Raw genomic sequence first — 72,089 nt, 5'->3', positions numbered from 1 at the left:
TCTATATTAGAAATACATATCAATTCAACACGGTTATGAAAATGGGACATAATTAAAATCCACCCTTAGTGCTTTGTGCGTTTTGTTTTGGGGAATTGATTTCTTTGTTACATTGCCATCTCTCTGCACTTCTACTGCAGTACTTATGTTAGTTCTCAAAAATTTCAATGACATAGAAATGATAGATTTCTAGCTGCCTTTAAATGTTATTTTCACCCCTAAAAAGGAAAAATTGTGTCCACAGGCAGATATTCCAGCTTTTTCAAGATAAATCACAATTTCTGGATCATGGTGTAACAGACACAACATATGTCACTTCTTTCGGAGTGAAATGCATCTATGCAGAACCTTTGGACTGCAGTTAACTGTCTTTAGCTGTAAGCAGTAGATGGCAATTTGTCTTTTAGGCGAATGCAGAAAAATGAAGAAAGCCTCACAAGTTTAAGACTATAAATGAGGGCTTGACATAATCCTTACAAGAGGACCAGCTGTTCATAAAATCCTTTGCCCTTAGATGACTTATGAAAGGCTGTTTACCGACAGAATGATCAGTGGTGTCTCATATTTTGACAGATGATCAATAATGGATTTTGTAGCAGTAACTGAAGACTGATTATTCCTGGGCAGCTGAGGTGCCTTAAGGTATTTGAGACATCAACAGTAGTAGTTGTGTCAAACAGGTCCTTCAGAAGAAACACGGCCTTCTGGAACAACAGCTGAAGACCAGGTGAGAAACCCTAGAGATTTTTAATGATAAAGGACTATCTTTGGGCATCTGAATTGTGCTCAGTGGTATTGTTATTGATGATATTGTATATTTTTACATACTTTTTTCCATGCATGTTAGGAATCAATTCCCAAGGTAACCACTGCTGATATTTTACTGAGTCTTAAGACTTTCCAGAGACTTTTAGGGTTTTTTCACTTACATTCTGCATACAGGAAGCAGAATTACATCACATTTAAAATAAGCACAGGGATTTTTGTTTTGCCATTAAGTAACTAAATATTTGCTATCAGATATTCATGATAGATAAGGTACATAAGGTTTTCTTATTTCAAAACATGTTTTTGTGCTTGGGAACAGCTCAGATGGGCAATTAGGAAATACATGACACTAGCTAAAAATGCATTTCTATCCACACAAAAGGAATACAGATTTCTTACACAAATACAAGTTAAATATAACAATTTCTGTAGCTGGTGGAAAATGCATCATCTTAGTAGATAGAGCAATAGCTGATATTTAAGATACTTTGCAGTCTGGCTCTAGCTCATCTGTGGATGACTGTTGTTTCACATCTCTAATCCCATATACAAATGAAGAAAAAGAGAAATATGCTTTGAGATTATTAAAGTGTCAGGACTAGGTATTACAGCTACAGTAGGATTTAAGAAATTTACATCTTATTATAAAACAAACTAAAAGTAAATATTGTGGTCTATCTTGGGGTCTCAGGGCTCAAGTGCTTTTTGGCCACACTGTTTGTTTGGATGCCACCTCTGCTCACTAGGGATTATGGTGCCCAATGGTGTAGTGATAATCTGAGTAATGCATCTGAAGGAAGCCCAGATGGACAAATGCTGCCCTTTATTTCTTACTGAAAAAATGTGTGGCCCAAAGATAGATTAGGAATAATGACAGATGTATAAATAAGTCCTTTCTTGGCATGAACTACCCAAGCCATAATTATTTCCCAGTCTTTTTTATTGTTCTTTGCCCCTTGTTTGCATTTCTGTGGAAATAAAATGAAATTATCTATGAGTATGGTATTCAAGATCCAATCAGACACAAAAAGGCGCAGCAATGTCTTAAACTAGTTTAAGTATACAAACCTCACTAGGTTAATGGATGTAAACTGTTGGTTTAATTCTTTGAGTATTTATTCAAAGCAGAAATACTGATATCAGTTTTTTATTAATCAATAATATAATCTAAACCCTAGTTATCTATAATATTTATATCACATTATGCCCTTTGGCTCAACACCTTTAATGTGATTATCTTATTATCTGTCACATAGGGAAGTCACACAGAAATAACCAAGCTTATAGAAAATACCTGGAAATCAGGGTATTGAAAATATATTTCATAAGCCTCAGGCTGGCATTCTAGCTATGGAGGCCCTCCTTCTTTTCCATTGTTTCATCTTGTTCATTAAAGAAAATACCAGTAATAATAGAGACCCATTCCAAGCTACGGGAAGCTCTTTTTTGCTTAATATTGGGCTTTGTGTAATATTTTAGAATGAGTGAAACCATTTAAAAATAAGTTTCAAAATTAATGTGTGCCCTGATGCCCTGACAAGAAAGGAGAAAAGAGACATTTTTGTGGCATTATGGGAGAAATTATTATATGTAGCCCTAAATAAACTCCTGGAGTTCAAGGCAGTGTTCAAGCCAGTGGTCAAGGTCAGGGTAGATGGGGCTTTGAGCAACCTAATCTAGTGGAAGATGTCCCTGCCCATGGCAGAGGGGTGCACTAGATGATCTTTAAAGGTCCCTTCCAACCCAAACCATTCTATGGTTCTGTGATTCAAGCATAAAATGATAGCTCAGGCCTGGTAGTCTTAATGTTTGGTCTGTGCTGTTAAGAGGAAACTAATATTGTAGTCAGTGGGACAAATGCTTTTTTGCACTCAGAGGGTATAGATCCAGAGCAGTTACACTGCTTTCCACAGAGGAAGAATAGCAGTATAATTTGGGCCAATTAGCTAGTAGGATTTGGAACTGCCCTTTAAACACTGCTTATTGATTAATAATGCTATTTCTGTACCACTTGCCTCACGCATTTGAAGAATTAAAACTTGGTTGAAAAAATCAATACAATTTATTGTCTGTTTCCTAAGGATCGCTGGTCATGATTTAATTCGACAGTAATCAACATCAGAATAAGAGTTTACTATAAGATTAGTTCTACTGAGCCCGTTTACTGTAGTGGTTACTTCAATTAAATACCAGGAAGCCTATTCTGGAAAAATTACCACATTGCAAATAAGCACCATTGTTATTGTTGCTATTAATTACATTGTGTCTTAGATTCTAATACCTCATTACAGATTAACAAAAATCCATATAAATCATAAAGGAGATGCTAGTTCTGCAATTGCATTTACTGAAAACATTTTGACAGAATCACACAATAGTTCATATATTACAGCCTGCTAGGCCATTCTTCTCCTTTTTGTGCTTTTTTTTAAGCCTTCCCTTTGGGAATAAGGATTTAGCCAATCTATGAGTTTCTCATTTCAGGGCACTTTAGCAGAGTTCAGTAACTCTTCGCTTGCTGGCAACACAAGGATCATTGATTGCACTACCTGTAATTTTCCATTCTGAGTAGCAGCCACCAGTATCTTAAGCATTCTGATATAAATATTTCTATTATAGAAATAGAATTTTTCTATTTTTATATTGTTAAAATTTTTTTTTTTTTGCTAAAATGTAGAAAATCTAGTTTATTAATAAATTAAAATGCAGCAAAACTCCCCAGTTCTAAACAGAACTTTGGATAAGTTTGAAGCCACTTTTTAGCTTCTCGGTATAACATAGGTACATCTATTATAATAAACTAAGGATGCATTTGATCCTTAGTTTTATTGCTAAAATGTAGAAAATATAAGAGCAAACAAACCAGTTTCTGTTGCATTCTCTCCCTGCAAGTGTAACTGTAAGATTGCCCTGTGGTCGTGGTGATTTTGGCTGTGACATACACTGATCATGAGAATCTCGTGTAATATCAGTTCTTTTCCTTCCAAAGATCTAACATACTCTGGAGGATGTTATGGTAAATGTCTTTTGAGGAATTTTTGTTAGAAATCCCCCAAACCTGACTTCCCTTTGTGCTTTGGAATCAAGAGGAATTGTGGATAATTGAAGTAAGATGCCTACAGGCACCAAAAAAGAAGTCTTAGGCTGTAAAATCTGAAAACGATCGGTTCTTTCAGTTCTGCTTTACATCAAAACTTACGTTAGGCCAACAGGAACACAGACAGAGAGAGCAAACAGGGAATTGTTCAAATAGGCCAACTACTTCAACAACTTAGTTTGTCTACTCAGTACAGGGTTTTGTTTGACACAGGCTCTTTTCTGATTCCACAACTTACTGTAAATTTTGCTTGGATTTCGGAGACTCATGCAAAGTACACCATTGATCCTGCAATCAGATTAGTAAGGCCTGACTGCTAAACCAATGTGGAGCCCCATATGGTTTAATTAAATTCTGAAGGTAGTGTGTTTTGAAACGCAAATAAGATTTAACCAATCTAATGCTGGAATTGTATTTCTTACTAGAAATGCTATCCTTTAATTCAAAGAGCCTAATTCTATGCTTTCAGCTACTGCTTTCCTCTAATTGTTTGAGATCAAGTGTTTGAGGCGTCCCTGCTGTCTCGGTGCTCGACTGGTCTCTTTTGTGTATGTAGGATATCTGCCCGCTTGCCTACCAGCCAGGAAGTTGACGCCCATGCTCCTAAAGCGAATATTCACCGGGGCCATGCACAGCACAGAGACAGAACCCAGGGCACCAGCGATGTTTAAAAATACCTCTGATATGTATGGTGAAGGCAAACTAGGGAAGCTTAAAATACATCAAATCGTGTAATTTCAAAAGTAATCAGCCTTTAACCATACTAAGAAAAACCGTGGTACTTGTGGTTTTTTTTAATTAATGTACTAGCAGGAAGAACTGTCACTGGAGACAACCTAAGCTCCCCTGGTTTGAAGCAGTGTGTAGTTACTCAGACACTTAACAAAAAAAAAATTGGAATATGCTTGATAAGTTTTTTACTGAGAAACTTATCTGTTGCAAGTTCTTCTGGGACATTCTGACTTGCAATGTGCTGCAAACATTGTCATCACAGAGTTTTGGTATTTCTGCTTTCTATTTTTACTAAAACCAGATATGAAGTAGTTGCCTGAAAAAGAAAGTTAAGGGACAATGAAACCTGAAAGGATGTGGAGTCTGAGTTTTGGAAGAAAGTTTACAAACTCCATATGAGTTTCCTTATTATAAGTCTGCTGTATCAAAGAGCCTTTTGTTTTTCAAATGGAAAAAAATTACCAATTTCTGGACAAAAAAGTTGTTTCCTAACCTACACTTCAAAAAATGCCAGTATGAAAGATAGAGATGTGCTAAACTGTCCTCTAAGGACACCTGTTTCTCTCCAGAGATTATAGAGGGATTTCCGATGACCAGTTAAGACTAGATGCTGCTCTTGTACATGGTTAAGTTAGATGAGATGAATTAAGTAATACTGCTTTACGGAGAAATACAGATTCAGGTACTATATGGACCAAAAGGAATTTTGTGATTATCTGTGTCTGACCTTGTAGGCACAGGAATCCCTTGAGCTTATTCCTGTTTGAACTAGAGCATATCTTTTAGAATCTATTCCGTTAGGTTTTCAAATGACACAGGTGGAGAACGAACCACATTCTTTATGCTTTTAGTTGTTTCATTCTTTAATTTCCATTGTTTTGAGTCTGCTGTTAGATTTACAGCCCAGCACCAGCTTCTAGTATTCCACTGCATTCACCAGTAAATTGAAGACCCTATGACTACTAAATGTATCTTCTTTATGAAAGTAATCACAGATTCATCACCTTATCTTCTCCTTATTCCCAGTCCTTCATGTTTTATAATGAGAACCTAAGATTTCCTAGTTGGATTCAAAGTAAGAGTTTTGATTGATGAAGCCCTGAAATAAATAGTTGGTATTTTACTATTTCAAGCGCCTACCTTATTTTCATATCCTGCATATGCAACTCCCAGAGGCAGCTCAAAACAAAGGTCAGTAAGTGAAGGACTCCGTACTCCACACAAGCTTTATTTCTGGTCCAGCACATCTCAGGAGCTGTTCCCTTCAGAGCAATCTGCCGGAGGCCTCTGTTTACCAGAGCACATGCAGAACAGAGGTCTTTCGTAGGTGAGGAAAGAGGTATTTCATGTTCTGCATTTTATTTAAGTGGACTTCAAACATCATAGGAATCCTAGAGACTTAGACTCTGTGTGTATATGTGTGGGTGTAGCGCTTCTGATAAATAATAGCCTTCACTAACAAGAATAAAGGAATTGCAGGGTCATAACCTCTTTCCTGCATCCTTTTCACAGGGACAATTCCCTATCTGAGAACAATGAAACTTTTGTCAAGCTAAGGACTTCAGATATTGAGCATATAATTTACAAATCTTACTGCATTTCTAATTGTACAGAGTTTGATCATGACATCATTTTTGCTTGCACTTTCCCCCAAAATTTGCTACATTTTTGTGCTAGAAAACCCCACTACAAAAGCCAAATCTGTCAAATTTACTTGAGGTTTCAGTGTCCTTGTTCTCTCCTACTGTCATTGAAATCATGAAAGATTTTCTCTGTTCCTATATTGGTCCGAGTGCCATCAAAGTTTCATTATGTTTCCTTTCCCAGCCAAGTTTAAAGGAATTTTGTTGAACAAAAGGCATCCTTAGTGAAAAATATTGCCAGATACACATAGCAAGCTCTCCAAAAAAACCACACATTGAATGTTTTGCCTTAAACAAGTTTTATTTTGTACTTTCTGTGCGTATATGTGTCACTCTGTGTGTATTTGCACTTTACACATGTACACAAACCTTGGAGGTTCAGTGGTTCTTTGATGTGGGTTTAGCTAACCAGTTCTACAATGTGTCCTCAAGTTTATTAATAAACTAAAATGCAGCAAAACTCCCCAGATCTAAACAGAACTTTGGATAAGTTTGAAGCCACTTTTTAGCTTCTTGGTATAACATAGGTACATCTATTATAATAAACTAAGGATGCATTTGATGGCTTTTTAGTGCTGGCATAGAATAGCTATAGCCATACTCTTAGCCAAGTAGTGTAGCTCCATGCCAATTGCCAACCAAGAGTGCTTTTGGCTTCAGTTAATGCTAATCCTGGAACCATCACCAGTAGTCTGTGGGAATATAAACTGGACTGGCCAAAATATGCTAAGATACAGGACACAAAATCAAGTGCCCAAAATTGTTCCCCCTGCAATGCTTAATTTACTTCAACAGACATAGCTTAAGATGATCAAAATTTTGAATTACCTAATTCTGTACTTGAGAGTTTTGTAAACAGTGCGCGCTCTCTCTTTACATGGTGTTTACACTCCTTGTGATGGACCTTGCTTGATTGCTACATAGTGAGCCCCCAAATTCACCAGATACTTTTGAAAACGCTGAAGATACTGCCCGATGTTTTTCATAAAACTCTATCTCTTTCGAGTCAAAACAAGTAAATTTTAAATAATGGTTGTCACGTTTCCTTGGTTTTGAAGAAGTCAGAACTGACTTACTGAAACCCATTTATTTAATAGTAAGATATTAAAAAAACCAGTAATAACTAATGAACTTCATGTTAAAATACTCCAGGAACTAGTTACCACAGTGCCTGTACCGGTAACGATGAAGGGTAACATCACAGAATATGAAGGACAAGTATACTACCTATTTTTTAACAGAAGATAAAAGGTGGTCCAGGGAAGAATCTGTAACAAATTACTAAATTATAAGCTTGCAGGCTCTCAGGGGATAGTGTAATGCTAAGCAGCAAGCACCATGGATGTCAAGAGCAAAACATGTCAAACTAATCCTTTGTGCTCCGCAAACTGAACTTGACCAAGCAATATTATGATTTTCAAGACAAACCGACAACAAAGGCTAATTTTAGCTCTTAGTTAATTAATGTGTTTTGTGTCATATCTGGGGGAAAATTACTGCAGTCTCTTTGACATTGGTGAGGCCTGGTTCTTCACTTGAAAATCACATTGGCTTTTATCTACCATGCTTTGAAAGTGTGTGAGGGGAATAAATTGAAAATAGCCCAGAAAAACATCGTGAAATCATAAAATGTGAAGAAAATTTGAAAAAGTGATGCTTGCTTAACCAAGAAAAGAAAAAGCATGGAGAGGGGTCTTTTATATGTGTAAGGGATTGTTTATAGGTGATCGATATATGATCACACAAACTATGATGTGATCAATAGTTCCAAATATTGGCTGAGGAAGAAATGAATGAAGTAATCTAATTTCTAGTAGGTAGTTTGGACATTTTTTTAAAATCTGAATTATTACATATGAGAACTTTGAAGTGCTGGAATTGGAATCCCAGAAATGGAAGCTTTAAATAAATGCTGAGATAGATATCTGTCTGGAATAATTTAAGTGTATTTGACCTGGCATCTTAAGGAGCAGAACCACCTAAAAGAGCTCTAGGAGGGGGACTGACGTCTGGCTCCTGATAGCACCAGCCGATGAAGTCCACCCTTCTTTGGACTACCCCTTCCTGCAATGAATCTGCCTTAGGGAGAACTAGTTGATGCAATTTTGCATCAACTGGGATGCCTGGGAGTGAACAAGCAATTTAAAAGGACAGGCAGCACTTTGATGCTGCTTTTGATGCAAATTTGTCCTCCGAGCAAGACAAGCATAACCTTCTAGGCCTGCATTTAGCCCTGCATTTTTGTTCGTTATTTTTCTTAGTTGGTGGCCCCTACGATGTGGTCAGGGAAGGGATTAGCTATTTACCTAACACGGATACGTAAAGCATAGAACATATTTCCAGTTCAATCACTTTTTGATGACTAGCAATTCATTATGAATATTTTGTAATTATTACACTATTAATAACACATTATGATATGTCATTACCATCTCCAGAATTTATCCTAGCTGCATAGGTACAGAAGCTAATTCTCTTTCTGTAACTCTGAAATTCGAAGAAAGTAAGTTCTATTTCAGAATATTATGAGTTCAAATGACAAGATTAGTCAGTTTTTTATCTACAAGCCCATTTTCACACCTGTTCCCATCATCTCTGTAATATTTCTTTTTTAACAAGGTGAATTCCAATTATTTGACTCTTTAGATTACTTCTTACTCCTTTTTATGATCTCCTGAGACACCGGCTCTGCGTCACATTCAAATATGACAAAAGAAATATTTTTGAGATAATTTTCATCTAAAGCACACCCATGATAGTCATATCAGGAACAGTACTGTAAGTCCAAGATTAAGAGCAGGGTCATAAGCCTTGTGTTTTATCAGCAAATGATCTAAATCTGTGTTTCTCCACTTACACAAGGAAAAATAGGTGGTGGCAAGATCTTGCATAGGTAATGAGATCTTTCTTTTGGTATAAAAGTAACTTTACAATAAAGAAAACCTAGTTTTCTTTTAAATTGAGAGTCTTTCATTTCTTCTCACATCTAAAAATAAAACCCCAAAATCTCGAAAAAATACACAGCTTGGTGGAAGATTTCATGGAAAATTACTTTCCTCATCTGTGCTTTTCTGTTCCTCTGGCACTCAGTTTCATTTCCAGTCTCTCTTTCCACTTCGGTATATTTTGTTTCTCCTGGACAGTCACTGAGTGACAGGAATGTCACATCAAGGAATAAACCAGTGCAAACTGCAATATGTTGTCAGGACTAAACTGCAATTTGAGCAAGAGCTAATGTGATGAACCCCAGATAACTGGTAGAAATATATCAACGTATATGTACAAAGAAGTTGCTATACAATGGCTGTCAGCAATCTGCCTTCTGAAAGCTGTTTGAGGGGATGTTTGAACCACATATTATATGTCCACTACAGACAGCTTTCTAGGCAACTGCACAAAGAAAGCAAAAATGAGGAAGCACTGTTCTTTCTAAGAACAGATTTGGCTGCTTATTTTGTTGGGTAAACTTTGCCTCTAATTCCAGTGACTTAAAAAAAATCTAGCAATGCACAGCTTGCAGGTTTTGGGTCATTCTCCGCCTGTTTCTTAAATCTGTAATTCAAAATTTTAATGTATCTGCCTTCCCAGTCTATGCAGTTACTGAATATGCAATTGCACGCCCTGCCTACCTGTAAAATGACTGACTCCCCACTGAAACAAGTGATCATTCAAGTGAGATGGGTTTGAACCAAATGAAAAGGATTAAAGGATACCTGTGTGAGAACTATTTACATGAGAGGGCAGCCAGCTTCTCCACACCATACTTTGAATGTGCTTTCCCGACCATTGGTTCTATTTTTTGATGGAGTCCTTTGTTGTAAATGATGCACTGCAATTTGCCGTCACAGAAATGAAAACATCTCACATAATGATCATACCCTCAGACTGCTAAGCTGTTTCAGCCACCATTTTGTTACCTTGCCACTGCCCACGTGTCAGAGAAATGCACTGGCTAGGCTGAACTGAATACACTGGGTGTGGGTTTCCACTTGAATTATTTTGACGTCTGCGCATTTTGTCACGTGCAGCAGCATAAACTGAGCGAGGCACAAAATGTCCCCCCCAATTCCTTCTCTGTCCTTACTAACTAAACCTGGACAATTTAATCTCGTACCTTCTGGGGCAACTTTGGTGGTCTGTGGGGTGAAAAACAGCGTGGCCACATGCGTAAAGAATTGAACCGGAATAAACTCATTCTCCTGGTTCAAGTGTGACTTAAAATAAAAGCTTAGTTTCATTCTCAGACTTTATACCTGATCATACTATTTATCCCTATGCAGCCAACAAAAAGGTGACAAAATATTATATTGTGTGCTCTGGTTATTTCGACAGCAATGTGGTTATGGATTTATGCCCGATCTAGATCAAATTTGTCCTGGCAAGTGGTCTGCTGGTTCACAAGACTAATATTAATGCCTGAGGAAGCAGGGTTGCAGAGTTCACGACTACCTGCTGCCTCCTTTGTTGGTTATTCCCTGAAATGTAGGGGTTAGCCTGATGAGATTACTGGTTAATAGGAGCAGGTGACTTTGGAAGAATGAGCTCATTAAGTGTTATGGGTAATGTTAAGCATTCCAGTGACATAAGTAAACTAAGTACTGAGGAGGCTAGTAATGGGAGTAATGGGAGGCTGCTCGTTAAATAATAACTGTGTTTACTTTCAAGCTTATTGCCAGTTTGTTCTTTTTCATCAATGTCATTAAGAGGTGTGTAGTGATGGTGTATTCTGTTTCATAGACAAAATGTCAGTTATTGATAGCAAATGAAAATATACTCAGGACAGCAGAATTACAGAGCTCAATGTTTCAGTGGACAGCAAAAGGTTGGTTACATCTAGGTATTACTTTACCTTCTTAAATTAATTTGCTTGACAGTTGCTGAAATCAGCTGTGGTCAGAGCAAACATTTTTCTCTCTTTTTAGTACAAACACACTTGAATAGATTGCAAGAATCTACTCAGTATTAATTGTCCTATGTATCTATTTTGAATAAATGTCAGCTGTACAGATAAAAAAACAAATAAACATCCCCAATTACATGTTGAAGTACAGAACACCTGATCATAAGAACCATTTTGAAGTACACATTGTGGCATATGACAATGAACAGTTTATTTGAGACATGCACGCTTGAAAGAAAAATACTTGCTACTCTAAGACGAATTGTTTTCCTACCATTTTCCTTAAAGCATTCTTCCTTGCGTCTAACTTTCTTGGTTTTTATACCTATTCGGGATATAAAAATATTGCCACTTGCAATGCTGCATCTGAGTACTGCTTAAACATCTGGATAAGATTACCTAATAAATTTGATCCTAATAAAAGATAGTAATAAAAGATCCTAATAAAATTGGAACACTTGTTATTGTTCCTTAGTGACTTTATCCCAAGAAAAAGGACATGTTGCATTTTCCAGAATGGAAATATCCCATGGAGCAAAAGGGAAGTAAACATGTCATCTATCAATCCCCATTCTAGTCCCAAAATTTGCTTCTTGTGCTGGGCTCAGCCATTCACCAGGATCCTGGCTGCTGTCACCCAACAGCCACCTCCTCCACCGGAAAGTGTGCTGAGCCCCTTAAAGGATTCATATTCCTCTGGCCTGTTTTAAAGTCAATAACACTCACTGTAAAGGAAGGAAACCTGTAAGGAATCCCGAGACTTGCAGTGAAGTTCTTCTAGGTACCCAAGTGATACTGCTTTTTGTACGCTGGTGAACTTTGCCAGCTGTGACCCAGAGAACAGCCCTCCTACACCTCTTGCCTGTTGTGGTGAGAGTGGGCACATCTGCCAGCTCTGAGTTCCTTCTGACTTTTTGGTGTCCATGAATAAAAACTTCAGGTACCAACAATAGCAACAAAGAAATTATAAAAACAGGCCAAGAGACATATGGCAAACTCAAGGGTGATAACTGCACAGAAAAACTTAGCACGTTGTTTACATTGCTCTTGTCATGAGAAGACTGCTCAGGATTACAAGGCTGACCTAGTTTAGGGTTTGACATTCTTGTTAAACGCTCCAGGGCAGGTACTTTTTAAAGCAAGATACTTCTTTTCTGCCAAGATCCATCTACAACACGCTGGATGCCCATACTAATATTTCTTTTAAAAAGATACTTGAAGGACAGGTTGTATGTACTGCTGGAACAGAAAATGTGAAGGAAAATGTCTTTAGGGTTGAGGGAGAGGAATAGCATACCCACACTAGAGAACTAATGCTGTGATATTTGTGAAGTTTATTGGTATAGCTTTTATATACCATCAGATTTCTTCATTTGGAGTAACTGAATATAGGTAAACAAAAAGGAACCAAAGGAAGATGTCTGTCTTTAGAAAACACTGATTTCCAACTAGATCCATTAAAATCAACATCCATAAAAGCCAGAGAATGAATTTCAGCAATATTTTTTACAATTTTGGTTTCAACATACAATAATAATTATTTTCGGTTAAATTGTTTGCACATTAAAACCAGATTTTAAAACACAAGTGCATTTCCCCTTATCTGTGTTGGCCCCATTAGGAACTGGTTTGTATTTATAATAAACAACTGTGTATATAGTGAACTTTAAGTATTTATTTGTTGCATTTTATGTCTTTTGGGATAATAAGGCATGCAGGAGTAGCTGTGGGAAAACCAGATCAAGCTATATTAAGCCAAGATTTGTTCTGTAGTTTCTCATTTACTCTGGCAGCTTTTGACTGGAGAGGGAGCTGGAATAGCACATAAGGCTAAATGAAATAAATTTCAGTTTTAACTCAGAATTCTCTGACTCTTGGATCTGATCCAGTTTTCTCTGAAATGGCTGGAAAAGTTCACATTGATTTCTCTGAGAGCTCGATCAGACCTTCTCAGACCCTTCAGTTAAATCCCCTGAGACAAATTCTTTGTTCTGATGGATCTTGCTAGTCCCATGGAACTAATATGTTCAACAGCTGTAGCTAAAGGATAAAGTTTACCCTACGCTATTTTCTTTTTATAGTTTTGTTAGGGTTATAATTCCCATCGCCCTTGTGTAAGGAAGGGAAAAGCATAAAATGGAGAGGTTATAGTTCATTTTTGATTATGAGGTCAACAAGAGAAAGGCACGTTTCAGATATAAGGCTCATATTCTGACCTTGAGGACTCAAACACTGTCATCCGACTCTCTACTTTTGAAAATCATTTTTTTCAGCAGGGGTTCATTTGTTTCACACTTCTGACCTTAATTTAACTGTAAATATTTTGCTCATAATTTTGATGACTCAGTTAGTAAATCTGCCTCTACAGTACGTTCCCAGTATGTAATTACTCCACTTCGTACCCAGGCATAGCTGAGATCCACCCTGGTAAGCAAAGCCCGTTCTGACATCTGAGGAACTGTGTCATGCTGCCCGTATGTTCCTTACTACTAAGGAGGTCACTCCACTCTATAGGAAATTAAAAATCTGACTAGTTTTCATAAACAGATGCTGGGTTACATGAAGAAAAACTCCATTTTATAAAATAAAATTATATACTGCACCTGCATTTTTATCATTTGTAATGTTCAGTGTGTTATCACCAAATTAGCCCCCTTTTAACCTTTACTTTTCTTTGCAATAGCCTACAAAATCCTTTTAACTTTTTTCAAGGATACTGGCTGGTTGCTGAGCAAGTGCAAGTCTCCTATATTATGCTATATTAACTGTCACTGCCATAACCAATAAAAAGGAAATAACGAAAAGTAATTTTCAATAAGCTTTGAATTTTCATATTCTATTTTTCATTATGACCTGTGCTCTCTGTAGAGGAAAACACACTAGCTAAAGTCAATGTAGAAAGCTGATCTGACTAAACAGTGTGAGATCTGTTTCTGTCACAGTAGATTATTTCAGATTGGAACACCAAAAAACATTTCAGAGCTCTGCAGACCTTCCCATTATCTTTGTTCCTGCTGATGTTAATCAAAACTATTGTCCTATTTGCAAAGTACTTACTACCATTTTGATTACCATTCATTTTATTTAGCTCTTGCCATCTGCTTTATTTTATGGTTCTCTCTTGGCCATTTGAAATAATGTCTCAAAAGTTATTTGTATAGTGTTCATTTTGATCAGAATATAAATGCAGAATAATATTTTATGTAATGTATAATATCCTAATATGAAATTAAACTCTGAAGAATTATATTAGAGTTTATACGTGCTTTTTAGTGTTGGACAAGACAGAAAAGTCTTTTTCTAAAACAGCAAGCTTTAACCCTATGGACATTTTAGAAAGTTGAACCTGTTCACCTCCAAAGCTAATTCCTGACAGAGATTTCACATGTCAGGAATATACTATGAGTATGTTTATCTGGCTATAGAGAAACTCATAAAGTTAAAAGTAGAAACATTATGTGTAAGATTGAACCTTAGAAAAAAAAAAATCCTGATAAATTACAGTTTTAATAGGGCTGGGATCAACGAACTAACAAGCTACTACATCAGCTAATGCTAAGCAGCTATATTCACTTATATTCTCATTATTCTGCTATTACAATTATGCCTTTGAGTGGAAACCTCTAGCCATTTAGGTACAAATTACAGCTACAGGAGTACACCCACTACTTCCTTCTGTTACAGCTTTCCACACAGTTGATTTAATAGAGAAACAATGTAGAGGTGAACAGAGCACACTCTGAGGAAAGATAGAATGTGGAGATGCAGAAAATTTGGCTGTCACCAAAAGTGTGAACAGAACATTTAATTCAACCATTTTCACAAAGGCCTCAGCCACAGAAGAAGGAGATACTGCAAAAACACTTTGGCAGTAGCACTGGAATATGAATGTGTAGAAGGTCCTACCGTAGAAATAATGATGATAAAAAGCTTTGTTGTTCAATGTATTTGCTGGAAGTCAATGCTGACATCGTTAAATAAGGCAAAACAAAATCTCAGTGATGGAGTTATTAGTTAAATAAACATCTGCAGGCAGCTCTGGGACAGTTAGTCTTCAAAAATGTTCTGGCATTTTCTAATGAGCCTCCTCACTAGTATTTATAAAATACAAAATTATTCTATTGTTTGGATGAGCTCGGTAAAGATGTCAACAATTTCAATGGTGCATGAAAAAAGTGTCTAAAGCACAACTTTGTGAAAATGCCCAGCAAAAATCTTAATGAAAAAAAAAATTACTATTCTGAGGAGCCAGTTCTATAAAAAAACTATAAATGAAGCATTACACTTTGCCTGACACAAAATCATGGGGTGTCCATCAGAGTTAGCTAAACACAAACAACAAAATGAGCAGTCATTCCGTGCCACAGATTTAAATCATGAGGCATTTCTCTGTTCTACCTGCTGTAGAAATGTGCTCGGAAGAACAATGGGGTCCGTGTTCCTCTCTATTGTTAGACCTGGTTTTTGCAATTTTTCTTTCTATTTGGCTGTTGACCTCTCTGGCTCAGAGCCAGCCAAGCAACAGGCTCACTCTCCCCTCCCACATACATACGATTAAAAACTGTGCAATTATTCTCTCCGTCTGGAAAATGTAATCATCAGGGCCCAAAGCCTTGCCATTGTGGGAAAATGCAAAGCTGAGTAACTAAGTAGCTCACTATAGAAATATTTCAATTATTAAAAGACCCATTGTTTGGTTCCAGTTCCAAAAGCTGATGCAATATCTGGAAGCATGATATTTCCATTGAACTAGGTGTCCCTGCCTGAATCCCAGGTGGCAGAGTTTGTAAGCCATGCTTCATAAAAGATTTTGATCCTGTAAACTGAGTTCTGCCAAGAAGCCTACATAGCCTCTTCCTTGCGGGTACCAACCTTTGTCTGAACAAATCTCTGCACCTCCCACCCACTTCACATCATTCCAAAACAAACCCCACAGCTGAACTGGCTCCTGCTCCAACCCCAGCATAAACCGAATGACCTCTCCCTCGCAGTTATTCCATGTAGTGACTTGTTGAGCTTCCTTCTTTAAGATATTTGATACTGTCTGAGGAATAAGGAAAGAGAGAATGTTGCTTTTGACAGCAACTTACCAGATAAATTAAAAATAAGCAAAGTTTGGCAGGCTTGTTAATGGTTGTGATATCAAAGATATCTCATACTCCCTGGGACACAGTAGAGACTGTCTTTGTGAAGTGCTCATGATGTGCATGACCCTCACCCTGACGTGCATAACCTTCATTCTGACGTGCATGACTCTCACCATTTTAAGATCTGTGTTGTCTGGACCCGAGAGAAGGTTCTGGGGAGTAATTTTCCACTGCCACTTAAATGTATCCACGCTGTTGGAAAGGAAAGAATAAGCTATTGTTCTCATTCTTCCATTTCCCTAATAAAGAAAAATTAATTATCAGAATTAGCACTAAGCAGCAAAAGTAGATTGTGGGACTATAATTGGGAGGAGGATATGCTGCCATCAGAATATAATAGAGAATATATTCCTGTCTAATGCTGAACCTTGGAAAATGAACTGCAGCAAACAGTTTGCAAATACGCTGGGTTCCGAATGCTGCATGGTTAGTGTTGGAGTGTCAGCTTTAGTGCACTGGCCACCTTCCAGTCTGGATAATTACACGCTGCTTAGTCAAACAAGCCTACAGTTTCACTTGCACATAGTATTCCTCTCCTCCTCTTCTGGAATGCCGTACAGAGCTGCTGTGAGTTCATTAATAACAGAGCACTTCAAGAGTAGGCAATCCTCCATTCTGTCACACTGTTTGCAAATTGTCTTAGAGCCATGTAGGTGTATATAAAATGAACAGCCAGGCACAGTTAAGACCCTGACATTAGTGAACTATTTGAGTGCCAAGGACTTTAAGCAAGGTTACTTTGGTTCCTTATACCCTTTAGAAGGTCACTAATTTTACTTGCTTTGCTCTGAATTCTCTTTGTAATCCTGTTCTGGGGTAAAACAGTAATAATCTTGTTCACATGTCTGTGGGATTTTGTGCTGTAACTTTAGGAGTTTTGAATTCCTTCTGCCATCTATTCTGAGAACTAGAGAACGAGGGGCTCAGTTTGAGACTAAAGCAACTACATGTTGCTGTTCACACACCCAGTAGGTACTTAACCTCTCAATTATAGTTAAAAGATAACACAATGCCCCACGCTGAAGATTAATTTAATTTTTAGGTGAAAAGGCAGCTACAGTTTGCCTCTAGGACAGCACAGCAGCTCTCAGTGCTTAGCAGTTATGCCCACAGACATAACTGAGAGAACTCTCTCTGAAAGCAAGTCCAGGTTATTTATTGCTCCTTATTGTCCTCCCACATTATTCACTGCCGAGCTTTATCTCAAACCTCCTGTGCACACACAGATGTACTCCTGGACTTGTGGATATTGTATTAGAACAACCCTATCCTCTGCTTCCATTGCAGTAGGTCATCTATGACCCTATAAAGCAGTTGATGTGCATGGGACTGCACGTTAAGGTGGCCACTGACAAACCTGAGTGTCCCTCCTTTGCTCATAAAGCATTCAGTAAAGTTCTGCCACCTCTGTCAGCACCTCTGCACTGTTTCGGTTTGATATGCACGAGCATGAACCAAAAAATAAGAGTAGAAAGTAGAAAAGTAGACAGCAAATAGAGTAGCAGAAAGTAGAAAGCAAATAGCGAAATAGTGGCGACTACAATGATTATTCTTGATACTACAAATGAGAAGTAGGAACCGGGACAGCGTAGGCAGACTGTGGCAGGAAGAGTTGTGTTCAGTAAAAAGCAAGCCATGCTGTTCTAGGACATGATGCAAGGACATCACCTGTCTGCTAAGGTCACCCTTGCTGGGTGTGCTCAGTATGCCAGTGAATACGCCAGGGACTTTTTAACCCTGTAGGGCGTCAAGGACGTGCCCTGTGTTGATACACATAACAATTCATATAACTTCCCCCTTCAGTCTCTGCTAGCACAAAACATGGCACTGCTCTCCATACTGGGTTGTGTTTTGGATGGTGACAGAACCCACATTCTTCTGCATGTCAGGGTCGACCCTTTATTTTTCCTTTCCACTGGTGATTTCTTCCAACAAGGATAACACCCTTCTTACCGACTGAAAGTTTAACAGGAAAACCATCACATTTCTTACTTTACTCCAGCAGGGAACTGCTGCGCCTCCAACCTCTGTCATCAGTAACTTGCTGGCTGCAGCTCTGGTCTCTCTGGAACCTAAGAAGGGCAATGAAGACAAGAGAAGGGCATTGCCCTGAGAAGGGCAATGGAGACAAAGATGCGTGTAAATCATGGCAACTGGGAAACCAGTATTAACATCCTGGCAAGTGCTTTGAATGTGCAGGGTGCCCCAAGGGATGGTGGTACCAGAAAGCAGGTTCTACACTCACTCCCTGATGCAAAGCTCTCTGTAACATATTTCCATCTTAAAATTCTGTGACACTCTGGATACTTTTGGATGTACAAAACGTTCTCCAATCTCATTGCCTCTTTTTCACAATGTAAAAACTACAATCTCTTTGTATCTGTTAGAATAATCTCATGTCTATATGAGAAAATATGCCTGTATTTCTGTATTTTATACAGGCACGTAACTTATAAAATGTGACTGGGGCTAAATAACCCTACTATTGATATGGTTACATTGCACTGTTTCTGTTAAAATTCAGTTACGTGTGAGTTTACTTTTGTGTTTATCCAAGTACAGATGGAACAATTCCTCTTGAGAAAAACTCAGGTTAAAAATTACTCTCTGTCAACTTGGTGGAGGGAAGCCTAGGATGTGTTGATATTGTTTTGTGTTCATCAAGCGCTGGGCATAAATAAAAATTAGTATAACTGAAAGTCAATTAAGAAGACAACATAGTTTATCTGACTCAGAGATGAACTCAGAGTTTTGTTTGACTTCTTAAGAAAATAGTATACTCCTACAGGCTCCCAAATGGAGCAATCAAAAATCACAACTGCAAATTCAGTAACTGACCTCTAAAGAGAAGGCCTGTGCTCCCCTGGAAAATGATCAGCATCTGCCATGATTAGAGCTTTGGTTGTTCTCTTTTATCCTAGAAATTGTAAGCAAAGTGGAGAAGTATAAATTCACGTTCTGGATATTAATCAGTAAAACAACATTATTTCAAAATACTTGCCCATTTTTGCATGTCAGTCTAGACTCAGATCTAGTCTGAGATGGGTCAACATAAAAGTCAAGTCAATTTTCATGTATAATGAAGACAATTCTTTAGCAGAGATTCCCAGAGGTTGCCTCTGGTTTGTAGAGAACCGTGGTAATCGTGAGGGAAAGATACTCCTTTTGTGACCGAAAACAGACACAGCTGAATCTGAAGCATTACAGGTTACCTAGTTTATTGTACATCTTCTTGTGAATTGTGGCAGAAAATGGGCTCTTTGAAACTACGGTAGTCCCCCAAGCCTTTCCATGGAATAGCTCTTTGCTCCTTTCTTGCTGACACAACTAAAAGTTCACTGTAAATTGCTTTTTAACTACTTTATCAATTGGTTTTGCAAATGGAAGTTGTAGGGATATAATGCTATCACCTGGATTTGTACAACTGTGTTAATGGCCTATAAAATCTTGTGTGACTCTCAGTAAGAAGCAGAATCTCTGTAGCATTAAAAATAACTAATAAAATAATGAGGACCTTTTTCAACAGACAGTAGGAGAAGAAACTCAGTTGTTTGATTTTTCCCTTGTCAGTGTGGTAATAAATGGTATTTACAGGCCAGATTCAGTGCTGTCCTCTCCCCATAATGTGATTTTGATGACAAATGCCACATGAAGTTATATAACACAGAAAAAGATGTATTTATTCTAATATATCTCTATATATATTTTTTACTTTTTATTAATATCATGCAGCTAATATTCCTGGCTTCAGTTCAGCAAAGCCCTTAAAAAGACTATTTATTTAAAGTTAACTTGTTCCCTGAGACAGTTTTTGCAACTGCCTGTGATTCATGGGTCGTATGGATGAGCACCGAAGCCAGAGCCTGTTGAGCAACTCACATTCTGTGCGTATTCACCATCCTCCCACTCAAATTAAACTTCAGCAAAGTTTAATTTCATAGAATCATAGAATCATAGAATGGTTTGGGTTGGAAAGGACCTTAAAGATCATCCAATTCCAAGTCCCCTGTCATGGGCAGGGACACATTCCACTAGACCCCACCCTGGCCTTGAACACTCCCAAGGAGGGGGCATCTTCAAGGGGGGGGGCATCCACTACTTATCTGGGCAACTGGTTCCACTGTCTCACCATTCTCATGGAGAAGAACTTTCTCCTTAATATCTAATCTGAATTTACCCTCTTTCACTTTAAAGCCATTACCCCTTGTCCTATCACTACATGCCCTTGTAAAACATCCCTCTCCGACTTTCTTGCAGACCTCCTTCAGTTACTGGAGGTGTGCCTGGAGCCTTCTCCTCTCCAGGCTGAACAACCCCAACTCTCTCAGCCTGTCTTCATGGGAGAGTTGTTCTAGCCCTCTGATGATTTTGGTGGTCCTCCTCTGGACCTGCTCTAACAGGCCCGTGTCTTTCCTGTGCTGAGGGCTCCAGAGCTGGACACAGTACTGCAGGTGGGGTCTCACCAGAGCAGAGTAGAGGGGCAGAATCACCTCCCTTGACCTGCTGACCACACTGCTTTGGATGCAGCCCAGGATATGCTTGGCTTTCTGGGCTGCAAAAGCACCTTGCTGGGTCATGCTGAGCTTCTCATCAACCAGCACCACCAAGTTGTTCTCGCAAGGGCTGCTCTCAATCCATTCTCCATCCAGCCTGTATTTGTGTTTGGGATTGCCTTGACCCATGTGCAAGGACCTTACACTTGGTCTTGTTGAGCTTCATGAGGTTCGCATGGGCCCACCTCTCAAGACGGTCAAGGTCCCTCTGGATGGCATCCCTTCCCTCCAGCATGTCAACCACACCACTCAGCTTGGTGTCATCTGCAAACTTGCTGAGGGTGCACTCAATCCCACTGTCCATATCACCAACAAAGGTGTTAAACAGTGCCAGTCCCAATATAGACCCCTGAGGAACACCACTCATCACTGGTCTCCACCTGGACAACTTGAACGCAACTTTTTGAGTGTGACCATCCAGCCACTTCTGTGTCCAGCGAGTGGTCCATCCATCAAATCCATGTCTCTCCAATGTAGAGATGAGGATGTCATAGGGGACAGTGTCAAATGCTTTGGATAAGTAGATTTGTAAATGTTTACTTCATTGCTTTAGATTTGAGAGATAAACTAACCCTCCTGACTTGAAAAAGTATGAAATCACTGTACCAGACACATCTCTACCATAGCCCAGAGATGAACAGAAGTCTCTACATTTCAGGCAAGATGGTTTCTTCTGGATGGGGCTCTGAGCAACCTGATGTATTTGAAGGTGTCCCTGCTCATTGCAGGGGTGCTGGACTAGATGACCTTTAAAGGTCCCTGCCAACCCAAAAATTCTATGATTCTATGATTCTTTAACGGAAAAAAAGGGTGAAATCATGGACTGAGTAATAAACTACAAACACGAGTCTCTGCAGATTGCAATTTTAAAGAAAAACAAACACAAAATAAAGCTTTATTGCTAAAAGACACAGCATAAAAATATTTTACAAAATTTTGTGCAAACTTTTCGTTGGGAATGGTGCCATTTAGCAGCCTGTTCCAGCATCTGAGACAATGCACGTATGCAAGTCATTTTCTGTTTATCCGAGACACACATTTACCAGGGAAAACTTCTTCTTCGCTTAATCATTATGATGATGAAGTTTACATTTCTTAGGCTCAAATTTACACCCATCCAGAAGTTGCGTAATGACAGCTGATTACAGAAACCTTCTTGGCGCCGTGCCACGGCAGGGCTGTGCACTGTGGATAGACGTGGGCCTGGGGCCTGTCCCCGGCCTCTTTCATCCATCCCACCCGGGCTCCTCATTCCTTTCAGTGTCCTAGCTGGGACTCACTGGCAAGTTGCATGGTATTGATTTTGAACTGCCTCTACACGTACAAACTTGGAGTTCATTATTAAAGAACGGGATGCCGCAGACCCGCAGAATGAATATCCCATTGTAATTTGTAATGAGGGAAATCAAAATGCTCTGGCTAGGCAGGTGCCAGCTTTCTGGCTGTAGTGGTGATAGGGTGACCATTTCAATTACCTCTGGAAATTTTCTGGAAGTCCAGATACCAGCACTAGGGCCCAAATTCAAATCCCATTGAAACCAGTGAGTCCTTTCAGATGCTTTTAGGTAGAGTTCAGTTTTCACTCATATCTGCAACTCCTTCAATCCTTGAGAAAAAACACAAGAGATAATTCAAATACTGATATCCTGCCACCTGCATGTAGGAGAAAGACTACTGCACTGAGAAAATCCATACGTTGTGATGTTTAAGATATCATTCACTGTATGCTTTTGGAAATGGCTATACACGTTGATTTACTTTTAACCTCTGGTAGGATCTTGGTGAACTTTCTTTGGAGCAGTGAAAGAACTGTAAATATATTCCCCTCTTTTTGCCTCGTTGTGGGAGTGCCCTGTTGGATAGAAGAGAAAGTAGGTCTGAGCCAATAACACAGATGAGGCATGCCAAACCCTCGCCACTCGATAGCTGTTTAGCCAGATATATCTTTTCTAGGCAGGAACTGGTCTTTATTCATGAAGAAGTATAAGCACGCCAGTCCTGTAATTTTCCTCAAAAACACTGTTGGCAGAACAAAGGGCAGGCAAGAACTGTAAACAGGGGTGTGGGACTAAAAGTTCAGTTATAGTAATATAGAGACCAGAAAGTAAAATTATCTTTAATTATGGGGACATCTTGAAACGCAGATACTTTTTCTTGGATTTTTGTTTGTTGTGTGGGGTTTTTTTTAACTAGAATGTGGTGTATTTTAAATTCATGTTTATCACTGCCATTCAAAATGAAGATTTGTCTTCTTAAAAGACAGTTTTGATACTGCAACTTCTCATTACACCTAAAGTTAAAGATGTATGTCTAAGATGATACAAAAGGGAGCTCTTCTCAGAGTTTCGAAAATTAAGAAATTTTACAATGCATGCTGTCAAAAAGAAGGTTCTCTTAACTGTGTACCCACAAGTATTTCTGTAGCCCTCATCAGGCCATAGATTTTTGCCTAGTCAATATAAAATTTTTTAGAATTCTTTGCATAAGTGCTTTATAACATAAAACAATGACATGTAATAGATGTTTCATCACTGCAATAGATTTTTATTAAAGGCCAAATTTGTATGTCAATCATTCTGATGCAACAGTATTTAAATCAAATGATGCAATTGAAAAATGGTAGCAAAAGACATGCACCTCTAACTGGACAAATACAGAAACTGATCCAGCAAAGATTAAAGCCATTATTTCACTGACTATATTTCCAGAATAAACACGACTAATTCTCAGAGTAAATTAGGATTCCATTTAAATAATTATAACAGAAATTAATTCTTAAAGACTTTTCCAATTAAATAAACAGAACTGTGAACCAGCAAACCCTGCCCTATCCCATACCTGCAAAAGCAGTTGTCTTTTTCCTTCTTGTCGTTTCATTTGGGTTACTCTCCCACAGAGGAACTCCAGTTCACAGTTTATAGTATAAATATATAGCAGTAAACTAGTTAGATTTGATGAAGAAGCGTGAACATTTTGTCATGGTCTGCCCACTCACATTCAACATCGTTTGAAGATTTGTAAATTTTCTTTTGCTGGGAGTGCTTCTTGTCTACTCATTGCTTTATGTGTTTATCCCGCAAGGCAGAGAAGTACACACAGAAAGAATAGTCCTAGGAATGGCAAAGTGAAAATGCATTGATATTTTTTAACTTTTCATCTTTATTTCTCAGAATGACAAAGATGCTGATAAATGGGCAGCTATAGATGACATTTTTTTCATCTGTCCAATTAAGTATATTGTCCGATATATATAAGTATATTGCTAAGTCTGACATGTATTTGTTTGTGGTTTGTTTTTTTCAGTGAAAGGAGACACTGAAAAGAACAAGACTAAGACATTAGGAGACAAAAATTCCCTCTGCGCAGAATATGAAATGGGCAAGGGTAGTTGCCTCTTTTTGACTGTGTTGCTTAACCCTGAATTGGGAGAATGATACGTAGTAGTTCAGGACCTTTTCTCCTTGCTCTTGAAGTTTCTGGGAGATTTCTTGCTGACTTTTGACTGTTCTTACTGTCTTCAGATACAGCAAGCAACACAGATACTGAACTGTGAAGTAAATTCCTGTATATTCACGACTGAGTCACACTGGTGGAAATGGAAAACTGCTTCTTTCCATCTTGTGAAGATGCTTTCTTAGTCTCCAGATGCATATGATCAGTATGATAGCCCTCTGTATTAGCCACTGTATTAGCCCTCTGATCAGTCACTGATAGCCCTCAGTATTAGCCATCTTTGTAAATTAGCGTCATCACTGGTGCAACACTGATGCCTGTGAATCAAGTACAAAATCCACAGATTTCCCCAAAGACAGCAAATCAACACCAGCTTTTCACAGCCTCTAGCATTGGTGGGCACAAGACAAAAATAGACGAAAGCACTGGGAGGGACAATGTAATCACCAGGAAGGGTCTGCTGTGGTCACAGGTGACCAATTATCTTCTGAATATGTCACAACACATCCATTCCACACTTGTCACTACCTCTCATCAATCACAAAATCATCTTAGTTCCTTTTCATAAGCTTTTGACTTACAGTACGAAACTCTAGGGTACCAGTTGTATTGGGAAGATGCAAGTGAGATCTTGGGCATGGTGAAAATGCCTAAAATATGAATCATTCACATATTATTAAGATAAGCTTCATTTATTATCCCCCAAAATGAACATGGGAAAAATCACTTCCTGGCTCTTTGATTTATTGACTTGTTTAACATTGAACCTGTGGAAAATTACCATTCTAGCCCCCAGTATATCATATCTCCACCGTTGTCTCCACGTACCCAAAAGTGATGATATTTTGGATGGCGTTGCTTTTATCTGCAGGTTCTGTGCTGATCATGTCCAGGACCAGAAGATTTGAAATGCATGTGATTCATTCAGGTCTTATGTGCCCATACAATGATTTTACACCACTGAATTTTTATTTGCAAGACCTACCACAGCTTGTAAAATAAATCTATGATTCAGCAGCCATGTGGATTACCAACACAAATCTATGTGTTGGTAAAATGAAGAGAAATTTACAGTCTCCTGGAGGACTCTGTTTTCTCTCCAGCACTTACCCTGTCTTAGTTTTGATTTTCCTTCCTTTTCTACTCCTGAGTTTGGAAAGTTCTTAGGGCTTATTTTCAAAACTACATTTTCATACAGGTGAGTGGGTCTCCTAAGGCACAGACAGATATATGAAAATGTAGTAAATGTGATAGAAGCCAGGAACAAACACGGTGCAGAAAAATTGTCTTTTAAATTTAGTGTCAGTTTTCCATGGGAAGTAATGGAATTTACAGTCAGTCATTATTCAGATGTATGCACAAAATATAAAAGAGGAAATGGTTAATTGTACAGCAGCTGTACACTTCTCTTTTTCACGCTCGTGATTTTCTATCCCCACATCATATGATAGAAGGCTGATCTTACAGCTCAGCTTGTTGAAAACTTGTTTTGAAGTCTTCCATGAAGACAAGGTGGAATGAGATGTAAACTCCTTTAGGAAATTAACAATTTGAATGCAGTACTTTAAAATCTCAAGTACTGCCAGCAGTACATTTTCCTGTAATGCTTAGGTTTCATCTGCATTGTTCCTTTAACAGACAGGTACAGAGCTTTAAAAAAATCCCTAAAAATACCAATGATACTTCTTGATTTGCTGGTACTCTTCATTAATTTCAGTAACTAGCAGATCCTAATCAGAGTTGAGGTCACTAACTGTGACAGCACCTGGTAGCCCAGAAATTTTTCTCATGGGACAGGTATAATTATGCAAAAGTGCACAACTATAAACATTTTAATAGATCTAGTAGAAGCATTCTTTCAGTAGAAGCATTAAGAAACATAACAGGTACCCATGAGAGTTGTTAAAAAATCTCTGCCAAATTTTGATTGCTTAAGAAAAGAAAGTTCAAGGCCATAGCAAAACAATATGGCTCTACTGTTAAATTCACTTCTCATTTGTTGTATGTATCTTCCATATCAGCAATTCTTCAGCCTGTCATCTCTGAAAAGCCATCTGTGTTGTGTTTTAACTTAAACAGCACTATGTTGACCCACATAATCATGTCTTCATTTCCTCTCCGCTCTATTGTTGTAGCCTTATCATTTGTTAATTTTTAATGAATTAATTCACTCAAGTTAAAAGCACGTATTCCGGTCTCAGGCTGGTAGTGGTTTCCTTTGAATTAATACACTGCATAAAGCATGAATGTCATCAGCCTTCCAGGTATCGGTTCACTGAACTCAGATTTGTTCCAAATTCAAAAGTATGCTGCTTACTTCTTCATTTCCTACAAAAAAAAAGACATGTCCTCAGTCATGAACTATGTCGATATCCTTTCATCCTCTACTAGGTGAGTTTATCTCTTAGAAGAAATTAGACCAACCTGAGGAACCATTTCATAAGTTAGCATTTCACAGACAAAAAGAGGCACTGTGCTGGCACAGGTCCTTCCATCCCTGCTCTTTATGCTGGCTGGCTAAGAGACAGCATTTTCTGTTTTTTAAACTTTAGCACTAAGATGTGACAAAGACAACTTATTTTCTTTGACACGTTTTTATGCTTTTTTTCTGGAGCAGCACGGAAGAGACAGAGCAGATTTTTTTTTGCTGCAAATCATTCCTTTCATATTTATTTCAGCATCTAGCTCAAGCTTGACAATTCTGCAGAGTTAACCTCCTCCCTCTTCAAACCTGCCTTTTCTAGTTCCCTAGCTCCTCCCTAAAGTTGCTTCCCCAGCTCTAATAAGTGGGTTTATTTGCCCAGTTTTCTACATCAAGACAGCTCCTGGCACCCAAATGACTAAAAGCCTAATTTCATGTCCTTTAAAAAACAGTGCTCTTCCTGGTCTATGACTGTCACAGAGGCATACGCATGCTCTTGAGTAAAACAGCATCTCACTCCCTGAGTCACAAAAGTTCCCTTAACTCAATCATTTTCTCTGAAAACTCTTGTGATTCCTTTTGCCTTCTTACCCTACCTACAGTCCTTATTTGCACATACCAATTGTATTCAGATATGTAGGTTTCCACAGTCTATTTTTATGAAGGATGCAATGATTCATGGTCCACAGACCATGAACAATTCATATAGTAGTCAGCGCTTCTGTGTCCTGTAGGAAACTGTCTGTTGGATTGCCTTTTCTAGGTACTATTGCCTGGGTTTTAGCTTATTATCGGGAAAAGATATCAAAACTCCTTGTAAAAAGTGCTGTTGTAGGATTGTTATTTGCCCATAAGACTGAATGCGGTATTTGAGACTGAAAAGCAATCCCTCTGTTTGGGTGTGACCCATATTATGGAAACTGAGAACTCCTGGTTTATGCAAAACAGTCTTGGATGCATTGCATATAGTTACCTCCAACAGCAAATACTGATAGAGACTGTCAAACTCTGCATCCTATGAGAAAAGATCACACAGTTTATTTGAACATGCAGTGTACCAAAACTTTTCTCTTTTCTTGAAGCTGCAGGTCAGTGGACAGGGTCCTTATGCTGTGGGTGTGTGAACAGATGTAAGAATAAGGCAAGTTAATGACCAGAAAGCTTTCCCGAGCTGCATAACCATCCTGACAGCGGTCTTGATGTACAGAGTTCCTTCCTTTGTGGCTTGTTATAAAGGAAGAACCACAGGAAAATTCTTCACTTGCAGCCTCCTACTTTCTTCCTTTGCAGACTGGCTAATTCAGATATTCAAATTCAAATCCCTCATAAATTTCAAATGAGCTTTCCAGATCTATTGCATTTTTCTTTTTCCAGTCTGTTTTGTTTTTCAACTAGAGCATTTTACTACTCTGCTTTTGGAATACTTAGTGATAAACCCACAGAGAAAAGTAGAGAAGTTAAAAGTGGAAATAATCCACAATGTCTTTTAACAGACAGAACCTCGATAAAAACAGACTGATTCTCAAATAACTTATTAACCAGTGTTTGATCCCGTCTATGAAACATTTACTTTCCCTGACAAGGACTTATTGATGTGACTAGAAGTCAATGCAGATCTAAAAAACAGGAGTTGGACAAACTTGTTATTCATCACATTTCTTTTGGAATACTTGAAGAAAGCAAGGGCTTTATAATTCATTCTCCTTATATATTTGAGTGTGCCAAATTAGGGACATATTTTGACAACCATGATGTTTTACATTTATCGTCGATATCCCTAATGCAGTTACTGGAATTTCTTGCAGAGTATGGTATTGAACGTTAATACATATACTCCAGTATGAATCTTCCTAGCATGAATCCATGAAATTCATCTTCCATAGCTTTTTTTCTTAGGAAAAAAAAAAAAACTGTTGGAAAAACACATGAAAATGGTGGCAACTGGCAAAAAAAACTCCAAACTTCAGAATTATAAAGAATATTCACAGCAGTTTGTTTACATTACTTACTCTATGTAGATATTTCATACACTTTTTTTTAAGGTCATGGTATCTTAAAAGGGTGCAGATGCGGGGTCAGAATTTCATATAGTACAAGTAGGTATAGCTCCATTACATACCCATATTAGAGTAACATCTATATTTGTATGGGGTGGGAAGCTGCAAGTGAATGTGTAATTGCATATAGATAAGCAACTTTTTCACACAGATTATATGGACCTAACAGAATAGAATCATTTAATAGAACACAGAAAAGAGAAAAAATCTGAAAAAAAGTAAAAAAAATTTAAAAGTAAAGTAATTGGTCTCCAATCATTGTAGAAGTGATGATAGTTCTGTTTTACTTCTCTTATCAAGTCTTTCCATTCTTATGTCTGTGTGTTTTTTATTAACAAACCCCAGGAGCTTCACAGCTGTTACAAACCAATGTTGCTGCAACAACAAAAACCTAGCAAGTAACACAGAAGAATTCGCAAATGGTTTATTTACCCTCACACATATAATACATCACCACTGAAATGTAGCTGTTTACAGGTAAGGAACCTGGCAACTTTTTATCAACATCCAACAATATACAGTGGTTTAGGATGGGACATTGAAAATTCTTTCATCAAGCAGAAGTTGTATAAAAAGATTAATTTCCCAAGGTAAAATTTCATCACTGTGTTTTAAAAGCTTATTCTTACATAACTGCACCGATTTTTAAAAAAGGTAGCAAGGAGGACTCTGGGAACTAGTGACCCATCAGCCTTACCTCTGTGCCTGGGAAGATATGGAACAGATCCTCCTAGGAGCTATGCTGAGGCACATGGAGGACAGGGAGGTGACTTGAGACAGCTAGCATGGCTTCACCAAGGGCAAGACCTGCCTGACCAACCTAGTGGCCTTCTAGGATGGAGTGACCACATCAGTGGACAAGGGAAGAGCTACCGGTGTCATTTATATGGACTTCTGTAAGGTCTTTGACATGATCCCCCACAACATCCTTCTCTCTAAATTGGAGAGATATGGATTTCATGGGGGGACTGTTGGTGGATGAGTAATTGGTTGGATGGTTGCATCCAGAGGGTAGTGATTAATGGCTCAATGTCCAGATGGAGACTGGTGACAAGTGCTGTCCCCCAGGGGTCTGTACCGGGACCAGTACTCATTAATATCTTCATCAATGACATAGATAGTGGGATCGAGTGCACCCTCAGCAAATTTGCAGATGACACCAAGCTGAATGGTGTCGTTGACACACCTGAGAGATGGGATGCCATCCAGAAGGACCTGGACAAGCTTGAGGAACAGGCCCATGTGAACCTCACGGGGTTCAACAAGGCCAAGTGCAGGGTGCTCTACCTGGGTCGGGGCAACCTCCAGTATCAAGACAGGCTGGGGGATGAAGAGATTGAGAGCAGCCCTGCCGAGAAGGACTTGGGGGTACCGGTGGATGAAAAGCGGGACACGAGCCAGCAATGTGTGCTCACAGCCCAGAAGGCCAACTGTATCCTGGGCTGCACCCAAAGCAGCGTGGCCAGCAGGTCGAGGGAAGGGATTCTGCCCCTCTACTCCGCTCTGGTGAGACCCCACCTGGAGTCCTGTGTCCAGCTCTGGAGCCCTCAGCACAGGAAAGACATTGCCCTGTTGGAGCGTGTCTAGAGGAGGGCCACAAAAATGGTCAGAGGGATGGAACACCTCTCCCATGAGGACAGGCTGAGAGACTTGGGGTTGTTCAGCCTGGAGAAGAGAGGGCTTTAGGAAGACCTTATGACATCCTCCCAGTACTTAAAGGGGGCTTATAAGAAAGACAGGGCCTGTATCAGGCCTGTAGCGATAGGACAAGGGGTAATGGTTTTAAACTAAAAGATGGTAAATTTAGACTAGATATAAGGAAGAAATTTTTCACAATGAGGGTGGTGAAACACTGGCACAGGTGGCCCAGAGAGCTGGTAGATGTCCCATACCTGGAAACATCCAAGGTCAGGTTGGATGGGACTCTGAGCAACCTGATCTAGTTGAAGATGTCCCTGATCATTGCAGGGGGGTTGGACTAGGTGACCTTACAAAGTCCCTTTCAACCCAAAGATTTTATTATTCTATGATTCTGTAAACAATGGGATTTTTAACATCATCAAGTTTCAAGAACATCATGGTATACTCAGTAAGCAAATGTTTATACTTTGGTGCTTACTAAAGCCAGATACCACTGTGTGGTCACCCCCACCACATCCTGAGAAGTCCTTTATCCAAATAGTGCTTAGCTCATGAAATCTAACTTAAAGTATTGCACAAAGCTATTTTTCAGCTATACATGGAGGGCCAAACACTGAATTTAGTCTCCTGTTGTAGAAAAAGTACTCTATCCAGAAAACCAGAATTATTCTTCTTAATCTTCCCTGCTTTAGGGCAGAACTTCCACTCTTATCAGAATTGATTTCTTCAACACAAACTTCATACAAATTTAGAGTTGAGAGCAAAACCTCTACAGAGGTCATTAACAACGAGACAGGTATGGTAGACAGAAGTCATTGAAGCAATTAACATGACAGGAAATGCATATATTAAAGGGAAGCAACCATAGAAGGCACCTCACTGGACACTTATCTAAATAAGTGTGACTTATGAATCAGCTTTCAAACTCTGGAAAATATAGAACTTTCCCACTACCGGTCAGTTGTTTCATGTTTCGCAGCTGCCCAGTGACAGCAAGAAAATGCACCTATTTTTACCCCCAAATATTTGCTTGTGGTCTTCGTTTAAAATTGCTAGATGTGGAAATCAAGCTTACATCATTTGTATGCACAGGGGCAGAGGAGGGAGTGTGCACATGCGTGTGGGTGTGCATGCCCATACACTCGTGTGTCTAACCAAGGACTACTAACCCATAAGCCAGTTGCAAACAAGTATGTCAGAAGAGTAGATGTAAAAAATTAGACCCTTAAAAGTTTCGGGGGGGCGGGGCGAAAGTTGAGAAATAAAAAAACACACCGTAAAAAATGTTGGGGGGGGGGGGGGCGAAAGATTGCTAATGGAGAGGAAGGCTCTCCTGTAGGAAATAAAACTGCTATTGCTCCAGAAGTTGCTTTTCATAGTGGGCTTCAAAACATGATACAGAGAAAACCCACAAGATCTGGCTATGAATTAGGAATAGGGCACACAGTGAGAGAATAAGGAAATTCAGATGGTACAGCTTTTCAAAGAAAAGGAGATGACTCTGACTCATGACCACTTTGGCCATTCACCTCATGTAATTTTAGTGGCCTAAAAGGTGGCCTCCAATTCAACTGCCCACATTTGCTTCATAGATAACAGAGGGGGAAGAGTCCTGCAGTGGCCTCATTCTCTTTATCCAGCCATAGTTTAGGTATCTAAGACTGATCAAATGAACTGTGTATCTCTTTTTACAAGCTAGAAAAGGAAGCTATACAACTTATTTAAGTTAGAAGTCCAACTTTTAGAGAACAAAGGTTGGGAGAGGGTGAGTGAGTTCCATACCTCGTGCTGAGAGAAGAAAATCACTGATCATTGGCTCAAAATTCACTGGTCTAGGCCTATAAAGCTAAAAAAATTGCAAAACTGTGAATGCACTGCAGTTGATTAAGTTCGTTAACACCTGGGAGAGACTCAGGAGCTGGAGGAGCTTTTTTCTGCCTTTTTTCTGAAAGGCATGTTGTATTTCAGTTGGAATCTATAGCTCAGTTTCAAGCCATTTAGCTCAAGGTGGGAATAATTACATGCAATCTACAGCTACATTGTGTGATAAGTCACTCAAGATGGGCCAACATGACGTTTTGGGCAAATCACTAGTTATAGTAATTATTTTTATAGAAATAGTAATGCATGTAATCTGAACCTACATATTTTGAAAGAATTTGACTCAGATTTAACAAAGTCTTAAAGTGACAGAGCTGCAGACTGACGCATGGTCAATATTTTTCCTCTCATGATACCTGAATTCATCCAGTTTGAAAGCGGTTACTTTTTATCTAGTATTTCTCCTGCTGCTCTCCTCCCCAGCAAAGGAGAGGGTAAAAAACACTCTGAGTGCTGGCAAACCTCACCTAAAATAGCAAGGCATGAATAGCCCAGAAAGATGCATCCTGGGCACATACCTGTAATGTGTTGGGAAGGGGGGAAAATGTCGAGCAATGAACGCAAGGGCAAATCTGGAAGGAAGAAAAAAAACCAAATATAACATTCTGTTTGGATTTGGTTATCAAAATTTGCTTTGTAGAGCTAAGGTGGCAAATGTAAACACATCCTTATGTACCTAGCCAGAGCTTTATCTCATTCAGTAGCAGTTCTGCAGCATTGGCCCATATCAGAAGTGTAACATATTTTGTTTCTAATAGTTTCTTACTGACAACCAAGTGGAGAAATTTAGAATTAACAAGTACCTCATCACATGTGAAGCCATCTCAGGATGCCCCTTTTGAGCGTTTGGGCTGCAATACAGATGTTTTATGTAGTTGTTAGAAATTGTTAAAGGCAAATGCAAAATAATTTGAAGTACAAGAGTGCTGCAAAGAAAATGAAGGTTAGTGTCTTACATAATGGCTCACGTCCGATTTGTTTCACACACAGTAGACCTTTATGTAGACTTTTTCATCTCCAGTTAAGGGGTTTTTTTCATGTGATCAGTGTAAAATTCTATTTGTGAAATGAAAAACAGATTTCCATTAACCTATCAGAAATTTTTGGCAGATTTTTTTTCTTATTGATTCTTATTCTCATCCTTGGTGGATTTAAAATATGCTTCTTTGTTGAATTCATCCTCAAGTTTCTTTCTCTCAGACTTATGTAAGTGTGTTTCTAAGGCATTATTTGTGAATGCTGCTGCCCTGGACAGCTTCAGTTTCATCACAGGCTTATGAAAACCCTAAGAAAATGCATTAAAATGTACTTTTCTTTTTCAAGCTCCTTTTATTACTCATTTTCTTTTAAAAAATAGCTTTTATTTAGGAAGCAGTAGTAATCACAAACAGCTATTTTACCTCCCTTCTCAGCAGCAGAATGCTGAAAGGTGTGGAGTTGACAAATATTTCATGACTCACCCTGATATTTCTATCACGCTCCTAAATATAACAATAGATTGACCTTAAGGAAATGCCATTACAGAGAACAGCAAAAATCAGGCAGAACAATAGAAAGGAAAGAAGGAGAGGAGAAAATAGAAATACTTTTGAAACAGGGAGCACTCTCCCTGCCCCTCTTCCAGTTTAGTTTTGTTTGTCTAGAGGACTGCGTAAGTGGTAGACTGTGAAGGACTACCACTTTCCTGTGAAGACACCTGGACTTTCTTCTCCCTGTGAAATAAATAAAGAAAATTTTCTAAAAAATCAATATTAGTGGATCCTTAGGTACATTTCTCAAAATTAATCAGGTATTTGAGGGCCCAAGGACAGCATCACTTTGGAGTCAGAATGCAGATCAGATCAAGCCTGTTTGTTATTATAGTCAAACTGAAGTTTTGACAACTTCTCACTATTTTTTGGTAGTAGTGAGGGGAAGGGCTGCTACTGCTGGGCCCAGAGAGACAAGATGGTCTCTCTAAAAAATCCCCATCCTCTAGCAAGGTCCTGTGAAAGACAGTTATTCTCCATTCAGCACTTGCCTTCTCAGTATCCTCCCAGGACAGTCTCTAGCTCCAAAAAAGCCTGCGAGACCTGCCCAGGAGATGGAGCCAATCCCACTGCTGAAGCTCATGGTTTACAGGGGTTGCAAGTGACCTTTTACAGGGAGGCTGAGGAACTACAGTTTTTCTCATTGAACACTGAGTAATGACGCTTTTGAGCAGTGGTCACATAATGTGAGCACTGCAGTTCCTCTCTTCGAACCCACATCCTAATTCCCCTGAAAGAAGAGGAGTAGAAAGCTGCAGTGAATAGATATAATAATATCTATTGCCTCTCTATGGCCTGAAGCTTGGTTTTGATAATACCTTTTGCCTTGCTATGGCCTGAAGCTTGAATAGGACCTCCCGAGGTCCTCTGCTTCCAAAGTCCCTGCTCTGCTCCGTTCCAATCTGTCCAAATGGCACCTGTTAGATTTGAAAACCAAAACTATTTCATTTTAGTTGCAACATTATTAATGTAAATTATCACATTTACTATTTAAAGTATCTAAGGAGATTATGTGGCTGATATTGAAATGCTTGTTTCAAGGGAAGGAGCACTACATAGCCATGTAGCTTTTAAAGCTGGAAAGGACCATTCGATATTATAATGGCATAACACAGACTTTTTATTCAGCAGGCACTACACCAAGCTCAGCTTCTACTTGACTAAAGCGTGACCTGCCAGAAAGGTCTTCCCTCTTGAGGAAGATGGTGTTGCTTTCCCTGCTTTTCTAGAGATAATCCTCTCCATTTGGCTTAGTCTTTCTAAAATGGACGCACAGGAAGCTTTCTAGTCAAACTATCAGTAGGAGTTAAGAGTCACAAATGCAAATGTAGTATAAATACACAGAAAAAAATATAACTATCACAGCAACAACAGTTCCAATTAGCTGTATTGAGGCAATTAAAAAAAAAGTATTAGTCTCATAATTATTGAAGGTGATTTATTAAAAATAGCATTATCTCTAAAGAACAATTAAATATAAAGTAGACATAAGCCTTAAGGCCTGTTTAGTCAGCTCAAAAGGTAGCGAGGCTTTGCTTTTCAGAAGGACTTGGCTGATGTGTTCAAATTAAAAGAAATGTCAGTTCAGCTCTACAGGCATTAAACTATTACTTCTTTTATAACTTTAATTCACCAGTCTCACCATAATACTACTCTCAGTGTAAGATATTCTCATTTTATGCATGAACATTTCTGTTAATATGATTTGCTCAACTTACTCACTTGTGTATCCTTCTGTTTGCAGAGTGAGCCATAAGAATTCACTCAGCTTTCTCTTTGAAACCAAAGACAAGGAAAGGAGAGAGAGCATATGTTTGGGAGCGTTAAAGCTGACTTGCAAACTTGTAGGGATGTGGAAAATTCCAAAAGATACTATTCCGCATAGATTGATTGGTCTTATTAATCTTAAGTTTCCTTTGTAAAATGTAAAAGGAGGATCTACCCTTCCCTTCATAGGAAACAGTTGTCCATTAGACAAGCCCATAGAAAAGCATCCTTTAAGTACTCTTCCAGCAGCTAAATTAATTTCATTTTAGATGCCACCAAAGAATATGTTTTTTCCTTAAAGCTGGATAAAGTAATATAGCCCAATGTTTGTGATAAAAATACAAGTATACACAAACACCCGCCCCGAGTCTACGCAGATAGCTCAGGCAGTTGCAGGAAGCAACATAACCGAGCAACACTTTGGGTACCAACAGCCCATACTCATGTTGGAGACAGTGAATGACCTTTAAAAGAGGGCAAACTGTACTTAGCTTGTGCTTAGCCTTGCAGCCTCCAGTCAGCTTCACTTCCTTAGACTGCTGAAATGTAAGTCATTTATATGATAGTATCCAAACATAAGAAAGTTAGAAATGCTCGTGCAACATTTATGTCTAGTATAAATGAATAAGATCTTGGACTATGATCTATGTGAGTGTGTAAATCTTGCTTTCTTTAACAAAATCTACAGCTCTGTTCATGATAATGGCAGTTTTCATTTACCTAAGTGCTTTACTGGACTAAGGTCAAATGTAATTGCTGCTTTCCTTAATCCCCATGTGATTTCCAGTGAGCTCCACAAGCCAGTTACGAAGTTTATTTCTGTGAAAACTGGTGATAATCTGATAAATCTTATGATGTGTTTTGTAACAAAAGTACAAGTAGGTAACAGTAAACTTTCAAAGGACACAACAAATTTTATGTGGAAACAAACTTCACTGTTGCACATAGGGTAGTACAAATCTAAAATCGGTTTACTTAAATTCGTTTTGGTGGATTTCATAGTGCAACTTTAAGTAAAAATGATGGGGGGATAGATCAGAGTCACTTTTAACTGGAAATTATTGTTGCAGTAGAGCTGCATTGAATTTAACAGATCCAGGACTTAACTCGATTTTGAATTCTTGCTTTCATGAGCAGAAGGAAGACCCTTTCTCTAGGAAATTTCCATTTCTGCTCGTCAGACATTTGATAGATATATAGAAAATAACAAGTAAGAAACTCTACAGCTCAAGTTTTTAGCTTGCAAATGTAGGATATGTCTGTTATTGGCTGACATTTACCATCATCCATATTGTGCACAGGTGCAACTTTAGCTACGAAAGCAGCGCTGAATGCAAAGGAGAAACCCAGGTGCATAGAAGTAGTGTATGCCTGCCTACATGGTTGTTGTTTCTACCACCAGAACCGAAGCCTTGCAAAAATTTTTAATATCAGGATAATTACCATGTGGAAAGGCTTTCAGAAGCTAGAGTTTCAGAACTAACATTCAGAAGTGTTACCTTACTAAATCCAGGAAAAAACAACTTTGTAATACTTTCCCAATTCCAAATTTAAAACAAAAATGAGATTAACTTATGGAAATCATAACCTTAGATTTGTATTAAAATTAGTGCTTTCATGTAAAAAGAGTAATATATAAGTCAGTCCAAAACCTAAAAAACCATACCTTGTGCAAAGATCTGTTAGAAGGGACTGACAAGTGGTTTACCTTTTCTTTGGAGACCTTAAATTAGCCATCAGATGTGAATTGCACCTTTCTGAGTTTCGAATTCTTCCACCCAATTGATTCTGAAATGCCCAAATACAGTTTCAAAACCATTTGCAAAAGCACATTCACAGTGTTTACACAACAATATAGCTTCATTATGCCTATAAAGTATTCTCCCAAACACCCATTTGGATGCAAAGCCTGTCTTTGTGTGTTTGAGCACGTTGATATGCAGGCATTTGAGGTCATTACACCTGTGATCACTTATGGGTCAGCGAACTCTGTGACTACTGTGTGTAGCACCAGTGAGGTGTGATGAGAACAACTACATTTTATGACACTAAATAAACAATTTGTATTAGAGGAAATAAAAATTTATACAGGAAGTGAATAAGTATGTATATTTGTTCCAGAAGAAGACTGATATTAGAAAACAGAAATTCAGCCCAAGACGTCAGAAGATTTCTATACCTTGTGGTCTTGGAAAAGATCTATCTTTTGACTTGGAAGTTATTTGAAAACATCTCTATCAACAACCAAATCGGAGCTCATAGGGCAAACAAAGCTTTATAGGGAAACACAGTGCAGTCCTCACTTTGGGGTCTTTAATGACATGCTGGATGATGCCTGAAGCTCCAATGCTGTCAATGGCAGCTACTGACATAATGGAGAGGAGAAGGCAGCTGAGGTGAGGGGACATGCTAATACCTTCCAAGTTAGGCTAGGTTAACTAGCCAAATACATGCCCTGAAGAGCCATCGAAGAGCTAGGAGCTCTTCTAAAGGGGACCTACATCAGGAACTTAATTTACATTCCTTGCATCACCTTCTGGAGGAATGTCTCCATTACTCACAGTGAATGTTTAAAGAGGCCAACTGGTTAACTTATTTGGCCTTTCCACTTCAACATCATCCTCTTGAGGCAGACACTCCTGGACCTTTTTCCTTACTGTGCAAATTAAATACAGCTCTCAAGTTGGTGTGCAGATTGCTAATATGATCCTTAGTTTAGTATGTCTTTGCCCTACAGTGAATAGTCAGAGATTTACATGGTGGAAAGCACTGTTTCTAAATAGCTAGTCCTAACTGTACTGATTTATAGTGACTCATTACCATAAGTAAGCCTCCTAAGTAAGTGTCTCCCCTCCCACATTTACTGTTCACTTATCAAGTAAAGTAAACAGAAAACATATCTTGCTGTGGGACCATAGCTACCGTTATGCATGTTGCTTCACCAGAGCACATTGTCATATTACTTCTACGCTAGTTCACGTGAGCAAAAATCACGCACAGGATTGGGAGGAGCCACAACAATTGTACCTAAAAATTCCTGATATAACAGCATTGCAGGAAACAGACAAGAAATTCATTTAGATATTAGACAAGTTAGGATTATGTCAAACAATAGCAGTGGTACAAGCACCAGGTATTGGCTGCTGACGGTTTCTACCTGATCTTGTAAACCAGCATACAGTGGAAACTCTGAGGTGCTTGGAGTGATATGGTCATTCATTCAAGACCTCCAGATTATTTAGTAGGAAAATACTGCCTGGCTGGCATTTAAGTAGATAAGGAGGCAGTAGGGGGGATCAAGAGAAAGCGTGCTTGGCAGTCTAGATGGGGGGGACGAAAAGGGTAGAAGTTGGAAGAGCCATAGCTATACTAATGACCAAAAATTTGATGTACTGAACAACAGAGAATAAAATGTCTCAGAAAGGGAGCCATCATAGGCAGATTTATATTCACAACTATTGACATTATAACAATTCATAAAAATATTAGGTAACATAGGTTGTTGTTGTTTTACTTTGATTTTTGGACTAGATGTTGACATTTAAATGCAGCACTGGATAAGAATCATAGGAAGCAAAGTCAGATTAGACATTGTCGGTGCAGAGACAGCAGAGGAAATAACGTGGGATGCAGTTATATAAATGGCTCATCAGGTAGCAACTTATAAAGAAACATACATAAGTTTGGAGACAAGGACAACAGGATCTTTGTCACACTCTTTGTTGAACTTGCTGAAAACAAATATCAAAACCAAAATCAGTCTTTTGAGATTGAGAGAAACCTCGACATCTTCTGGGAAACTAATGAATCCTGCAGATTTTTGTAATTTCCTGGTGGATATTGTTAGAATTATATCTGATTTCAGCTTCCACTCAGGAAGTGACTCCTCTACCTAACTGATGTTATCGGCTCTCGGAGGGGGCTTTTGCTTCCTCTCCATAATGCAGAGGCCTTCATCTCTGCTTTTCTGCTGGTGCTCACTGACCACCATATTTCTCAATGACAACTGATGAACTGAATTAGCCATGCCAGAGCTTTGGAGACCCTTAAAACCTTCTTTTAAAGTTCCTAAATTAATGTACAGTAAAGCCAAAAGAATTTACTGGGCATTTCAGAAGTTGTTTGGCTATTTGAACACTGCATTGTCAGGTCAGGTTATAATGCCTTTCTCCACTACTTGGAAAAGACAGGCAAGATGCCTGATAGCATTTATTCCACTTGGTGCATTCGCTTCTTTGCAATGTTGTGAGTTGAGATCAATAAATATACCTTTTAAGAAACTGCAGTGGTTAATAATAGATGTGTGCAGACATCGATAGTTATCCAGGAATGTGCCAAAATGGTTTCATGCTTGCATTTCCTTTCAGAAACGCTACTCAGTTTCATGTGTTTTTAGTTAAACATTTCTATTATCCTCAGCCTCTAAACAAGTGCCTGTATACTATTAAACAAGAAATATGGCATTATCAAGTACGTCTTAAATGGCTCTTCATTAGCTCCTTGCAGACCACCAAAACTAGGAGTGATTTATTGAGAGGGACAAGCATCTGTTTCTCATTCACTGAGGTCTTAAAAGAAGCACAACATGGGGTCCCTTCTTTATCCAAAATTCGCCTGTGAAATTGTCTTAGCAGCATGCTATTGTTGCAAAACTGAGCACCTCTTTTCCTATTCTGATCTTAGTTGCACCAATAATTAACTGACATGACAACAGATGAGCAGGTAATCATGTCTGTAGGTGTTGCTTGTGACCAAATGCAATTTTCGAAGGAAATACCTTTCTTCTTCGCTTTTCTGCTCACAATGTCCAATGCAAAGGTAGTTAGAAACTTTTCTGTGGGACTTCCTTTTGCCATGGATTTTGCTTAGACAGAGACCAATCAGGGCGTTACGGATAGTGGCTATAAAGAAGATTTCCCAAGCTCATATTAACTATCCATTGTTAATATTAACATGGTGTCTCATGCTGATCCTGGTTACTCTGTAAATGTGAGTCAGTGTCCCATGCCTAAAGAGCAAGAACCATAGTTCAAGTTTCACATAGAGACTTTCTGATCAAATACAAGTCTCTCCAGGTTTCTGGAAAGCCTAGCTATCTCTGTCCACAACAATTTCTTCTTATTCTTGACATAATTAGGCTAGAGAAATTCAACCTTTGCTGTGAATCCTGCAATTCAGCAGTACCAAGTATTCATTCTGTATGTGAAGAGCTATAATCTCTTGTTTTCTGATCAACTTGGTGGGCTTTATTGCCGATTTGGCCTTTTAGGTCAACCCCATTCTAGGTTCATTTCTATTTTAGGCTTGAAATAATCACGCCCTACATTTGTGAAGTATATCTAATTCAGGAGAGGAGGGAATACCCAAAAGAATATATTGTAGAATAGGGATTTTCAGTCTACTCTCTGGAAATCCCTGATCTCTGTGGACTATTTCTTAGGATGTCTTGAAAAGCAAGAAAAGCAAATTCCCACATGCTGTGGCACGTATGCGAACACTTCTGGTAGTAACACCACTGTGTGGATCCACATCTCTAGTTCACAAATCAAAAGAATTTGTAAAATGTCATAACAGAAGCTACTAAAATGTGGCTACTACCAGAGTCCAATCAGTAGGCTTTGTCCCCCAGTAAATAAACTCTGAGCAAAAATCTGTGTGTTCTCCTTAAACAGCTTGTTGGATAATGTAGAGCAGAGGTTGTAAACTATGGTATGTCTCAGAGTAGTTGGTATCATGGCCTATTCATATTTAAAATCACAAAATATCACAAAAGGGCTTTGTAATTTCTGAAGACCTTCTTAATAATCTGTATTCAGATGCAAAGGAGTTGTTACTATTTGTGACTTTTGCCGTATTGTTATGATCAGTTATCACCAACAAGACATTTCTTCCTGCCTCATTCTTGAACTGTTTAACATTCACCTGTTTAATAGCCACCGTTCAATATTTAATATTCATCTATTTCATATTTGCCATAAACCCTTGGAAGATGTATATAATAGTGAAAATTTGTTCAAAGTAGGGTAGGGAGCACTGAACATCATACTGTTTTGGTAAACGAGAGGGAGATGGGACAAGAGAAACAGCTGATACTCTGCTGTGACATCCATGACACTAAAACAGATGCCAGCTGGATACAGCTTCAAAGTAGAACAATTCCTCTAAGAGGTGACATTGTTGTATTTTTACACACTTATTTTACACATTATCTAAGCAGCCATGAAGCTGAGAAGAAATTTCTGAACTACCATATTTTTAATGGATTCCCTCTCGATAAAGTGCTTTCAGAAATGATGTCTGGATTTAAGGGCTTGAGGTGTGTGAATCAAAAGGAACATTTTTCTTTTAGACTAACTCTTATCTTGACTAAAATAAGCATTTCTTTCCTCAGAATATGTCTGTTAGAAAAACGAATCTTAAGACACACATATTCTGTAGCAAACAGTAAAACTAGCCAAGAATCCGGCAAAAAATGTAGGGAATTAAAGAAGAGGCAGAAAGGTCACGATAAGAGAAGCAATGTGGTGTTGTGTGGAGAGGGTCCAGTGCCTCTCTGACACCCACGTGGAATCATTTCCCATAAAGTGGAAAAGTTGCACAATAAAGGTGGCAAAGCTCGTTTGCGTGGCTCGTTAGCCACGCAGTGCTGCCGTGCTGTTGGAGCTAAGAAAGGAAGATGGAACCTGCAAGGCCCAGGCATGGGTCAAACAGTCAGAGAAATAAAGCACGTGGGAAAGGAAGCAGGAGTCAAAGGAAGCAGGAACAGGCAGGGGGGCTCTGTTTACTCTTCCAAGTGACTGAAAACACTCAGCACATGCCACTGAGAATATTATTCTATTTTATTTCAGGGAGTATTTGTTTAGATTAAGATTAAACTAAGAAATTTCAGCTATATGGGAACAGGGTCCTGTGATGCATTATTACACATTGTGCAGGACTATTTCTCTGAAACAATACTGGAGGTCTACAAAAACGACAGGAAGGATAGTTACATAAATATTGTATTTTTAATGCAATTTAAAACTCCATGTGGTCATGTGCTTCCCATCTCTCATTCAAAAAGATTTGGTCCAGAAGCTTGTTTTCTGATTTTAGGATTCTCCTGCTGATTCTTCAGAGCTGAAATAGTTTAAAGGGGCATTTGTGAGCTCTGCTGAGCTACTTGCAAAAGCACTCAGAAAGAACTACCTCAGGCTTTATCGCTGCTTTCCACGCACGTGGAAACATATCGCTGCTTCCTCCTTACACAGAGAAGAAACCTTTTTCTGTAAGTGTAGCAACTGCTAACAGCATATAATGAGGATCAAGGGAAAAATTAGTTCTTTCTCACATATTTTTTTCAATGCTGGTAGAAAAGGCCATCATCTGTGTCGTTTTTATTAGGAACACATAAATACATATTTTTAGAATAGCTACTTTCTGCTGCCTTCTGACCCATTGCACTGCTCAGATGCAGAGCTCTATATTCAGACAAACTTTCACTGTTCTTCTGGGCAGAGAGCACCAGAGAAACTCATGTCTCTGACTTGTCTTAATGTGAGCACAACTGATTTATTCGACAAATAAATAAAGGAATCAACATCAAGACAGGGACATTTTTTGTTTACTTAGTTTGGAGCATGTTGGCAAGTGAATGCGATTTATCTGCTACGATGTACATTGACAGTGTGAAGCTGTAAAAAGAATATCCCTTAGGATAATTTCAGATTTTTTACTGGTGATCCTTCATATCCTTAATATTCCTTTTTTAATATTAGCAAAGGAAGGCAGGACTCAGCATGAGTCATAAAGGGAGAAAAGAAAGAGCGAGCCAAGTTTTCAAAAGCAATTCTTGATGATAAATGCCCAGCTTGTGACCACTGATTACTGACTTTCAGGACTCAAAATGGAGAATCCCCAAATCACTAGCTGCTGTATTTCTGGACACCGTTTCCTGCTTTATCTGCGTTACCAAAGACAAATTACACAGGACAAGATCCAGAGAGAAACCCTGAACCGCCGGCCCTCACAGGGCGTTGCAGGGTGTCAGCATGCGTTTAAGCATGTTGAAAGCTCTACAGGATTTTTCTGACCCCCTTTCCATCCCATAGGCACATAATTCTGGCTAAATACCCTTTTAGACCTCAAAGGAGGCTCTTCAAAACTTTCCGCTGAGCCCAGCCCCTGAACTCCCACAGCTTTCAGTTGGATTTGATGCTTCTGAACTGGGCATCAGTTCCCTTTCTTTTCCCGTATGCAAGAGGATACGTAATTCATCTAAGTGACCTCAAAGAGCTCATCACTGGTAGCGTTGTATAGGGAAAGGGGTGGCTCGTGCCCTCCCTGCTCTGCCTTAGAGCACGTCTCCATTGAGCAGGCGGTGAGGAGAAAGTCCAGCTGATCACCCCTCGCAGTGAAACGTGCAATAACAGTTAAACTCTGTAAAATTAGCTTGTGGTTTCATATACAAAATATTTATATTGCTTTTCCAAATTTTTAATGAAACGTCTACGCAACTTTGGCTGGTAATGCCCGAGAGAAACATTCTGCTTGCAGACACCTTGGCATGCATGTCACGTAATTTTCTTCTTTTTTTTTTTCATTGTTAAAAACAACTACCAACAGAAATTTTGCTTTTGAACAGTTCATCTGTGTATGCTGTTTGTATCTGAAGTTGTAATCCCCAGCTTTTGATTGAGGTCCATAAAGATCATAATCCTGTTTTATTAACACAGATCTCTCAAGTTCAGACTCTCGCTGTTGCTGCTACTGCAAAAGACAATTAGACCAGCAAGCGGAGAGCAAGCCGTAGGAGCTGTTAATCTGTTAGAAATCAAATACTGTGCCTTGTTATGCGTGATTAGGAAGCTGTGGTGTTTTCTGTTGTACGTGCTACACTTTAATTTCTGGGACTGCAGGGCTAGTTTATCACTGCATTGAACTTAGTTTTGATATATTCAGGGAATGCGAACTGCCACTGTCCAGGCTAGCTCTCAGCTCACATATAGCTGTAACTGCCCGGGACACCAGAGCATCAGGCGTTCTGCAAGGGTGTTCATCCTGAGGACGGTGCTCCCGTGCTGGGCGTGAAGGCCTGGCGAGCCCGTGCCGGCGAGGCTTGCTTTTAAGAGTTTGCCTTGCTGCGCCGGACACACCTCACAGTGGTTGTGCCTGTGTTCATACTGAACTCTGTGATTTTTGTTTTGCTGCAATTCTTAACACCTCACAGCCAAGAGCTGCTGTAGGGCTTGGTTTGAAGTGTGCGGCAGAAGAACCTACTGGTCCGGTTTGGATTCCTGTAGGAAAGTTATCTCAGTCTGGTAAGGTATTGCCGGAGACACCTCACTTTCTCTGCATACCTCACCTCTGCTGTTCCAGCCAGGGAGAAATCCATGGATCTGTTGGGCGCACTGCTCCCTTCTGCTAGTCAGTGGTTTAGAGAGCCTTGGTGGTGACATTTTAATGCCTATGATGAGATTTTAGGTGCAGAAAAAGCAGGTCCTTTGCTGTGCAGAACGCCTTCTCTTGGTCCCCTCTCATGGAAATTTTATCTTTTGTTTCTCACTGTTTTCTGTTAATGTAGTCTGAAAAGAAATGACTCATTTGTAGTGTTGAGTAATAAAATACTGAAGAATAAATCCAAGCAAAAAAGGATAGCACTTTTGATACTGTAAAGGGAGAAAACATGCAAATTAAAATATTGCAGTTATATAAGAGCTCAGCAAGCTAGTCTTGTCTGTTCATTATTTAAAAGATTAATTAATTTAAAAGAGAACCTTTTAAACTTTGAATGAGAAAAACTCATTTCTCAGACTAACCTATTTGCTCCAGCAACAACATTAAACTGTGTTTTTTTCACTTCCCAGGAAATTTTATTCCATGGAGTACATACCATTATTGGCAGGTATATGAAAGGCAATTTCCCTCCTTCCTACACATGCTTGTCTGCTTGGTAGTTCTTCCTCAGGCATGTCCTCTGGGTCCTTTATCTGCTCTCTCCATTTGCACATGAATTGGTGCTAATCACATACACCAGTGTGTATTTTTTGCAGCATTTTTTGTTTGCTGCAATACATGTTTTACACTACAGGGGTGGCTGCTGCTACTCGTACACTGTGATCTGCACAACCAATGTGTGACCCTACAGCCCAAGGTGACCTTATAGTCTGAGACTATAGGAAATGAATTCTCCAGGAACATGATGCTATCTCTGAGCCTGAGGACTTTCACAAATATCCCCAGTAAAATATCAGTGATATTTGCTCTCAGGTGCAGCTGAACTCACAGCGATTACTTACGAAGTATGAATATCCACTAAACCTGAGTGCAGAAATATAGTTCTCAGTCATCACTTTTTCTGTGGTGATCTCAAGTATGTTTTTGATAAATAAAAAACGCATGGTGTAAAAGAACTGAATCCTGCAAAACAGTAAACAACCTTGAAAACTTTTATTTTTATCTGCCATTTCTAAAGTCCTGGGACAGGCTGTTAAAGCTTCTAGAAATACTAATGCTGAATCTCTGTGCACTGGCTATGCCTGGAGACAGGACACTGATGGCAACATTAATACCATCTTCCAAAAAAATAAGGTCAAAATCCTTTAAAGAAAGGATAATTTTTTTTTTCTTTCATTTAAACAGGCAAGGACATGATTTAGCTAACTCTGACATGGATGCCTTATCCAAATGCAAAACTATTATATTTCATGTTGAAACACAGCAAGAATGAATGTGTCAGTTCTTAATTATATTTTTACTTGCTTCTGGGTTGATTTTTTTTTTTTCCCTAGGGTATAATCCCATGTCTAGTACAGGAGAGCACAACCTGTGTGAGGTCTCTGCTACCCCAAGGTTAAGCTGTTGCCTCTGGGACAAAGATAGGTATTACAAAGCGGTATAGCTGGGAGGCTCAGACCACCCCTTTTCATGCGGGCACATACACAGGTGCTACACAAGAAATGCCAGAGGGGTTCAGCTGGCAAAAACTACTAAACCTTCTCCAGACTTTTACTATGGGCTGTGTGCAGGAGGGTCTGAGTCAAAAACCAGGTGAAATCAATAAGGCTTTTCATTTTTGCTTCAGCAAGGATTTGAGCAGGTATTACGGTATCTTCTTGACCTCCTCTTCTTGGCAGATGCCCAGTTTGGGGGCAATATGGGAGCAATGCTGAGTTTTGTCTGCGGGGCAGGTGTGAGGAGCACCACAGGCCAAAGTGCCCTCTTCTCTGGCACCAGCTCTCTGCAGCTCTCAGTGCTCCGTGAGAGTGGAAAGGAGTCTATACATTTTGGTAGCATAACCAGTAGATTAGGATAGCACAGTGTAAAATTAAAATTGATTCCTGCGTATTTGGCCCAGCTACATTTTCTGCTTAGACGAAGTCAATAAAAGCCATGTAAAAATGTGGAAATTATGATCCTGATACTTTTTCTTTGCCTCACTATAAGGACAGCCTCACCCTACCTGATATCACATTGTGTGGAGTGTTATAAAAGATAAGGAATGGGAAGGCTTCCGTCCTACTGGCCTATAAATAAAATGTTTGTGTGTTAGGGCAGGATAGGTTTTTTGGCCTCGATATGATAAAATTATACAGACTAGCCCCAGTAGACTGCGTTATCATAGATGTGCAGTGGCACAGGGGTGACTTAACCCATCAGAAGGAACAGACGAGCAATAGTCTTGCAAAAAATGTAAAGTCTGTGAAATAAGATGTTAAATATGCTTTATATCTCTATAGCCCACACTAAATGTAGCATATGCACACACATGTGAATACCTGCACACATTCCGTCCCAAGGTTCGAAGCAGGTCATTCCTTCTAACAGAGTTATTAAATCCAGTATCTTAAATACCTCTGTAATTTTACTTTCTCCTGGCATTTTAAAAACCACTTGCTTTTTTACTTAATGCTCCCACTGATATGAGCAAGACTTGCAAATTTAGAACACTTTTTATATATTTTTCCCTGAGCTTGCACTCAAGTAAGAGAGGAGCTTTTGTTATTTTGCACTGGATTCTCACATAGACCAGAGTGGAGGAGGAAGGACATGTCTACATTTATACATTATACATAACATATGCTTTGTTACAATCCTGGTTTTAAGCTGTAATCCTCTATACCAGGGTCTGCAAGTGAAAACTGCCTAATATGTAAGCAACCACAATAATGCAGCTGAAGGTATTAATGATCTTCTGTAATCACACAACATTCAAGAAGTCACGAACTCGAGCCTGCTGTGCAACATGGCTGGAGTTTCTAAGTAAGGGATGTCCTCAGGGCAGAAGGTAAATTAAGTAATACTGGCTTTTTCCCAGCAAAGAATCTTTTTTAGCAAATGGAATATTCTTGCTGATGGTAAAAGGTACGAGGAAAATTGGTCATTGTTAAATTGGCTTTAATTAAATAGAATTCAAATGCTTGCCAAACTAACTGACCTGACCAAGAGAAGGAATAAACCACATAATAGACCACTCGCTGTTCAGTGTTATTGATCCAGCAGAATGGATAATACATAGTTATCTAATGTAGAACCTCATGTGCTCAGAGCTATGAACTCATTCACACAGAGTAATTTATTTGGTTATAGAAAGAGCTTGTAGAATTAACAAATGACTCCTTCTTTCTTTTTCCTCTGTGCAATACTACCAGCACTGCCCTTTGTTCACACATAAGTGCTACTTGACTTGAAATGTAAAGAAATACCATCTCACAGCTGCCTGTGCTCAGGCAATTTGCCATTAAGCAAAGCATGCCAAAGCAAAGGTTTCGGCGTAAGGCAGCAGTAACTTGTTGCAGTGTGAGTGAGAAACATGTAGAAGCCCCGTTGAACGTCGATATGTTCGGTGCTACCACTAGCGTGGGGGTAGTACGTACACCTGTGCTTCACGGTGCACAAGTTGTTATGCAATGTAGAGTGAAAACTTTGAACAGCCAACTTCAGAGAACTTGTAATGGGTTTCAACTGCACAGCAATTACATAACTACAGGCCTTGAAGGAATTTTTAAAAACTATACCTTCCCCTCTAATTACCAGGATTTAATTATTAAACCTGCATTTCATTAACATGACGATTCCCATCAGTTCCACTGTGCCTCTAAACTTGCTGACAAAATTTCCTAATTACCAGAGGAAAATCTGATGCTGTAACTAAGAGCTGACTGCAAACATAATAATATTAATAATTTTGTGTTGGTAAAATTCATAAAAAATGTTTAAATGTACATTTTTAAAGAGGTGGGATGACATCAGAATGTTAATGACGGGGATATCAGTAACAAAAGCTGCATGCAATTTATGCAACCAAATCTTTACAATAAGCTGCAAACAAAAACATGTGTCTGCCCTTTTAACAGTGTAGATTTTAATATTGACATTGGAGCACCAACATTTCCCACAGAAATTACATTTTCTTAATATTCTTTTTTATAAATAGTAGAGTATCTGGTTAAGAGGATATCCTCCCTCCAAATAATAGCCAGTGTCTAAATATTTCCCTGTCTCTAAAAGAAACACAATATCTATCAGTGAAAAGATTTACTTCCACTAAATACAATATCCTCTTTGAAAGCTTTGTAATGCTAAATCCTTTCCCAAAAACATTGCAGTTGTCAATAAGGCTATTTATATCATCATTTCTCTCACTAGTGAAATACTGAACTTATCCCACTTGGCTCTTTCAATTGTAGATGTGTCAGAACAAGGGAGATTTGTTTTTAATATGTGGTTGAATATTTTGTAGTCTGTATGATATGTACAATATTATTTCTAATAATGGTAACGCTTTCATCTGTCAGGCTAGCAGCTTTATCAATGCTGTTGTGAAACAGAACATGCTTTCTTCCACTGATACCACATAAAATGCTGTGTTTCTGGTACCTAAGGTAATTTTAAGTTGTGGAACATTTGAAAAGCTTTGGAAATTGTGGCTTTCTTGCTTAAAGCATAACATTAAAAGTTTTGTCATGCACTGACTGTCGTGCACTGACTCTAATGCACTGTTACAGTCCCTAACATAATGTTATGCTTCATGTTATGCACTAGAAATTAGACATTGCATTTTCCGTTCAGCTGCAAGTTTCACCAATCCGAGCGTATGTGTTCTGAATAACATTTCTGTTTTTGCATGAATCTAGATTGTTTCATGTCTGTAAGAGTATCAAACTGTGCTGCTGTGTCAAGTAAGCAAAGAGGATAACGATCCTAAATACTTAGCAATTAAGTAAAAACTTGACCATATGTTTATTTTACTTGCCTTCGTTATTAAAAGAAAAAACGATTATCCTATTCATCTGATTATTCCGCTGATAGAAGTCGGACACATCAGGTACAAGCGAGAGGGGTATACACAAACATGCCAGCTTTTATTTGCTCTTGTAGCCAAAGCTGCGCTCCACAAGCACCCCCCACTGATGCGCACACGGGCTTACTAACAGCCTGGGGCTGTGAGGGAAGAGGCCAGAGCAGCAAGCCTGGTGAGCTGAGAGATTTGAGCTCTTTTTCCACTCTTTGGAAATGACAGGCCCCTGCCTGAATTCACTGTTTGGTCACAAAGTGTAGGTCGAAGCAGGGGAGAGAAGACCTTTCCAGCAAGGTCATGACCCTGCAAGGAGAGCCAGCTTCATCCAGCCTCTCGTATGGATCTTCAGTTCCCTCTGTATTGCCCACACTCTCACCTTCTTTAACCTGTTTGGTTGGTACGGAGTACCAGAGTAAGTTTTCTGAGGCAGACAATTCCCCGTCTGTATAAAGTGCCTAGCACGATATAACTTCACGCATTACTTGGGTTGCTAGACACAGCCGCAGTAGTAAGAGCAGCAGCCCCTTACTGGACGTGTAGTATTAACTGGTACAGAAGACATCCTGCAGTGTACATCTCAGTGTACACTGAGAAAGGTGCAGCAGCAGCAACGTCTTTAATTCTGTTGAAGGAAGATGTGTGCGCTCTGTTGGTACTCTGATCTTCTGGCCTATACTCATTCATTTGCATTCGTGTCTTCTGTTTGTAGAGAATAGCTGAATGAAAGACATGTTTCTTCTTTTAATCTTTTTGCTGCTAACGTGCAGAAATTAAGGTTCTCATGTACGTATTTTGCGTGGCAGAAGAGATAAGACCCAAGAGATAAAGTTCAAAACGTCAGTGCAATGAGGTTCAACTTGTCCTCCATTTCAGTAAGAGACTTATCGAGAACAGGGAGGAGTAAAGAGTGCGGCTGGCTTTCCAGATAATGTTCTTAACCTTATAGGACCTTTCAAAATATATTACAGGCATGCCAAGGATCATTTCTTTCTCATGTTTACTTCATTTTTTTATTGTGACAGAGAGGGGACGGTGTCAGTGACTGACATGTCCTTCTATTTAGGACTCTTACAGAAACGAAGACGTTAGTAGGGTCCAGCTACAGCTGACCTCTGTATGTCAGTTCTTCCCATTGCAAGCCAGTAATAATGGTGTCTCTATATCTTTCTGACTGCAGAGACTGCTCCATTTCCTGTGACAATAATCTCCTGGAACAGAGCAGGAAAAAACAAACCTCAAAGAGGTGCTGCAGTCCTATCACTTCTCTTTCTCCCTACGGTTGACTTATTCTCTCTGGAGAGCATGGAGATTGCAGCTATGTTCCTGAGAATAGTTATGCTAGAAAGCAGGAGGGACCTTGCCCCCGTTAACTTTGTTGGTTATTACCCAGCCAGTCTGGCCCTCAGGGTGCAGAACTTCACAAATATGATTTCATAAGTGAGGAGTTCAGTTTTCTGTTCATACTGCACTGCAAAATATTCCAAAGCAACATTGCAGAAAGTGCATATGTTTTAAGGCAGACTCAGTGGCAACAGTGTCCTATCTAACAGTTGAACCAAAATCAATGTCAGCATTGCCTTAGTCAAAACTGAATGAGAGTGGAACGCAGACTAGGTGTTGGAATAACTTTTTTTTTTTTTAAATGGTTGACTTGTCCTTTTGAAACCATGGGAGGCGGGTTTGTTTTTTTTTAAAGATTGTATCAACATTTGTGACTCTATTTTTGAGACAAGGAACACTACATGAAAAGGTAAATCTTCACTTTGCATAGCAACTGTATTTTAAGTCAACTGACCATGTGCTTATCAAGGGTGAGTGCACTGGCATATTTCCTCTTCATAATAGTACCTATTATGCCAGTGACTAAAAGACTAGAAGTACCTCAGGGAAGTTTACGACATCAAGTTGCTTGTACCTTAATAATTGTCTAGGGACTTACAGTGAAAAATAGATGTTGCTGTATAAAATTTGAGTTCCTCTCTTGAAATCATCTACATGCCCCCTGTGTGCCTTTTGCATATAATACCAAGTTATACAGCCTTTAAAAAGAGAATCATAGTTGTAGGCAAGACTGAAAAAAAAAAAAAAATCTGTTACAGTCTTTTCCTTTTAGTGACTTCTGAATCTTTTTTTTCCAGTCAAGCTGACATTTAAATTTTAAATAGCACTTTGTTCAAAATCACCAAGGTATGAAATAGTTGTCTTGCAAGGAACAGAAATAGCTTAGCACATATTGTCAATAGACCAACAAGAGTTTCTGTTGCAAAAATTTGTCTTTCATATTATTTGGATGTTGACCTCTCTTGTGTGATCTCAGACTTCTTACTTAACTAGATTCTCAGAAACTTATCATGCTGACTCACTACTGGAAACTGCTAACAGCTCTTACATCTTCAACCTGATATTGGATTTACACGGCAATTGACTCTGCTTTTATATTTTCTGTGAGGTTAATTATATTTTAGTGTTTCAGCACTGGTGATGTTAAACTGGGAAAACTGTGTAGAGTGTTGGGCTCCCCAGTACAAGAAAGAGAGCCTCAAAGAGGCTGTGGAACCTCCACTCTTGGAGATTTTCAAGTCATGACTGGGCACAATCCTGAGCAACATAGTCTAACTTCAGATTTAGTCCTGTTTTGAGCTTAGATCTGTGATTCTAATAGCTACATAGAATCATAGAATCATAGAATAATTTAGGTTGGAAAAAAACATTAAGTTCACCAAGTCCAACTATAAACCTAACACTGCCAAATCCACCACTAAACCATATCCCTAATCACCACATCTACGTGTCATTTAAATACCTCCAGGGATGGTGACTCCTTCCCTTCCATAGGAGCCTGTTCAGATAAGAAATTCCAGGTAAGAAATGTTTCCTAATATCCAATCTAAACCTCCCCTGGTGCAACTTGAGGCCATTTCCTCTTGTCCTATCACTAGTTACTTGGGAGAAGAGACCAACACCCACGTCGCCACAACCCCCTTTCAGGTAGTTGTATGGATGAAACACTCTCTCCTTACACTGTCAGATGCCAGCAGATGCTTCATGAGACTTTCAGTATCTTCCAAATCTTGTTTATAATGATGAATGTGTGGACGAGTATCCTTCTTTACTCCAGCCTAGCCCAAAAAATAGTCAAAATAGGGCCTATATAGCTCCAAGCTCTCTTCCATCAGATAGCAACTAAATTGCTCATGCCGTATCTCTGTAAAACAAATCACTGGAAGTGTAATGCTATGTCATGTAGAAATCTGATCCAGCCCTGAACAAGAAGCCAAAACAGTGCTGGCTTTCTAAGTACTAGCTGTGCAAAATATGACTCATGTAGTGAATGCTTTTGCCATCAGTTTACATAATACAATTTTTACACCTTTGCTATGGCTCAGGAAACATCTCTCAGCCTTATCTTAAGCACACACAGTTACGTATATGCATGTATGCATACATACATTTATATATACATACATTTACACATACATATATATGTGTATATATATACATACATACATATATCTGTCCATACATGAAGTACATACATAAAGACATACAGTGTGAGAGTAGATTCCTGTGGTGCTAAGCTTTGCAGAATGTCTGGAAATGGCAAGCTGAATTCTGTCTTCTTTTACACCAATATAATTCCCTTTATCCATGTTCCTGGAAAATCACTTTTTCTGAAATTCTATAGTCTAATAAATACTGAAAATGGTCTTCTGGCAGTAAAAATTGACCTTAGCAGAATTGTCTAATCTGTTTTTATAACACAAGCCAAATGCAGGCATCAGTTTGCATATCACCATTTCGATTGGTGGTAGAATATATAGACCTCTAGCCTGAGTGTAAAGATTGCATATGAATAATGTCCCGCATGTGAGTGAGCTTAATTACATTACTCTCCTTATGAAAAATGTGCAATTTGGTCCTATGGTGAATTTGTTTCAGCTTCCCATCACTGACTATGATTTGGGCATTTTTACATTGTGAACAGTATGAGTCCTAAGCCTCATTAGTTTCAATATCAGCCCTGCTGATTTTATGCATTTAAAACCCCAGAGTGGGTGACAAAAGACAGCTTTTGAAGAGTCTGTGCAGCTTTCCCCTATTGTAGATCTACAAGTGTGTCTGATCCCCCAAGGAAACCTGATGAAACTCTTGAAGTGGTCTGTGTAGCATGGTAGTCATTCAAGATTATTAAAAATTAAAATTCTTTTTAGAAATCCATTGGTCTCGTATTAGTTAACTGTCTACATTTTTGTTTTTTTTTTTCTTTTTCATGGGGGGAATCCTTTTACCTTCCCTGCACTTTTCCTGGGAATAGAGAATGGAATCTGCAGGAAAAACATTCCTACCAAGGTTTCCCAGGTAATGTCTGACTTGTCACATTTTTCCCCACATTTACATTGTGAACCACTGGGTTATTTTTTCTTACTTGTATTTCTTAAGTTTGCTTACAGCTCATTTGTTGTATATTCACAACTTCTTGCATACAGTTCAGAAAAAAAACCCTCAATGATGACTGTTGTTTCCTAGTGGCAGTCTATAATGAAGTGTAGAGTAACAGCCACAGCAAATACAGAGTCAGATCTCCAATACACATTTAGACTATGTTACTTTCCAGTTATGTTCTGAAATATGAATGTGCTATTATAGCACTAGCTTTTGTTGGAATGGCATCAGGGCCAAGGGACAAAAATCCCTTCTCTAACTCCAGGCACACAGAAGTGCCACACAGGATCCTGGGCCACCTTGGTCCACCCTGTACAGGTATATAGCCCACAACTCACTGCTGAGAAAACTTTCTCCTGCTTTCTACCACCACTTTGCACATCAGAGAGCAGAGTCCGTATCCAGTTTCACAGAGGAACTAATACTACACGCAGCCAGTATTCAATGGAGGAAAAAAACCCGCTCCTTTAGCTCAGTCCAGGAACACCTGACCCTTGGTGATCTGTGTAAAATGGGTCTCTGTTCCGATTTATCCACAGCCACTGGGCTGTTTCCCTGCTTGGCAGTACACCATTGTGCAGGATGGAAATACTTTCTTTTAACATACTTGTATCTGAATCTCAACGTGCAGCTATCAGCAACTATGGTGAACTCTACCCTAGTTCCACAAACCCTGTGAATCTCCTGAGTTTCCTGCAAAAGGCTAAGCAGAGGTGAAGTGGAAAGGGGCGGGTTGTGTAAGGAACTGGTCTCTGAACGTTTGGCAGAGACTTCGGTGGTGTTTGCACTAAACTGATAGTGCTCCCACAGCAAGAACTCATCCATTAGGTATGGAAGATGCCTTCAGCACATGACAGCTGCAGTGGAGGAAATTAAAGACAGAGTTTCCTTTCATCTGGATCCAAGAATCTGTGATTTTTGCCTGCCTGTTCCCTGGAAAAAAATGGAAGATACTAAACACTTGGATGTTAAGGAAGTTCTACAGTTCTCCAGCATCAGGAAGAAAATGAAAATCTTCAACTGAAGTAACACACACCATTTTCCACCACCAACAATGAAACAGATGGTGAATTTCCAGCTGGTTAGAACGTATGTGCCATAAATTAATTACCTAGCATAGATAGCAGGTGCTGTTTCATTTTCCCCCAGACAGAGTTTGAGATCAGAAAGAGCCAGAAGGAGCTGTAGGCCACTAGACTTGCCCCAGCATGGGATGAGGAAGGTACTTGGCAGTTTGGATGAACTTCCAGGTGTACCACTTCAAGTGTAGATAATATTTGTTCAAGCTAAGAATTATCTAAAACTAATCAGATTAAGCCTTTAGGAAATAGTCTTCAGTGAAGCAGCTTGCCTTGAGTTCATCAGCAAAACACAGATCTGACTGCTGGCAAGATGTTATGGTGACTGGATCCTGTTTTCTGGATTCTGGTACTGTACTCAGTACACAGAATGGTACAGTTCAGAATATCACCAGGAAAGAAATTATAAAAGGCTTTCCTTTGTTGCTTACTAAATTCTAGTTATTAAATTAAGCTGAAATTTGTTTACAGGGATTCTACCAAATTGAAATAAATCGTTACTGAATAGTGTCATAGATTATCAGACAGAACAGAAAATACAGACTGGAACAACAATCAGACAAACCACTTTCCCAGGAATTATTCTCTGTTGTGATTACACTAACATGAGAAAATTTATGCCACAGTGCTGACCAGAAAAGAAAAGTTTCTATAATGCTGTAATACCAAGTCCTGGTATTGTCAGGTTGCTAAAGATGCCTATGAAATATTCTTTCATAGCTGTGAAACTGTTAATCACTCAGTTATGAAATACTTGAAACATTAGTCTCAGCTGAATTTAAGATGTTTCTGAGTCTCTTTTCAGACCTCAGTGTTCCTAGGGTTAAGTGAGCTGTGCACATTAATTGCACTCTAATTTTAATATAGCCAAACCCATTAAAACACTGGCATTGCATTTATTCAGTCAGCAAGTCCCGACTCCTTGCGAATAGAGCACATCACAGGTAGGACTTCAATACAACAGTTAACTCTCCATCTGCACAGCCGTAAGTAGACAGTCTTGGTAGAGACCACTAACCTGTCCTACAGGTACTTGTATGTTTATCTTCCTGTGCTGTTTGTGGCTCGTGCTCCTCCATAGCTAAGTCAGCAGAACACCTCAGTGATACAGAATTAACCACAAATATCCACCAGGACTGATGAAAATCAGCTGTGATTTTAACTTGTTTTGAATGGAGACTTCATCTTGTAATGTTGCAATGTTATCTGCTGATATTTTTAGTCTGATTTCCTAGACAGCATCCATAATAATGACTAGAACAGGGCCAGAATTTTTTTTTTTTTTCATTAGAAATGTGTAGGGCTCATGCAAATGGGATTGTTATCACTATAAAACTTTGAGACAACTCCCAGTGACTTGGATGAACCTTCTAACACATACCCAGAGGAAATGAAGCTTTTTTGTTGGGTGGTTCTTGTACTCATGGCCTTCATCTTAATCTTCAAAGGCCTTCATTAACTCAGTCTCAATTTCATAAAGAGCACCTCTCCCCCCTCTCTGTGAGGTTTTTTGTAACAGTTCTACTCCTTAGAAGTGCCAAACCCACTGACCTTAAGCATGTAAGATGTGAAAGCAGAAAACAAAATTTTCTCAGCTACTTTCTCATATCTGTTCAGCAAAGGGAAATACGAATGGCCACAAACTAGTCCAGTTTGATGCTGAAATGTTAACTACATTTTTGCAATCAGCTGCATACGCACCCACAAGAATAAAAATAGTGATAAATACATACAGGAAATGTGTGAGGGGAATAGAAATGTGGGAATAGAAAATGTCAGCAGAGAAGGGGACAACTGGAGGAAGAGAGCCACAACTGCTGCGAAAAATAAGCATCAGTCTCACGTGCTTCTGAGTGCTCCCATGGTCAATATGAAAACCCAACAATAAGCAATGATCGCAAAAAGTGGAAGATCCTTGGAGAAAAAAGCACAGTGAGCAGATGGGGAAAAGGTCACAAACATCTTGTGGGATAGGTCTTGGACCCTAACCTAAAACTTGGACCCCACAGCCTCTTAACGGTTGTGATATTTATTCAAAGGTGCTAGCATGGTGGATAAAGACTGTAGCATAAGAACGCAGAACAAAGTGACAGCTTTTTCTGAGATTGTATGAAAAATTGCTATCTTGCAGAACTTTTTTTTCTGATGGGGGTTGAAAGGTCATTTCTTCTGCCTCTAAGCTCTTTCTGCCTTTTTAAGTAGCTGAAAATAGAGCCTAATAATCCATAGTTGATACCCATAGGTGTCAAAGTCAGACACTGAGTGTACAAACTGAGAAACCAGGTAAGCATTAGTATGTGCAGTTTTCATGTTATAGATATTTGTATGTCTCTCCTCACCCAGTGTATGTACATACTGTAAAATGCAAGACCCCTCAACTTGTAGAATATAAAAACAAAAAAAAAAAGGCAAAGTCAATGTTTAGGAATACTGAGGAATACTTCAACTTGTAGAATATAAAAACAAAAAAAAAAGGCAAAGTCAATATTTAGGAATACTGAGGAATACCGAGGTAAAGAATGCAATAAGAGATACTGGATACCTACATTTCATTTGCATTATACATGAGTCACTATCACAAGATCTCTGCCATAAGAGTACTATATGCACAGCTAATAAAATAAACACCAATTACTTGTATACTGTAAGTTTTTTTACAGCTTTTCTAAAGGCAGCATAGCACAGAGGATGCTGTAAATTCTTTTTTTTTTTTTTTTCTATCTTTTTACAGCTTTAATGTCTTTCACTTGTGTCTGCCTATAAACCAATCACTTGTCTGGCAGGTGTGTTAGTACATCTCTTCTGTTGCCGGATAAAATGCTAATGCCACTGTATTATCTACTTGAAACCAAGGGATTGGTGGAAAAGATTCTACTTCTAGGGAAAATTACACCAAAAACTTGTTCTCTAAAATGAGGTCTAATGAGAAGACAAAACAACAAACTCACACAAATAGGTTGGTTTACAATAAAGAGTCATGTTCCCTTCCCACAGTGCTGCAGGTATCCCGTGACAGTGCAGGTTGGTAAAGACACTTACAGATGTCCAAGACATACTCACCTTTGCTTCTTGAATGAAATCTTTAGTCCTCTCTCACCAGTTGTTTCTGCATTCTACCATCTCCACTTTAAAGCACAGAAGGTGAGTAAAGTTTCTTTTCCCAAGGGAATCAACAGTCAGTTCAACTACTGTCCAGCCTTGCCTGATAGGGATGAGCTACAGAAGCAGAGGCCACAAGAAGGACCCCTTCCCACAGTGAAGATGTTGGCAAAGCCCACTAGGCATAGGTGGAGGGTCCTTCCTGCTCTGCAGGTGATGCTGATCTTGCTTCTCAAGCAGGTTTTTCAAGACATGTTGGACCATAAGCAACATCCGTCTCTCCAACTGAGATCATCTGAATTTGTCTTTTTTTTTTTTTTACCACAACCTGAGCGTAGACTCACTATTCTCCGCTTTGTATTTTCATCAATTCTTGCATATTTTTGAGCAGCCTATCTGAAATCCTCATTTCTGTAAGCGTGCTTTGCTTCTTACATGGTATGCTACACCTTGTGCTCCAGGTAGGCTAAGCTGATTCTTTTCTTTGATCAAGCACCTGATAATGCCCAGTCTGAGAATGAGACAGCAGCTTTGCAGTGTGCATGCCTTAGCCCCCAAATGTAATTTCTAAACATGGGACAAGGCAAAGTAACTTCCCCAGAAACTGTGCTGGTTTTGTGCTAAATTTGACTTTTTCATCAGAAAAATGAACAAGCAAGACTTTGCACAAAAGCTAGACTGTTGCATAATGATATACCCAGAAAGTTTGTCAGGCAATAGCTGCATAATACCATGCTTCAGAAAATCAGTATCTGTATTTCTTACAGTCCTAAAAGTATCCTGTTTACTTCTACAGTGATAACATAATGTTGTCTGTAAAATAAACCTGATACCTAGCATTAAAGTTTAATAGATAAGCAAATCCAGATTTTCCCCCTGCTTTGTCCTTTGCTGTTCTTCAAGTAGTTAAAAGGCATTATGCCGTAGAGCTTAAAAAGCATCTATTTATTTTTATCTGACAAAGAAGGTAAAGCATTTCATCTGAGAGCTAAATCTAAAAGCTGTAGTGAGTGCGTTTAGGATAGAACAAAACAGAAGGGGCACAAATAAAACAACTTGGGTGAAACCTTGGCCCCTCTGAATCCTGTGGCAAAATCCCCACTGATTTCATAGAGCCAAGACCTTACCCAGCAATCACAGCATAAAGACAGCTGACACTGCACAACTTTTAGCGGGGAACAAAAGATTAGAAGCTCAATGTTCAGGATGCAGTCAAGTTTAGATTCAGTTGAACTCTGAGCTGACATCCAGCACATGGTTTATTCAGCAGAGGAAAATGACATATGTGACAGAATTTAAGTGTGGTGTGAAGAACAGTCAAAATGTAACCTCTTTTTAAATGAAAATGTCAGTCTTTTTATTTAATTTGATGCATAAAAAAACCTCTCTATAATCTTCACAGGCTATAAGAGTTCAAGGATGACCTTCTAGTCTGGTCAGTTGTAAAGTAATCTTCTGAAATAGTTACCATGCCATAAGGATAGCAACAACGGGGATGGGAGGGAACTAAGGGAAAAGAATAGGGCAAAAGCAAAAGTCTAGGCAAAAAGCAACAGAGAAGACCAGGGTTAATTTTGGGTTATCCTAGTGAATCTTTATGTGCTTGCTTCCATAATGCTACAGTTCTTAATATCCCAGAAATAACAGACAAATACATGTCTTTTATATGTCTTCGAAGATGCTACAACAGATGAAAGAAGAAATCATAAATTCTTTTGATAGAAAGTGCCCTGGACACACTATGTAACTTAAAGAATAGGGAAGGATGCAAATCCTTCAGAGCAGCAAATACTTTACAGTTCCAACTGATATGAATGACAAAAGTCTATTGACTTCAGTATTGTGGTCTGCGATCTTGAATAAGTATCTCATTGTCTTCTGGAGGGGATCTGACGGCATCTGGAATAGCAGCGCCTCACTTTCTGCTCTGCAGAACACTGGCTTTTTTGAGTGTCTTGACAATGAAATGGAGAAAGCTGTCTGGACATTGTAGGTAAATGTTATGCAGAAATTTATTTTCTTAAATTAAAAATTACCTCCCAGTGAAAATAAGTTTTGTGCAAAAATGTAAGTTATTAAAGTTGGGGGTTTTTTGAATTTTTTATTACTTTTTATTTATTGCCCTTGATTTCATGCCAAAATTACTAGTACTTACACATTTCCAAGGGAATATTGAGATTTAAAATACGACATTTAAAAGATTATTCTATGGGAGAAGTTGATAGATTTTCTATAAATATATCGCAAAAAGAAGGGAAAGTCGGTTTATTTGGAAGTGTGTAGGATAGAAATAACACTGAAGTTTCAAAATTATTTTCAGTTCCCTGCAAGCGTAACATTACGTGCCGGTGAGGGCACGTTCAGTAAGGCCTGATCCTCGTGGAACTTAATAACACACCTATTAACTTGAAACGCATAACCAATTTTGCTGCAATCGCAGTTAAAATTCAACCCGTGCCTCACTGCTTGGCCGGACTAGGGTAGCTGGATCTTCAGCAGGGGTTTTGTGGTACGCTTCGAGGAGCCGCTGGAGCCAGCACCCAGCACCCGGCGAGGAGCTCAGCTTACAGCCGAGGTGCCTGAATGTCAGAAAAGGTCTTGGGTGGGGAGGAGGAGGCCGGCTGGCTTCCAGTGCGAAGGGGAAAAGGACAACGTCCACAGCTCTTGCCTGAGGGAGAGGGTCAGCGGGGAGCGGGAGTTAGACGGATTTGTACACAGCGCGGGAGCGAGAAAGAGCACAGAGGATTCCTCAGAGGAGTATTGGAATTAACCTTCAGGTCTAATGTTCATGCAGGTTTCAAATCACACTGAGCTTGGTGTGTTCGAGGAAACACTTGCCAAAAGAAGCAAAACACTTGCCAAAACTATGTAAAAGTTTCCCATAAGAAATAATATTTTCCATATATTTTTGGAAAAATTGTCAGCATTATTCTAAAGTACGTTTTAAATGCCTGTAAGCACCATTGAAAATCTGTTTTACCTGAGGAGTTAAACGTCAGCTTTATGCTACAAAGACAGCTCCTGATCCTTCAGGACTTAAAAGAAGGTAAATAATTTTGTACATATTAGCAACACCATTGCTGAATATTTGTTTGTGCATGTAAAGATAACCCCATGTATGAATGCTTGTGGTGTTGGGCACTTAAAAATGTCCTAAGCCTAAAAACAGGTGCGAGGGGGTCAGCTCTAATTCTACAAAGGTGGTAAAGTTTCCTACCGTGTGTCAAAGGCTGATTTTTGATAGCTTTAAACAGAAGCAATTTCCAGGAGTCAATCCTTTCATGCCTTTGTATTTTTCTTATATGAAATGGTCTGTACCTCTCTTTCAACACTCTGATTATCATTAGCCTCAGAAATCACTTTGCAACTAATGAAAGTCTGAATTCCTCATGTTCACTGAGCAAAACCTTAACATAAAAAACCACTTACTGCAAACTCATTCCAAGGTAATTAATAGTGCTAGCCTAATTTATATCTGTTTAATATCTGACATGTCGCTGTATCAGGCAAGTTTCTGTTTTCACTGTTGTCTTCTTATTGCTGAAACTTGTACACTGGAAACTCAACAGTCAGCATTGGTCTAAAGCAAACAAAAAGCAATCTGCAGTAACAGTTTTACCAAAGCCTTTTGTCTGAAGCAGCCAAAAGCAACAGTCATTGTCTGCCTTTCGATTTTGGACAGATAGAAAGCTCATTAGGTTTCTCAGGCCATTTATACTTCTGAAGCTCAAAAAGTTAAACCAGAAGGGGAGAAGCATCTTCCTGCCAGAACAGGAACAGATCAGAGCAGTTGCCTGCAGCAGCAAAATATTCAGTAGGTGTTTTCATGAAGAGGGAGGGACAAATATGCTACAGTTTCCCCAGAGTAATTGAATAATCCTCCAGGGAAGCGATGCCTCGGTAATCCCGCAGTGCGTGAGTCAGCATTACCGTGCGTGGGAGAATTGTTCTCTTTTTCACAGCTCACGATATAAGTTGGGCAATTTGCCAAAAAAAAAAAAAAGTTTGCGGATTCACAAGCGCAAGTTTCTGTAGAATTTTTTTTAAGCTTTACCGTAAATACGAACATGGCGTTATAACTTCTATTGCGTATTGGGAATGGGAAAGGGAAAAACAATTTACTACATCTGTTCTGTACTGAGAGGGCAGAAAAGATGAGTTTTAAGAAAACTTTAGCCCAGTCTACTTAGTTTCCAGAGCTTTCCTCAAATGTACAGTATAAACACCATCCCTGAGAGCACTCCCAGGTTAAAGAGAGAAGCAGCATGGATGTAACAGACCCTCCAGCTCCTTGTCTATTCTCTAGTGCTCTGAGCATGTGCAGTCATGGATCGCTGTGCCTGAGTGACCCAACGGTGTGCTTTACCCACAGTGAGCACAGTCCTAAGTTTGCCCGTGGAGGAAGGGGAACATAAAACAGCTACCTGAATCATCCTCCATCTATCAGCTAATCTGTGGCAGATCTGGCCATTAAACTTTTACCTTCTGAATCCTAATGCTGTGCTTATCAGCCAAGACAGTTTCCATCCCACCTGGCCTTCCGTGCATCGTATCTGCTAGCTGTTCCCTCGAGCAGGGAGCTATGGGAAATGCTACAGGCGGCTGCTTCTTCCTATGTGCTCTCTCTGATGATTTTTATCGATGACCAGTTACAATTCCAGTAGGATATGTACCTCAAACTCCTTATGTTTACAGCCTCACCCATATTACATTGGCATGTAATGGGATTAATGCACTAAGGCATTCTATCTATCACTAAATTATGCATGCAGTCAGTAGCTGTTCTAATTAGTCATATGCGGATATGGGTTGAATTACAACAGAAAGTTGCCTCCCTATCTATAGTAAAGGGTGACTTTATTAAAGTTACTTACAGTCGAAAAGAAAGGGCTTTCAGAAAGAAACCTTGTGTTTTTTTCTGGAAAATTGCATTATGTGAAATCAGAATTGTGAACAGCCACAAGGCATCAGCCAGAAAGCTATTCCACTTTTCTGTCACTTCGCTTCTGGTCTATCATTACAGGACGTTCTCATGTAAAACACTTGAGACTTACAAATAGTGTATCCTCATACTACACAGATTAGCTTGCGCTCTTCTGCCCATTTCTTTTAAAATTGACTTCAGTGTAATTTGCAAAACTTCCTTCTCTACAAAAGCAGACTTTTGGATTTTGAAGAGATGTCCATCCATGTGTATGTGTCTGATCAAGTATTCTATTTAGCAATAGCTGGCAAAACTCAAGGATTCATTAGTGATAAAGCCTAATAAAAACTTTCCATGTGTTTTTCTTTCTAGGCCTATACAACCCGCTCCTGCATTCTGTGCTGTGTTCGTCTCTATCATGATTTGGAATATGCCACAGGAATACAGCGTACACAGGCCAAGTATTAAATGAAAACCATATATTATACCAGTGTCACTGAGAATAACAGCTTGCAAAGAAACAAATTCTGATAATGCTGTTAGGTAGCACCAACAGCAGTGGATTTCCTAAATGGTTAAAGTTCTTGACTAAAAACATTTTGGAAAATTGGGCTCTGGTGAAAATGAAAAATTTCCTGTGGAGCTGATGTTCTCAAGAGCAATAGTAAGGTTTCTATAGGGATTTGTAAAGCTTTACTCTTTAAACCTTTCCCCCTACTGTTCTCCTTTGTCACTTTTGGTTTTCAAAGGAGCAATGAAATTCTAAAATAATGTGCTAAAAATGAGCAAAAGGGACATTTCTTGCTGAAAAGTTAGTGTATTGAATATTAGTTTGTTTCAAAGTTTCCCTATGAGCTGAGCAGAACCAAAGAAATGCAGCCGATCAGAAATGTCCCATGGGCACAAACTGGGATTTTTGATAAGGTGTAGTCCTTCTTCGGACTACAGCGTCGTCTGAGGGAAGCTACTCATGAGTCAACTATTCAGCATATCAACAGCATAACAGCTGCTGAGAGAGTTCAGATCATTAAGTACTGATCCCAGGAGTTTCAGTGAAGATATTATTGTTTGCTAGAATTGCTTAAAGTTCAGTGTTCTGTCAACTATCACGTCTAGTGATACTCAGGATTTGCAACAAATTTACTTACATGGGTGAGCCTTTGTTTTTCTTTAGGTGTTGGGGAATTCAGGAATTACATAAAGGTAAAACACTAATGCAGTAAAAATAATAACATATAATGTGCTTCCATAAATCATTTTGTCTATCATATATTGCAAGTGGCTGTTGTCATGTAATGTAGACCTTTGACAACATAGCCCAGTCCTTTTCCCTGGCTTCACTTTTCATTCCAGAACTGTGAACCCTTCCTGTTCTCAGCCTGTGACCCAACGATCCTTCTCATATTTTGGGATCACATCTGCCATCTGCTCCTGTATTTCTGCCTTCCTGCTGCCCAATCATTGGCAATGTCATCTGGACATAGGTACAGATGCTTATCTGCCACAACCATTGAATTCATACTTGTAGATTAGATTCAGTATTTGTTTCCCCTCCTGCCTGGACCTTAACCAGCACTGCAACTTCATCAATCTTCAGACTCACTTTGCATGTATTTAGCAAACCTCATCTGTCAGTATTTGAAATTGAAGTAAACCACCAGATAATTGGAAAAATTCATGTTTATTTTGGATTAAAGAATAAAAATATTAAAGCAGGTTGTCAAAGAAAGAAATAGGACCAAGAGTTATTTTCGTATTTTATTAGCACCATCTTTACAGTCCACACACTCTCATGTTGCTGTTTAATTTGTGATTACAGAACATGTGATTATTTGAGCATTCATATATATATATATGCGCCCAGTGTGGGCTGACTATTTTATTCAGTATCAGTGTAGCATCGTAAATAACTTGTATACAAATTATCATACTCTACCTCAGTTATCATTAGTCGGAGCCATGGTCTCCCAGGGTCAGTAGTGAAATGAAAAAGATGAAACTTATTCCTCCATACCTATCAAGAAAGTGAAATCTAAAGGCCTTTTTTTTTTTTTTTCAGTATTGGGTGTTTTATGGTAAGGAGCTATGGGTCCAGATAATCTTCTGGTGTAAAACAATTAAAAGGTTGAAATTAATGAATTAGCTTTACTCCAGACTGGCCAAGGATGCCGGCACAACTCTTAAGGAAATGCACTGTAGACATTGCTATCATGTTATTTTTCATCCATTGCTTAACAAGTGAGATATTACTTCACTTCCCAGGCTTGCATCTCCTTTTGCTTGTACAACAGCCCAGAACAGAGCATAAATTGAACGTATGGGTCTCTACTAGCATGTGTTGTGTGGCAGAAAAAAATGTTGCAAAACTACACAGAGCCCAGATTTAAGGCTGGCGATGTCTGCACACAGAAGGATGTCTGCCAATCACATGAGCAGTGTTGCCCTAGCCCATCTGACCTTTTCCTGTGTCTCATCTCTACCTCCGGGGGCTACGGCAGAGCCCCACTACTTGGGTTAGAGTAGGCATCTCAAAGAGACACATCTCCTCCACCCACTCCCATTTACTTCTTTCTAGGACACCAGGAGGTATCAAACATTTACATAACCTGCTTTCTAACGTTTGGTCATTAGTGGACAGCCAACCTGTCCCCCACCTGTCTCCTGGATAGACCAGGACATCTGATCCCCCAGCCATGGGGGACACAGAATGTAGAGGGGAAAGCAAGGTGTCCAAGCACCCAGATTTCTGGGTCTGGGTCTTGGCAGCTGAAGCTGGTCTGGGTCCCACTGCTTTGGTCCTCCTCACGTGCCAGCCCTGTGGATTCACATGGGGTTAGTAAGGCGAGGGGCTGAGGGAAGGCAGGAAGGGACCACGCAGGGTGGTGGGCCAAGAGCAGGAGGGACTGAAACAACCAGCAGTAAGAGCAGTGCAGGCTGGTGGAGCAACAACGTGCGAAGAACCAAATCCTCATGAACAGACACTTGTATAGTTAATAAAACTTTCACTTTTTCCTTTGAATTATCTTTTAATTTGCATCCTGGATCATGTTTATGAGAAGCGATTTTTTAAAATTATTTTTAGTCTGAGAAATTAAAGATGGCAAGTCAGATAGTGCTCAGCTCCGTGTGTTATCCTGAGCTGCCACAAAGGCCAGCCCCTTTTTCACACAACAGCAACATATTTTTCAGGTCTTCCTAACCTTTATTTTCAATACTGTTTTTTCCTTGCTGTGAAAAGATATTGTTATAACAAGACTGTATTGCAGTGGGGAATGCAACAGGGTTATATCAAGGAGACTTTTATTAAATCATAGTGATGTATATAGATACACAAAGGAAAATTCTGCCAGAAGATAAATCCCATTCTTAAAGCCTATGGTACATTATTAGACTTACAGCACACATGAGCTAGGGAAGAGCTACCGAACCATGTTAAAGTGTCTTACAAAACATCTGATAGTGAGAAATCTTTATGGTTGATTTTTAACTGAATAATGGGTTTGATTTTAAAATACATCACATTCCTCAGTTAACTGTAAGAAAGATGACCTTGTGAACACTAGAACATGGCTGTTAATAATATTGGGATATATAACTGCAAAACCAATAACACTAGGATTTCTAAGTACAATATTTTTAATTGCCTAAGGCTCCTTCTATTTGTAGATAGCCATTATTTATTGAGTTGAGAGCAAAATGATTAGGGAGGCATGAAAACACACTCAAACATTTAGAACACTTGTTCTTTTCAATAAGTTTGTAATTATTTTGTTCTTTCTGTTTCTGTTTGCCTCCTGTCAGAAAATAGAGGTGATTCAAGACATTTTCAGACTATATACTTTCATCCTTCCTCTTGATTATGTAGCTTTTCTAGATTAACATGGAGACATTTCTACTTTTTATTTTAACTGTTAGCCAAAAAAACATCTTTTACACAAGAATTGCATCCTATTTTATCATTCTAATTCTTGGATTTATTTTAGCTCTTCTGCTGTGTTTTTATAATACCACTCTGTAACTGAGAAAAATGGGAGACTAAAGAACACATAACAGGTTCTACAAAATACTGAAATTCATGTATTGAAGCTACAGATTCACTCCAACTGAATATTTGTTGTAATAGAGAAAGAAAGATGAAGAATAAATATTATCTATGCTTGAACAAGTAGGTGAACTTCATTCGCTTTATCTTTAATGTTCCTAATCATGTGACCAAATATGTAGTTCTTTATGAGAATTTCAGCATCAGTACAGTTGTTCCAAGATTATCAGCTAATCATATAGTAACCTACCTTTTGCTATCATTTTTTCTCTTTGTGATCATTGATTCTTAGTCATTAAATATTATTCCATACATTGAAAATATTATTAGGGTCAGAATACTTCTTAATCACAAAACTAAATAGTGTGGGATTCTCAGGCATTACTGTATTGTTATTTTAAATCTATTTTAAGTGTAACATTTTTAAACATAATGCTTTTCCTAGTTACACTGTTGTTTTTCTTGCATTCATTTGGAAATCACATTGTGTCTATGTTCATGGTGACTAATTCTGTATCACTGCAGATTCTGGAAGCAGAAATGGGTTCTTCTTGAAACCTCTGAGTTAGTGAAGATCTAAAACTTTTTTTTTTTTTTGAGAAGTTTCTGTTTGAGAAGGTGGCTAATGATCTCCTGTGGGACTACATATTGGAACAACTTCTTTAAGCTTACTCAAAGTAAGAGGACACAAGCTGATGCCTCTGGTATCACTGAATTAACTTGCCTTTATAAATAAATAAATTGCAAGTATCCAAGTATTCATTCAGTCTTAATAAAAATTTTGTAACAATAAAATTTACCCTTTGATTTTCATAACACTTTGTGCTGAGTAATTTTCAGCACAGCGGGGATCTCCATTAAGAGAGAAGAGCAAGTCTGTTCTAGAAAGAAAGATTAAGGACATGTATATACCATCTCATAGTGGTTTCTATTTTTCTTTAGATTACAAAGTTAAATTATTAACAGGTTTTTTACTGGCTAATTAATGAAACAATGCAACCAGCATGCAAGGTGTGTTTCAGAGGAAGGCAAGATTTTGGAGTTTTCCTTTAGTTACAAGATACCAGAAAAAAATTGCAATTGCAGTATATCACAGACTAAGTATGAGTAAAAAAATCTCACACTGTAGCTAAGCAGGCAAATCTTACTCTGGGTTGCATTCACAAGAGCTGACAATGATGTAGGAGGCAATTATTCCTTCTACTTGATCCCAGTAAGATGAGAAATGTTTTTCTTCCTTTCATTGCTACAAAATGTTATTGCAAAGAAGATGATTATAAATTGTTCTCCAAGGCCAATGGGGTAAGAACAAACATAAATTAGCTTAAATTTCACCAAAAGTGATCACTGAGTATAAGAGAAGGCTCCTGTTTGGCTGTTAAAGCACTGAAAATGTTCTCCTATGGAAGCTGTGAAGTCTCCTTCACTGGTGGTTTTTTGGGATGGATTAGACAAACATCTGCCAGGAATGATCTTTGTGTAGACCACTGATCAGCTTCAGTCCAAAGGACTGGAGCAGATGGTCTTCCAAGGTTGTGTATTTCTGCTCTTCTATGAATATGACTGAGTTTACCATGAGCTGAATCCCTTCTTGTTACATTCCCTGTTGCATAAACTTATTTCTTTCTGCACAAGTTTCATGTTTATAATGCTGTGAGCGTACAAGGATTCAATGAACTTCCTGTTATTCAAGTAATCTTCTCATTGCTGCATTTCTGGGGACAAATTTTCAGTGCCCCTCTCTTGCATGTCGCAAGTCTGAGCTGAGATATTGTCAAAAGTAAGCAGCAACTTAGAGCCCTGATGTCCACTGCAAGTGTTGACTCTTGCCTGTCTCCTGGCTGTGCTCCTACTGCCAGAACCAGCAGCTTTCTGCTGCGAGATATCCCGTCTCTTCTTTTGGCAGCAGGATCAAAAAAGATGTGCTATTTTCAGAGTTTCTCCGGCAATACAATCATGGCATAGCGCATGAAACTGCTAGCTAAGCTCCTTAAGGCGTTTGGGGAAAGGTTCTTGGAAGTGTCAGTGTTTCTTTAGATGTGTTACTGTGCTACAGTGGCTCCTCCTAGTACAATTTGCCACAGTCTGAGTGGTGCCTGCAGGTCTTCTGAGACCTGGTCTCTCAGGTTGCCTCACACAGAGTGGTCGGGACAGCCCCATACATCCACCCTATCTCATAACACGTGTCTTACATTGGAGGTGCAGACAATGACAGCTCAGAGCAATCGGTGGTAATTCCACGGAGAGATGAAACCTGTGACGCTCTCCCTTGCTGTCTGCCTGCAATCCCTGGCACGTCATTGCAACGCTGAGCATGAGAAAGCTATGGCTTTAAGTCTGAGAGGACTTAAGACTCTCAGTCTGAAAAGTTGAGAAGAAATTAACTGGGACTTCAGCTTCTCCTTGTTACTTTAGTCATCAAAATGCAACATTTTGCTTTGCCTTATTTTAGAGTCGTCCAAGTCTACAGTCACTTATGTGTTCATAAGCAAAGTTTTACCTTTGAGTATGCCAGAAATGCCTCATTTTTTAAAATATCAAATTCTCAGGAGCCAGCTGATGCATAACTCCCTCAAGCTTTGCATATGAGGACCTCTCCATCCCTCTTACTCAATTGACAAGCATTTTCAGTCCACATCTATTAGAAAAGGCCCTGACCAAAATATAGAAGCTGGTGGTAGTTGCAATACCTCAGACCTCTAATGACCTTCAACAGTTCAAGCCCTCACAGGAGGAGGAACAAGACCCACAATATATTTTCTCAGAGAGTACCTGATAGTAGGCTGGAGTGGAGTTCTCTTAACTTCCACTTTCCAGGGAATAATGAAATATTCATTAGGTCAGAGGAAGGAAAGAAAAACAAGTTGAGATTAACACTAAGTGGCTAAGCCTTAGGTTTCTTGTGGAACAGACTTCTTTTAAAATATTTAAATTTTGAATTGGAGGCGAGAGCAGAAAGAGATTCTTCTCTTCTCCCAGATGTGAATTATAAGCAAGCAGTGAGCTATAGTGACATGTTCACTCTTGTCTTTTTTCTAGGGCACAATGAATATTTAACAAGTCTGCAAGGATGGATATAGCTTCTACAAGAGCGACTGAGAAGAACCTTCTCTTTTCCATCCCAGGGTAGCATTGGCTCCAGTGGTTTGGGAGTGTAACACGTACGTTCAAGCACCATATAGCACAGGAATAAATCTATTCTAGTTGCACTTTTGTGCATAAATACTCACATAAGTCCATCTATGGAAGAGAGACACTGCTAAGGCCATACTTGTGAGAAGGACTGGCAGAAGGGCCTCACACCAAGGTGAAGTTGGGCGGTTTTAAATCAGTATGGGAGTAAGAGACTCCCCACAGGCCAGAGATGTAATCTGAATCTTATAATTTTCTGTTGGGTAACATGTGCCACCTGCTTAGCTTGCTGGCTTTTGGGGGAATCGTATGCCTAGAGCCTACATTTTTGCATGCATTGCATGTGAAGCAATGCGTGCAACTAGCTATGTGAACCCAAGACTGAGGTATCCTGACAGTTGGGTCCTTTAGGATGCGCTAAAAGCTTCCTTGAGAGCCTAGCTCTGGATTTCACATTTTCAGTCTCCGCTATAGATGGCTGTATTTCAGGAAGGAAAGACAGAATTGTTGCTATTTTATCCTGCTGCTAAGATGCCAAGGTTTCTGGACATCTTCCAGGGGTGAGTGTTAGCTCAATGGGTCAGTTGCCAAGAAAACTCTGCTTCTTGTACGTACAGGTTTTACTCTTGTGATTCATGGTGTCGTTATTTCAATGGCGGTAGCTGTCATGAGAGATTATGGTCAGACTTACACTGCCCTTCAGGTAACATGAACCCAGGGAGCTGAAATCTTGAATGGGAGCTGGAGTTTATAATCTAGTCAAATAAGACTCAGCACCAGTTAGGTTCTCAGTTGACCCCTCTCAGTAGATGTTATATGTAACTGAACGGCTAACTGGTCTGAAGCCATTCAAGCTGGTGATTTCAGGGTTATGTATAGAAGAGTTTTCTCAACAGTCACAAAATTTTGTGGCCACAAATTGGACCACAGGTCCACACTGGAGAGGACTGTCTGCAGTCATGCACATTAAAGGAACTTTTTCCTAGCCATGACCCTGAGTATTCAGACACAGAGCTAGACATTTTCAATGTTTATTCAGCTTTTCAGGGGAAAAGGAGACAAACATGTCCTTGTCAAAATGAAAAAAAAAAACATTAAAAGAGAAGAAAATGTTTGTTTAAAAAAGACTGTCTTGCATTTAGAAAATGAGCTTGAATGAAGTGTTTCAGCTCTTCAGAACTATCTGAAAGTGAGTGATTCAGTTCCATATGAAAAATATTGTATCAGAGAGAAAAATATTATCTTTAATTGCTCCTCCACCATGCCATTTCTAACTCCCCTCCAGTGTTTGAGAAACGGTCAACATCAGCAGGGTGAATCATCTGTGCTGCACACAGCCCTGTTTGGCAAAGTGCAAACAACCATCTCCTGGGACTCCGCTCCAGTTTGCACGTTTATCCTTACTGGAGGCCCTAGCTAAAATAAGGAACACCACATCTGCAATGTGCATTTATTCTGCTTCCTGGCAAAATAAGAGTAGATGAATACAAAATAAGTCTTTG

Source organism: Phaethon lepturus, unplaced genomic scaffold (genome assembly GCF_000687285.1).
Source record: "Phaethon lepturus isolate BGI_N335 unplaced genomic scaffold, ASM68728v1 scaffold4152, whole genome shotgun sequence".
NCBI lineage: Eukaryota > Metazoa > Chordata > Aves > Phaethontiformes > Phaethontidae > Phaethon > Phaethon lepturus.
The sequence above is the reverse complement of the archived record's forward strand: the minus strand, read 5'-3'. Positions refer to the sequence as shown.